At 44.6% G+C, this 72,089-nt stretch overlaps 1 protein-coding gene across 1 annotated transcript; it reads right to left on the reverse strand.

Moving 5' to 3' along the window:
- Positions 1–13,298: 13,298 nt before the first annotated feature.
- LOC145406110 (uncharacterized) lies at positions 13,299–50,970 on the reverse strand. The gene is made up of 6 exons (XM_080277307.1): positions 50,934–50,970; positions 15,848–16,109; positions 15,590–15,712; positions 14,773–15,019; positions 14,432–14,697; positions 13,299–14,305 (listed from the first exon to the last, which is right to left on the reverse strand). Exons 1-6 carry the CDS (start codon positions 50,949–50,951, stop codon positions 13,299–13,301), a joined length of 1,923 nt encoding a protein of 640 aa, XP_080133433.1. The 5' UTR covers positions 50,952–50,970.
- Positions 50,971–72,089: the final 21,119 nt, after the last annotated feature.

Consider the following 72,089-nt stretch of genomic DNA (forward strand, 5'->3'; position numbering starts at 1 on the left):
GACAGCCTCGCCCGGAGACCAAACACGCCGCGCAGAAACACCACAGATGATGAAGGAGGAGATTGGGGAGTAAGAATGAGGGTGGGGAATAAAGATGGAAGAAAAAGGGAAGGGAAGGAGTAAAGGAGATGGGAGAGGAGGAGAAGGAGGAGGAGGAGGAGGAGGAGGAGGAGGTGGGGTAAAGGAAGAATAAAGAAGAAGGAAGACTAAAAAGGGAGGAAGAATTAGGGAAAAGAAGAGGGAAGAAAAGACAGCGAATATAGAAACAGTGAGGAATATGGTGGGTATGAAAGACGGGGTAGAAAGAATGAGGGTGGGGAGGAGGAAGAGTGGAGGAATGAGGGAGGGGAGTGGAAAGATGGGAGGGAAATTGATGGAGGGGAGGAGGAGAGTTTGAAGAAAAGAGGTTCCGGCATGATGGGAGGAGGAGGGGGATTGTGGAGAGAGAGAGAGAGAGAGAGAGAGAGAGAATTAAAACTAACTCTCTCCTAATTGCTGCACCCATCAGCTTATTGGCCTAAACATGGCTGCTCACACACACGACCATGGACTCGTTCAGTTAATAATGACTGCCAAGATGCTTAACGTTTTTCAGCCAGAGGACATACTTTATATTTACCCCCGCCAGCGAAGGTCAAGGTAATGTATTCACTCGTGTCTGCTTGTCTCTTTGTTTGTGTACAGGATATATCAAAAAGCTGTTCTCGGATTCCAATTAAATCTAGTGGACAGGTGGAGAGTGGGTCAAGGAAAAGTTGGTTACATTTTGAGGTAGATCCGGATCCGAGTACATGAAATTATTAATTATATTGGCATTGCCGGTGGTATACGCTCTCAGAAATTGTATACCAGGGCAGACTAAGACGGCAGATTAAACTTGATGTGTGTGGCTGTATATTTGTCTAACAGAAAGTGGGGAATGAAAACAGTAAATCGTAAAACCTATTGGCGCTCTCGGAGGTACGCCCTCTATGAGTGCTTTCTAGTTTAGTGTTGCTGCTGCTAGACTGGAGTATCCAGATTCCAACACCCAAGTAATAAATTGATTGCTTACCACCACATCTAACTCTTTAGTTTACTCTCTCCTAAACGTAATAAAATCGACTGAAGTTTGCAAGAATAGAAACTTTAGTCAACAGAGTGAAGTGGTTAAAGATGGTCATCATCATCATCATCATCATCATCATCATCATCATCATCTCATCTCAGCATTGTCATCATCATCATCGTCGTCACCATCATCATCATCATGACCTAATTTCCAGTACTTCTTCCTATAAGACGGTATTAATATAAACTGTCTACCTAAGAAATATAAGTACGAAAAGGAAAACACCAAAGTGGCACTAGAAATACCAAGCAAGTAGCGTATCCAGCGGTGCCATCAACACACGCACAACATCATTGTTCTGGCCGTGCAATACCTGAGCATCATCCACAGCAACTCTCTAAGGATCCTATTGACTCTACAGGCGGAACTAACCCGTCTGAAATTACCTTGATGAGTATAAAAGAGTTGCCACGACCATGAGAAGTGGTATCAGTATTAACACTTGGGTTCCTTGCCATGTTTCTTGTTCTTGCAGCAAAAACATTCCTGGTTTGCCTAAAGGGAACCGATCCAAGTCTGTATAGGAATCGGGTCCCTGGCGTGTATACAGGATCCCTTCTTTTGTAATCAGAAGTCTCACGTTAGGCCTGGTTAGTTTCAGAGGAATCAACACAGTTATTGATGTGCACGCCTTTTATTTCATATTAAGTTACTGAGAGCATTAGTAATTTCGAAATCCATGAGTATAAATGAGTAGCACAAATCCCCTGATCCTGGTCCATGCAAACAGCCTACATCCAACAAGGGCATTGGCAAATTACACACGAGGACTAAAAAAAAGGAGAAGAAAAGAAAAAGAATAAAAAGAAAAGAAAAATAACTCGCTACGTCAATAGAAAAAGCATACATATACACAAGGAACATAAACAACAGAAAAATACACGTACAAAAATAAATAAATAAATGAATAAGTAAAAGCCAGAAGTGCCCAACACCCACACAGGCAGCTACACATCACATATACCGCTAGAAATCAACTTCGCTACCAAGGCAGTTTGAATTCTTGCAGTCCAGACGATTTTTTCAGTCTAGGGTTGGGCATGTGGAGAGGATGCGGGATGACAACTGAGTGCAGAAAGGGAGAAGTGTGAACGTTGGGGATGGGGTTGCGAGCGACAGACCGAAAAAGACCCCGGACGAGGTCATAGAGTGTGACCTCAGGGATATGGGGCTGAATAGGGAGGCTGCCAGAGATGAGCAGCAAGGAAAGCCGATATTAGGTGACCAAGAGCGACGCATACAAGCATGCTGGAGCCTTTATAAACGAAACGAAACGACCAAAACGAAACGAAACGAGTACAGTACCGTAGCAGCGAAGGAGTTAATGCTGGGATATATTACCACCAGCAGCTCATCAGCCTATCGGAAGCAAGACTAAAGTATAAAATGCCATCGTGCCTAAGGGCTAAAAACCACCATACACGTAATCATAAACATAAACCTTAATTAAATGTCCACAAACCGGGAAAAATGACAAATACCGCAGCAGAGGCACAGAAGCACATCAACCCGTCACAGTGCACTACACCAACAATACCTCTTCTTAACCCCGCCTCCCCCACCTTTTGTTCTCGAGAAATGAAGCTTTTACGCACCAGTTGGAACGACAGTAACTCCAACACGTACGAGCAAACACCGTACTACATTAAGAGGGTAAAATAAACAGTGTGGAAGGGGTGATAATTATGTGCTACGAAGGAATAAGTTCTGTAGGGACCAGGGTTCCAATCGATGCCAGAGATATAACATTGTATATTCCTATCATGGATCTCAAATGCTCTCTGGAATATTTGTCACACGTGTCATAAACAACACAGTATACATATAATACTAGGGAACAAAGGAAATTAGTGGTAATCCGAATAATGAGGAAAAAAACTTGAAATGACTTACTCCAGGATGTTCCATGGACTGGTAAGGGGGAAGCCTCACAAATCACCACTTCATTTACTCTTCGGGTGTAACCAAATAAGCACAAGCTAATCCACTTAATGGTGAGAAAAAGGCCTACTTAGATAGTTTTTAATATTTAAGCGGAATTTTTGTTTGCACAAGTTTAAATCCGCACCGTTGAATGGACGAGGGACAGACTGGACGCTTCTAGAGATTGCTAATATTGTCTTAATTTATTATATTTACCACCCGCGTTGGGAAGCGAGCGGAGTGGCAATGTTTTCAGTTGTGGGGTTGGCTGGCTGGCTTTGTGTGTGTGTGGGTAAACAAAATACCTCATGAACGGCTTGAGCTATCAACATGAAACTTTTAGGGTATCAAGATATGACCAAAATGGCGTATTACAAGTTTTCTCTCTCATTTTTCCCCTTCCCCCTCCCCTCCCTCCGTCCTCTTTTCTCTCCCTCCTTCTTCGTCTTCCCGCTACCCACTCTCATCCATTCGCTTTCCCTCACCCCACTCTCTTCCATTTTCCCTCAACGTTCTTTCCTCTATATTGGAAAACCCACCTCCCGGGGCACACACACACACACACACACACACACGCATGCGCACTGACTGACTTGGCCCTGTTCTGTGTATATGATTGTACTGCGATCTTTATTTTTTTTTTTTTCTTTATTTGTGAGTATGTGCACGTTTTTTATGAGTAAGTTTTAATGTTTGCTGATTTCGCTGAAAACCATGCGCTCACTTTCCTTAATTTCTGATCTTTTTTATTTTGGGAAGGGAGGCTGACCCTTCCAAGAATCATTGGGGGTTCACGCTCTCCATATATCACGTTATGGATGAGTGTCCATTGTATAACGTGTACTAAGGTCTAAATACCATGGAGCCATCGGACAGTGGTAACAGAGTCCGTGGATGTGAGCTGCGATTTGTACCCGACCTGGAAGTGGTCAGACAATTAATGACGCTGTCCAGATGTGTTGTCAGATTTTACCTCTAGACAGTGATCTAAAGTATCTAATAAGGATAAATGAGACCTTTTCTGTTGTCAGGATGGTGAAGCAAAGCTACCCGGTACCATCCTGCCATGTTGTAACACTCGTTCAAATTCTATACAGTTTATCAGTATTATTATGGATCTCAACATTATTTGGCCAGATGTACTTATCCTACAGATGCACTAATGCTTCATACATACGATATAAGATCAATTTTAATCTCTGTGGATTATTTTCTGGGTATTTTCATTCTCGTGATGTAATTATTATCTTATATTAACTTCAGTCTGATCTGAACTACACTGTCAAAATTATTCACAAATGTAAAATGTGAGTGTTTTCAAATATACTGTATAGGATGCGTGATGAGCAAGGATGGAAGCTTAGAGGATGAATTGCATGAAAGGGTAAACAGGGAAGAAAGGTTGCAAGTTAACTAAGAGCAGTAATAATGAATGAGGATGAAGGTGAAAAAGTCATTGCCAGACAATATTGCAGTTCCCACTCTAGCATAAAAAAAAATAAAGGTAGGACCCTGTTGCAGTGGCACAAGTTAGGAGTAAGAGAAGTGGAAATGAGTTATCTGAGATGAGCACATGGAATTAGGCTACGTGGAAAGACAGCCAGACAATCAGTAGAGTAAAGGGGCATTGTGGTGTTATGTGGATATGTTGGAAAGAATTAGGAGAAGTATCCTGTGGCAGTTTAGCCAAGTGGAAAGAGTGGGAAAGGAGAGACTGGCTAGAGGAGCGGATGTGAGTGACGTAGGGGAGGGCGGTGATGGTTCGGACAATGGGATGGTTCGGACAGTGCATTCCCTGAGAAACGTATGGGCCCCAGGGCCGTGTGATCTTGTGTGAAAGTGGGAGAGTTTGTTTACTTCGACCACACGGAACCTTCAAGCTAAAACACCTCACTTTTTGATGCAAGTCTGATTTTTTTTTTTTTCATCTCATGTAATAATTTGAGTGTATATCGTAAGCTCTACCTTTATGAATATGCCAAACATCGAACTGTGCATTATCAGGGTGAATTTGTGTTGCATGTAGAACATATTGCTATGGAAAACGAATGTTAAACTCTCTCGTGTGAAACATGAGAGTACCCGTCAATTAATTACATAGATTCGGGATGATTCGGACAGTTGAGGAGGGGGATGGTTCGGACAGTCCTAACTATCCCTCCACTACTACCAAGTCATGACCGCATCAAATGATAACACTACTTTTGATCATTTATATTTGAACACATAGTGAAACACCACTCGTAATAGTTATCAGGGAATATATATTAATAGTTTTGTTTATTAAACCTATTCCTCAAAGTGTTAAAAGAAGGAAGGGGTATTACAACTTCTGTTTCAGTTTTGCAGGCTGCAATATGCATTAAAAGTCTTAGTTAGTCCGTCTGAAATAAGGCCTAGAAAGTGAAAAATGAAGTCAGTATTCCAGAGAAAGAGAGAGAGAGAGAGAGAAAGCTTATTATGCATAATTTTGTAGCAGAAAGTAAGAGGTTAAGTCATTTATCATTAAATCTGTTGAAGGTTATTTCAGTTATAAAATATATATACTGTATATATTTTTTAACATCAAATAGTTCATTTGTATTCTGAAGTTTAATATTGTACTTTAGGAAAATGAAACATCTTTGAATTAATAAATGTTTGTTTTTATCCAATATAACTCACATAATTTTAAGAATATGCTGAGTAATACATATGGCCGAAGCATCCCACCCTACTGTCCGAACCATCACCACTGTATGATAAATTTAATTATATGGTAATTGATGAAGGGAAAAGGCAGTTTGACCTATCAGATCACAACATAGTTGAAGTAGACTTCAGCTGCGAGCATGAAAAATCATTCAAAAAGAACATGTGGCTGAACACAAAATACTATAGAACAGATAAGGAAGCTGTGAGCAGGTATGTGGAGGAGCTGGAAAGAAGCTGCAGAGAAGGAGAGAGAGAAAATATGGAGAAAGTGGAAAGGCAACACCTCAATAACATCACATCACATCACATGGTAGGGATGGTTCGCACGATTTAGTCACGTGTTTGGTTACTATAGCTTAATGCTGAAAAGAGCTAAGAATTTTATATTATTAGCCTAAAGAGCCAAATGATGTGGCAACATTTTAACATAAACCAGATTACTCTCCTGCTTAAACCTGAATTTTTATAAGTATTTTAAAAAAGAAATGTCCGAACCATCACCGTCCTCCCCTAGGGGTGGGGAGAGCGAGGAGGCCGGGAATGAGATGGATGGATAGGATGGGAAATGTCAGGAACAAGGGTGCGAGTGGGAGAGAGGGTAGTTTGATGGCAGAGGACAAGATGTCAAGGAGGTGATTCGTTTGTGCCAACCTCTTTTTGTCGTTTAATAAAGGGTCCCTTAAATTTAACATTTTCTCTTGCAAAAGTGTCACAGAAAACAATATTTGATGCATGACTATAGAATTATTTGTGAATTCTACCCAACGGGAGACCTCATGATACTTATAGTCACACTTTAGTTGATGCAGTTTTAAGCAATTTCTCATCTATACACGTTCGTTGCAAATATACGTTTCAGTACTTAGTGAATGGGGAGGGTGGGGGTGTACGGGTCAGCTCCGTCCGTATCCCCCTCAATACCAAAAGTAGATTAGGCGGTCAGCTAGGCTAGGTTGGGTTAGCTTGGGTTGGTTTAAGATAAGCTGGGTTAGTTTAGTTCGCTTTAACGTAGATGCCACAAAAGACTGAGATAAGAATTGGAGAATTAACCCCACCTCCGTACCGTACGTAAGGCGGCATATGCGACCAATGCTTAGCCTATAGAAGAGAAAGTGCTTAGAATTACTTTAGTAAAAAGAATATATATATATATATATATATATATATATATATATATATATATATACATACATATATATATATATATATATATATATATATATATATATATATATATATATATATATATATATATATATATATATTCAGTTCCGTTAGCTGGGTGTTGTTCCAAAAATTTCCCTCCAGCCTTCCTCTCCACCAGTCCTATAGAATATGCCAGCTATATTGCACACATGTGGTCCACACAGGCTCGATTGCCATTCCTGCCTCCTCCCGCCAGGGCTCGCCTCTTGGCTGGTAGCAAAACAGGCCAGCACGCATGGCAGAGTATGGTACCATGCCCTCATCTCTCAATGATCACCCCATCACCAGTGACTGACTTGAGTCTTGGACAGTCGCAAGGCACGGCAACTGCCCCAGGTGATGACGGGATAACCTGTGCCACATTACGACTTATTTTCTCAGGCTCCTGGCAATCTCTTACCCTTCAGCTGAAGTCTCTCTGAGAGTGTCCTCCCGGAGTAGTGGACCCGCAGCACAATTATCCCAATACCCAGGCCATGTGGAAAATATTAAGAATATAATTATGGGGCAAACAGGAAGCTGTTGAGTGCTGAGAGGTGTATGTATGAGGGAGCTAGGACTGCAGTGCTTGTTGGTGATGAAGTAAGTGAATTCTTCTTTCTAAATGTGGATTGAAACAGGGATGTGCCATGTCTCATTAGTTGTTCGATCTGTATAGATTGAATTATAGAGAGACAAGGTAGGGTAGTGGATGTTGGAGTGGCCCTAATGAGAGAGGGCAACATTTGGAAACTTCCAGTTCTATTGTTTGCAGATGATATTGTACTGTTAAGTGAAGACGATCGGGAACCGCAAGGCTCGGTGAATGAGCTTGGGAGTGTGTAAGAAACGGAATCTAAAGGTGAATGTAGGGAGAAGTGAAATTGTGGTCTTCGAGAGAAATTAAGTCACCGAATGCACAGTGAGGCAGGATGGTGAGGAAATGGAAAATGTAAGTGCATTAGTACTTGGGTAGTGTGATCAGTAAGGATAGATGTTTAGAGGATGAAGTGCTTGAAAGGGTACAACAGGGAAGAAAGGTTGCTGGTTCTTTGTAAGCAGTGATAAGAAATAGGAAAGTGAGCATGGAAGTAAAAAAAAAGTCGCTCGCTGCATGATAGTGTTGTGATACCATTTCTAACGTATGGAAGCGAATCTTGGACCTTGTTGGAAGGACACACTTCAAGAGTGAGAGCAGTGGAAATGAGTTATTAGAGAGGAGCATGTAGACTGCCAAATGAGAAAGGGAAGGAGCGTTGTGGTGTGGATGTGGATATGATAGAAAGAGTTAGGAGAAATACATTAAGGTGGTTTGGCTATGTGAAGATGGAGAGCGAGCGACTGCCGAGGAGAGTGTATGTGAATGAGGTGAAGGGGGCGGGGGGAGACTGGATTAGACGGAGGTATGGAGTGGAGAGGTATTTGAGAGAGGAGTGTGTGAGTGAGCTGAGGGGAGGGCAGCGAAATGGCAGGGAACAGAGTGACATGGAGGCTGTTTGTGGCCACCCCTAACGGGATTAAGGTGTCTGGCTATAGATGGATACAATTTTACAGTACTTTTGAAAGAAGACCCCACTAAATAAGTAGTGTCTAATCATTGTCTTATCCGCACGCGCTTTGCAAACATGGTGGTAGTCTCACCATGTATCTGTAGAGCTGAGGCTACTTCAAACCTGCTTTTTTTCCACTCGTCTTATACAATTCCACTCATTCAAGTTGTCTGGCATATTTTCAACAGATATTTTATTCCTCTGACTCCGATACATCTTATCATATTTTATAATTTCTGCATAAAGGGTACCTCATTAACTCCTGCTGCATTCTCATTCTTTTGTCTCTTAACAGCATTCATCTTTACCAATGACGTATATTCATTCACCACTTTCTTTTTCTCTAGATATTACCCAAGTCAGTCGTGGTTACCTCTGCTCTCTTCTCATCATTCTCACGCAACACTCAAGCCTCTGTTTTTTATTAAAGCCTTCATTGCGTCAGCCACCTTCCTTCCTTGTGTCACTCTACTTTCCACTTCTGCACATTTTCCTCTCTTTTCTATCATTGTACCCACATATTTGAACTCTCTCATCAATTCCAGTCTCTGTCCATTCACTGTAACATCACACTGGCAGTCACCTTCTCTCTCAGTTACCATCACTTTACTCTTTCCTACATTTACTCTCAAGGCACGACCCTCACAGACATCTACAAAACTCTGCGCTAGTCTACCAAGCTCTTGTCCGGTATTTGCAAGTAGCACTATATCAACAGCATACATCAGATTTGAGATATTCCATCCATCACCATTCATTACGTACGCCATCCCTCTCTCCATTACCTGTGATTATACTTCTCTCATCTCCCCATCCATATATATATTGAACAACAATGGGGACATCACACAACCTTGTTGCACGTCCACACTGATCGTGAACCATTCACTTAGAAGCCCATTTACCCTTACACATGTTTCACTACCATCATAAAAACTCGCGGCACCTAGCAGCTTACCATCTACACCAGTGCTCTTCAACCTTTTTTGGCGTCGTCCACCCCTAGTGTTGAATTGCTAAAAGCTGTCCACCCCAATCGGTTAACTGTATAATCCCATGATCCTACCCTTATATATTTACTTTTTTAGATTCTTGAATGTACAAATACGTAGGCAAGTAAAAACAATATACAAATATATATTTCATGTTCACACTTTGTGATAAATCTGAAGGGAAAGACAGAGAGGTTAAATCTTGTATAAATTTCATTGTATAGTGTATGCATTTCGAGATAATGCTGGATTAAGTGCTCGTGAGCCACAGAAAAATCAACATACAGGCTATCTTTGACTACACATATGTAAATTCTCCACTTGTATTATATTATTAATTTCTTCTTTTTTCTTCTATCCATATACGGTAATGATCTGGTCCACCCTCTGTCCACCCAAAGAAAGCTGTCCACCCCACACTGAATTTCGTCCACCCTAAGGTGGACCGTCCACCCAGGTTGAATAGCACTGATCTACACCGATCATACGCAAAACCTTCCACAATCCTTCACTGTCTACTTTGTCGTATGCTTTTCCCAGATCCATGAATGCCATAAACACCTTACTGTCCTTCTCACAAGCCTTCTTCACTATCTGTCTCACTGCAAATATTTGATCCACACATCCTCTGCCACTCCTAAAGCCACCCTCTTCATCACTCACTAGGACTCTTAGTTTCTCTATAAAAATTCTTCCACATACCTTTCCTACAACACTCTATGCCACGATAATTCTTGCACTCACTTCGCTCATCTTTATTTTTGTACAGGGGTACAGTCACAGCCTTTTTCCACTCTGCTGGCACAGTTTCATTCATCCATGCCTTCTTACAAATCTCCAACAAGCACTTCATTCCACTCTCTCCACGACACCTAATAATATCTGCATACACCTCATCAACCCCAGCTGCTTTCCCATTTTTCAGCCGTTTCACAGCATTCTTCACCTTTGTGAATGTCACGTCTCCTGGCACTGCATTCCTTCTCTGCACACCCCCAAACCAATCATATTTACAGCCACTTTGTTCTCTCTATTCCCATTCATCAGACTTTCAAAATATTCTTTCCATCTGGCCCTTACTTCAACTCCATGGGTTAATAATCTACCACGTAGCCAACATGCTTCACACTTTCACATTTCTTCCGCTTTCACTTCTACATTTCTGCACCTCTTTCCAGAATAACTTACTATTTTTAGAGAATTTGCATTCATTTCTCTTCTTAGATCATCATTTACGTCCTTCTTTTTCCTCTTCACAAGTCTCTTTACGTGTTTCTTAATTGCTCTCAATATATTCAGTTTTTCTTTCAGTGGAACCCCTGTCCTGTAACCACTCTATCCACTTCTTCCTCTTTTCCTCCACTGCTCCCTTACCCTCTTCATCCCACCATGCCGTACCTTACTTCTTTGTTGTTACTCTTGCCACACCACACACTGCTTTAGCATTCCTAACTAAGCGGTCCCTATATGCATTCCACAAGTTGTCCAGATCCATTTCATTCCAGTTTACTGATTCCAACTCCTCCCCTACTCTGGACCTATATTGATCTGTGTATTTAGTATCTGGGAGAAGACAAATACTTTTTCCCTTGCCGTACAGCTTTGTCTCGAGGATCAAATTCATACCCGAAGGAACTCTTACCTTTCAGCAATATTTACCTGTCTAGTGTGTATTGTCAGCTGTCTACTAAGGGCCAGAAGTTTCATTTGACAGCCTGGAAAAAGCACGAGAAGGGGGAGGGGAGATGCAGGCTCTCTGAACCCCCTCCTCCCCCTGCCCATTCCGCCACTGATTCTACCAAACCATCTACTATGCTATAATAAACGAGGCTTAAACAAAGTCAACAAACATCATACATTTTTATTTAAATAACTGTACATGGAAAACAGTCACTGGCACTCAGACATTCCTTGCATTCTGGGAGAGCTCTGTCGTGTTAGTTTCCGCCCGCAGAAAGGTTTAGAGTTAAAAAAAACATTTGAGCAAGACTGCCTTCAAGAACGGAGAACACGTCATATCAATGGTTTCTGTGTTAACAAAAAATCATATCTGTAGTGAGTGGCTCAGAGTCTTGGTATTCTGAATTACCTTATAAAACTATGATACAATTATTATTAGTTTCAAAGTGTTTCCACGAGTGGTATGTGTACACTGAATAGTGTAAAATTAACAACAAATATAACAATTTACCAACATTGCATGAGACATGATTGGCCCTGGGCGTGGATAATTGTGTTACCCTTTCAACACGATGACGTATTTCTAACTTCGCTACTGACAGACTGTTCTGTATACCTTAGGTGAGACTATATGAGTTGGAGCAGTTAGGTACAGTCTTCATTAATCCTGTAATTACGAAAGGTCTCATAAGCTGAATAAGTTAGTCTAGTGATGACAAGAATGAAACAAAAAATACGTCAACGGACTGAAGTGATCAGCAAGGCAGGGCCAGCGCCTTCTGTGGAAAGAGTTGCGACAATTCTGTTCGAGTAGACGCCATGTTATGATCCTGTTCCGTGCAGGGAAAAAAACACGGGATGGATGAATGATACTATTGTTTACCCACTTTCATCTCTCAGTGTTAATGTTCATTATTTAATATTCCGTGCTAACATTTTAAGTATTGTATTATTATGTATGAACCCTGGAAAACTATGCTACCCTACGTGAGGTAAACAACACGGCGGAGTTGTTGCAACTCTCTTTGTGGAAGACGCCCGGCAGGACATGCGCCCAGCATCACAACTCCAGTATAAACAGTCAATAATGGCGGTCTGACACATTCGGCAATGTAGGCACTTATTGTATTTGGCAAACAAATGGGATAAATATATACATATTATTTTTTTACATACATTTCAGAACTGCTGATTCACAGAAGTATATCTGTCAGCGGGAAATATTGTCTATTGGAGTGTATACCCAATCATAGCAAGATATGCAAATATTTATATGGTTATTAATACTCATAAAAACAGAAAATCACAGTAAATTTTTGTATCAAAGCAATAAATACACCAAGATAACACACCGAACAGTATGTAAAAGAACACTGGAAAAACTAGTTAAAATCTGTACACCTAACTCGTATATTTACGATCCTGAGAGCTGTGTCCTTGACTCCATCATTCACGCAGAAGAACCGTTTATCTTATATATGACACGGAGAACCTTACAACTACTTAACATACGATGGCATAAGGTAGACAGCGACGTATGTACAGCAGGGTAAAGGGACAAGGACGGATAATAAGAGGATGTATGGGAGTTTGAGAGAGAAGGAGGGAAGGGAACGAAAAAGGGAAAAGTAATGACCCGACAAATGTGCTTTTAAGCAACCAAGAGGGACCATCTTCATCACATCACCTGAGAGTATGACAGCAGTTATCATCGAATCCAGTTACATTTACATCACAAGTTTGTTAAGGTAAGAGCTTTTATGTACTTATAATATAGACCTTTCCTCATTAAACTACCTGGAAACGAGACAGTGAGTGATCTGTGGTCAGTTTGGTCTCATTACGAGCACACTCTGCAAGCAATATCTTTAAGATGTCTTTGGAAAAGACCGAGAGCTGTCTCTGGGTGCAGGACATGTGCACCAGGACACAGACTGCAGGCCCTCCACTTGGCACGCACCTACCACAGTGTAACCAAGAATGAACACTGGAAGGAGTATGACACGCTAAGTGTGACTGAACCATACAGGGCCTACAGTCTGGAATACAGACGAGCGAAGTGAGGAGTGGGTGAGACACCTTTACATACTAATGTCATGATCCAGACAATGGTGTGCCGGGCAGGGGGAGGGGGTATCCGAGGCAAGATATGGCAGGAGTAGTTCAGTTCCACACGGGACGCCAGCCGTCGGGATCGCCGTGCCATTCACGGTCAATAGGCGCCCTCCTGGGTGCCGGCTGTGAGGCTGGCTGGCCTGTTGTGGTCTCAACCAGGTTGTGTTCTGGGCTGCTGGCATTGCCAGGTGGTTCAACTGCCTCGTGCTCATCTTCATCAGCGTCTTCCTCTTGTGCAATGACCAGGACTCCAGCCAGTTCACGGCCCTCCAGCTTGGGGTGGTCTGGCAGAGGTAAGCTGTCACCGTCCACCTTCACAGGGATGAACCTCTCCGAGTTTTCATCATTGGCTATGACGACACCAGCGAAACGCCCTTCACGGAACTCCCCGAGGCTGGAGATCAGCTCAGCTACCTCAGCATCAGTGCCATTCTCTTTCAACAGGCGTCGTACCTTCACCTCAACTTCCCGTTTGTTTGGTGTTGTCACTTTTGTCTCCTTCAACTTGCTCTCAGAACCATACAATGCTTCCAGGGCCTGGCGAGCTCCACCGTCCAGGTAGCCCTCATCAAGAGCATCATCTAGATCCAGGACCTCAATTTCTGCATTGTCTAAGACGCCACTCTCCAGGAGGTGGTCACGTACATCTATTGGCAGCTCTTTAGGCAAGTCATGAAGGATGGCAGGCTGGGCTTTGTCCAGGTCATAAGAGGACAGGTCATCTAGATTGGTGCCTGGGCTGTACTCAATGAAGAACACCTCCACAGGGTCTTCAGGAGGATCAAACAGTGCAGGGTCAAAGGTTGGTGGAGGTAGTGGGGGGGCTGGTGCAGCATCCTCAAACACAATTTCTATGATGGGATCATCATAGCCAAGCTGGGCTCCATATATTATAGGGGCATTGCTGCCAGAGGCAGTGGCAGCATGGGCACCATAGGCCGCGGCCACGGCTTGTGCATCGCCACTGTCAACACTTCTCTTGCTGCCAGGAGAATCAATAAGTCCAAAAGCTGGAGGCTTGATATCCAGAGGGGCTGGGGGGAAGGCACCAGCATCTAGAGGACCAGCATCTATAACATTGGCAACTGGCACATTGACTTTTGAAGGCGCAGTGCTGGGTAGACGGATGTCTATGTCAGGCACTATAGGAGCTCCAGCATCTATATGGGGTGCGGCTACACCCACAGACTGAACTGGCTCTTTTACCTCAGGGACATCAAATGGTCCGGTGGGCAAGTCATACAGTGGTCGTACCGGGCCGACCGGAATTGGCTGTGATGGCTCAAAGCCGTCCAGGTATGAGGAGGAGGAGGACCCATGAGCTGCCATGGGTGGCGGGAAGGATGGAGGAGCACGGTAGTCGTTGGATGTCTCATGCACTGGCGGGCCAATGGGGAATGAGGCAGGGCCTGGAGCAGAGGCTGGGACCACTGGTGCAGGTGGAGGACTGAATGAATGTTGAGTGGAGTGTGGCACCACTGGCACAGTAGGGGCAGCTTTGGAGTGGTGCACAGGGGGCGGCACCACAGGTACAGTGGGGGCGCTGTATGAGTCCTCTGGTACCACAGGAGGCAAATAATTGTCCACGGGCTGGGGAGGGGCATATAGGTCCCCAGGCAGGGGTGGAGGTGCATCTCCATAGCCACCAGCAGGTACAGGTGGGGGGAGGTACGAACCACCAGCGTGTACCACGTCTTCAACCTTCACGTGACCAAATCCATGAGGTATGCCCTTGCCATGACCACCACCATGACCCTTGCCATGACCACCTCCAAATCCACCACCAACACCTTTCCCATGACCACCTCCAAACCCACCACCATGACCACCTCCAAACCCACCCCCAAGACCTTTGCCATGCCCACCTCCAAACCCACCACCATGACCACCTCCAAACCCACCCCCAAGACCTTTGCCATGACCACCTCCAAACCCACCACCATGACCACCTCCAAACCCACCCCCAAGACCCTTCCCATGACCACCTCCAAACCCACCACCATGACCCTTTCCATGATCAAGTCCAAACCCACCATCAAGACCCTTCCCATGACCACCTCCAAAACCACCGCCATGACCTCCAAACCCGCCCCCAAGACCTTTGCCATGACCACCTTCAAACCCGCCCCCAAGACCTTTGCCATGACCACCTCCAAACCCACCATCAAGACCCTTCCCATGACCACCTCCAAACCCACCACCATGACCACCTCCAAACCCACCACCATGACCTTTGCCATGACCACCTCCAAACCCACCATCAAGACCCTTCCCATGACCACCTCCAAACCCACCACCATGACCTCCTCCATGTCCACCACCAAATCCAGTACCATAGCCACCTCCATGGCCTCCTCCACCACCAGCCTTGATGTGACCTCCACCTCCACCATGGCCTCCCTTGATGTGACCTCCACCTCCACCATGGCCTCCCTTGATGTGACCTCCACCTACAACCCCACCTTTGAAGCCACCGCCCCCTCCACCATGACCTCCCTTGATGTGACCTCCTCCACCACCATAGTGAGAAGGCGGGTGTAGAGGAGCACCATAGGACGGCTTGGGTGGCGGACCATAAGATGGCTTAGGTGGCGGACCATACGAGGGCTTGGGCGGCGGTCCATAAATGGGCTTAGGTGGTGGACCGTAAGAGGGCTTTGGAGGTGGACCATAGGCTGCAGGTGGGTGGTAGATGGGCTGCGGGTGAGCCACTGGGATTACTACTGGCCCATGGCCGTAATCATCATCATCCTCCCAACCCTCGAAGAGACCAGAGAACCAGGAACCGATGCTTCGTTTGTCTCGCACTGCTGCCTCCTGCTCGCCCTCCGCTGCCACAAATCCCACCGCTGCCACCAACTGCAATGAAAAACACTCAGATCAGCAAAGAGAAATACTGGCTTCATCGAATATCTCCAACTGGTAATAATTAACCCATTTGGTCCGACGACGTATTTTTCGTTTTCTTTCTACGACCACAGTATTTCATATAGCTTTGGGAAGTAACTTCATTATGAAGAACTTTAAAGGGGGTTACTTCCCTGCTAGAGGTTTCCCTAAGATTGAGTAAAATTACTTGATAGGAGCAAGTTTTTTAAAAACTACTGCATCACTTGAGCGGCCTAGGCTTAGTTGTCAGAAACCAAGAAATCCTCATAGGCTTCATTACTTTTTCTTCTCTTCCAACGTCAGGACCGAAGAATGTGGTTTTCTTGGTCAGGTTTGGTTTGTGTACTATAGGTAAATAGTGTTTGCAGCTCTGTAATCTGCTGCCTGACACCGTGGATCGTACACTCATGGCACAGGAGGTACTCTAATAACTTTCCCTTATTTTCTTGGCTGTTATTTCTTGCTCTCTGGACTCTTACTCACCTCATCATTGGGTACGAAAAGAGGCTATGATTTGATGTTAATGGTGATGATGATATTATTTATGCAATGTCTGTCGATGCAAGAACGGTTTAAATAGCATATAATTTTACGAGAACACTAAGGTGAAAAGAAATAGCTTAGGAAGAGGTTCTGGGGGGCCTCCTACAATATCTCACAAGTGAAGTGTTTAGCTGCCAGAATTCCCTCACCTAAGCGAAGTGGGTGTGTAAGTGTGAATCATGTGCCTAAATGAACCAACACCAGCGAAACAGATAATATGACACTAATATCACTGAAAAAGACGAATCCAGCCCACATTTGAAAGGTTTAGTTTTACTCGGTAGATACAACAATTCTGCCTGATCTGATCCTCTTCCATTAATATCATTATCCACCTTTATCCCGACTCAGCTCATGTCTTTCGTTGCATCCAAAGCTATCCCCCCCACATCCTGTACACTCCTCAATTCTATCCATTAATCTCGTTCATGACTTGTCCTCCTCCTTGTTTACCTTCATCCCTTTCCAAGCCATAGCAAAAACTGTCCACTTTATGAACCCGAACATCGATAGGCATAATCTAACCCTTCTATGCTACCTGCCACGTACAAGCTTCACGCCTTCCTTATACTCTTATTCATTATTTTGCCTTACTCCTTCCATAGTTCGTTTATCTTTATTTGGCGGAGATTTTCGTCCTTTATTACTTACCGCAGCGCAATGCTAGAATAACAAAATGCTGCAGCTATACATCCTTCCCATAGCATTTTATTGTGATCAGCGCCATATTCTGGTGCCACCCTTGCTACAGCTCAGCATACAAGACTGTGTGACGACTATATTAGGCCAAGTTAAATTGAACAGTGAGTATTTCGTCTATCATTCTACCCCGAACTACTTTCACACTCCTCAAACCTGCCTCTTCCCTAACCCCCAACTCCATTTTCTTACCCATTACTCTTCCGCTACGTCTTATTTCCTGCTTCTACGCTGACTTACCGGGAAAATTCACTCATTGAAGCCGTTTCCTTATCGTGTGTAAAGTCCCGCATCATAAACTGGAATACGGCGTGAAATTTTGTATTCCCAGTGAAGGGGTTGATCGTGCTACTCTGAACGTTCATCTTGGTATGGGTGTCTCTTGAACATACTGTTGTTGTCGTTGTTTTTGTAGACCCAGGCATATCTGAACAGAAACCCAGTGGACTACAGGCTGAAGTGCACGTGAACCCAGTGGACTACAGGCTGAAGTGCACGTGAACCCAGTGGACTACAGGCTGAAGTGCACGTGAACCCAGTGGACTACAGGCTAAGGTGAACGTAAACCCAGTGGACTACAGGCTAAGGTGAACGTAAACCCAGTGGACTACGAGTGTTGTTTAGGATGGTGCATGTGTTGAGTGGGATGATGCACGTGTTGGGTGGGATGGTGCACGTGTTGGGTGGGATGGTGCACGTGTTGGGTGGATGGTGCACGTGTTGAGTGGGATGGTGCACGTGTTGGGTGGATGGTGCACGTGTTGAGTAGGATGGTGCATGTGTTGAGTGGATGGTGCAAGTGTTGAGTGGATGGTGCACGTGTTGGGTGGATGGTGCACGTGTTGAGTGGGATGGTGCACGTGTTGAGTGGGATGGTGCACGTGTTGGGTGGATGGTGCACGTGTTGAGTGGATGGTGCACGTGTTGGGTGGATGGTGCACGTGTTGAGTAGGATGGTGCACGTGTTGAGTGGGATGGTGCACGTGTTGAGTGGATGGTGCACGTGTTGAGTGGACGGTACACGTGTTGAGTGGATGGTGCACGTGTTGAGTAGGATGGTGCACGTGTTGGGTGGGATGGTGCACGTGTTGGGTGGGATGGTGCACGTGTTGGGTGGGATGGTGCACGTGTTGAGTGGGATGGTGCACGTGTTGGGTGGGATGGTGCACGTGTTGGGTGGGATGGTGCACGTGTTGGGTGGGATGGTGCACGTGTTGAGTAGGATGGTGCACGTGTTGAGTGGGATGGTGCACGTGTTGAGTGGGATGGTGCACGTGTTGAGTAGGATGGTGCACGTGTTGAGTGGGATGGTGCACATGTTGAGTGGTATGGTGCACGTGTTGAGAGGAGAAATGCACATGTTGAGAGGGATGATGCACGTGTTGAGAGGAGAAATGCACATGCTGAGAAGGATGATGCACGTGTTGAGAGGGGTAATGCACTTGTCGAGAGGAATGATGCACGTGTTGAGAGAGATGGTGCACGTGTTGAGAGGAATGACGCACGTGTTGAGAGAGATGGTGCACGTGTTGAGTGGGATGGTGCACGTGTTGAGTGGCATAATGCACTTGTTGAGTGGCTTGGTGCAAGTGCTGAGTGGGATGATGCACGTGCTGAGTGGGATGATGCACGTGTTGAGTGGCTTGGTGCACGTGCTGAGTGGGATGATGCACGTAAAAGGGCAAACATGGTGGAGGATAAGGACTGTAGAGTATTAGAAGAGGTGAAGTAGGTTGCGTCATTAACAGAGAGAGAGAGAGAGAGAGAGAGAGAGAGAGAGAGACCAGGTGTAGGTATGAGAGAAAGCTGTGTGGTGGGGTGGGGTGGCTTTTTTTGTGCGTGTTAGTCCAGATCACATACCCTACGGCACCACCAGATCGGGAGTTACTGTGGCAAGGGGCAGGGGAGGCTAGGGTGGGTAAGGGCAGGGCATAGAATAGAAGTGATCAGGTTTATTACAGTAGGGGAAGGGGTAGCGTGGAGTAAGGGCAGGGCACGGTAGGGTACGGGTAAGGTAAAGCAGGGTAGAGTAAGGTAGGGCAAAGATATTACTGTAGGATAGGGTAGGGCAGAAGAAGGACTGGGCAGGGTAGGGTACGGTAGGGCAGGATAGGTATGGCAGGGTAGAGAAAGTGGTGTTGGGTAGGGTAGGATGAGAAAGCGGTCAGGTTACGGCGAAATGTGAGATGGTGAAACTAGCAGGGCAAGAAGGACGAAGGTATGGGGAGACAGACAGACAGACAGCGGTGCAACGACCCTGATACCGACACACACTATGTTGCTTGTTGCCTAGTACCTCCAGCGTGATGGTAAAAAGGAAGTCGGTGCTCGAATTTTCTTCTATTTTCTTCTGTTTGATTCCTTTTATGTCTTTTCTTCTTATCCTGAAGAGATCTAGGAGGGATGCTTCGGATTTCCTTATCAGCGTGAAAACAAACTTACAGCCACATTCCTGAGACAGTTCAGATTTGTTTTTGCACGAAGCATAAGAAGAGAACAGGATCCTCTTACATGTTTTCATCTTCCCACAAATGTAATCAATTCCCTGCTGTAAATGAGTTGTATTTTTAGACGAAGGACAAAAAAGGGAAGAGGGTACGCTCTTTCCTGCTGTTGTCCCTTCCGTAGGTACAAAATCTTGGTTATGAAAGGGAAGATATACTGATTGGGTATGACTTTTCAAGAGTATTATTAAAACTCAAACCATTACTTAGATATAACGTTTCATTCTGCGGATCATGAGAATTTTCGCCACAACAACAGACACGTATATCAATAATGTCTGGCCTTACGTAGGGTTTGCCTGACATGGATAATTATCGTAAGTTATTTTCTGAATCTCACCCGCGTCGAACAAGATGGAAGGAGAAGAAAAGGTGAAAGTGTGACGTGGGTGCCTTATACAGACACTGCATCTTGACTGTTGTGTTTGCTGCTACACAACACCATCCCCACCATCACTGTTCCTCACACCACACCGCCACTACACCAACACCATCCCTGTACCTCACCTATACGTTTTACCAATAATAATGGTGTTTTATTCCTTATTTTGAGTATATATAGACGTTAAAGGCGAAGCTACTGTGATCCAGTCCATTTCTGTGTATTGATGTATGTTTGTATGATGTTTGTATGATGTATGTATTTATGTTAGCAAAATATTTCATGCCTACCTGATCGCCTTTGGATGACACGTCTCTCGTACATGGTGTGTGGGTCTGGAATGAAGTGTTTTCATTTCCGTGCCGACTAATCAAAGTTCAGTCTCACGGGGCAGAGTCACTGTGTTTTGAGCAGTTCGGATAGTGTGTATATGTTGTTCCCTGTCGTCTTGGTAACAGTGTCCACGTTGGGCATCTAATTACACATAAAATCATTTGTGGACATTACCCTCTTCAGCCTAGGAATGTTATTTATATTTTGTTATTGTTATCTCAAAACAATTACGCCGTTCAGGAATGTCAGGAGTGTAATTATGTATGGTAGTGAGACCTTGGCAGCAAAGGAAGAGGATATTCGCAGGCTCAAACGTTCAGACCTGACAATGATTAGATGGATGTGTAGTGCGTCCTTGAATGCGAGGCATGGGAGGGCGAGGATTACGATTGAATTGAGAGGAAGGATGGGCCCTGAACGTAATTTTTTTTTTTCAAATGATCAACAGAGAAAGGAAAAACAAATTAAATAAGAAATTTAATGAGGAGGGGTAGACTGAGATGGTCTGGGCATGTTTAAAGGATGGAGGATGACAGCTGGGTGTGGAAGGAGAGAAGTGTGAACGCCGGGGGCGGGGCTGCGAGAGGCAGACCTAAAAAGACCTGGGACGAGATCATTAGAGTTTGACCTCAGGGATAAGGGACTGAATACGGAGGCTGCCAGAGATCAAGCAGCGTGGAGAACTGGCATTAGGTGACCAAGGCCGACGTATGGAAGCATGTTGAAGCCTTTATAAACGATACGACGAAAAGGACAGACTCTTTCAACGTGCATAGTTTGGATATAACATTCATTGATCCATTGACTACTAGGGCTGGTTCTCCTGGTAATGTAGACGCCATCAAACAGAAGAGGCTGAAGACATGAAGCTTAGACAGTGACAAGTAACACAATTATCATCACCGTTACCATCACCATCATTATCATTATCATCATCATTAGCATCATTATCATTATCATCATCATCATTAGCATCACCATCATCATCATCATTAGCATCACCATCATCATCATCATTAGCATCACGATCATCATCATTAGCACCACCACCCCCACCACCACCACCATCATCATCATCATCACATAAAAAAAATTTAAGAAGTAATTGATTTCTTAACTGTACTTCTGACAAAACTTATCAGCACTTAAAGCTGTAAGGGAATTTGGACAGAGAGAGAGAGAGAGAGAGAGAGAGAGAGAGAGAGAGAGAGAGAGAGAGAGAGAGAGAGAGAGAGAGAGAAGGAGGGTGGAGGCAGCCCGGATGTCTAATGCTAGTCATAGTGTAAACACCGTCTCTCACTCTCGCTGTGTGTGTGTGTGTGTGTGTGTGTGTGTGTGTGTGTGTGTGTGTGTGTGTGCAGTGAAGTAATACTGTATGTGCACAGGTGAGTGAGTGCGCAATGAAATACGTATGCATGTGTGTGCAACGGTGAGTGAATGTGTGTGTGTGTGTGTATGTGTGTGTGTGTGCACAGGTGAGTGAGTGAGCAATGAAATACGTATGCATGTGTGTGCAACGGTGAGTGAATGTGTGTGTGTGTGTGTGTGTGTGTGTGTGTGTGTGTGTGTGTGTGTGTGTGTGTGTGTGTGTGTGTGTGTGTGTGTGTGTGTGTGTGTGTGTGTGTGTGTGTGCAGAGTCATTGTGTACATGCATGTCTATCTATCTATTGCCAGACGCCTTAATCCCGTAATGGGTGGCTTGTCAATGTTAAGTAAAGCAAAGAGTATTACCGTTTATGTAGATGTTTGTGTGTAAACTATGAGTGTATGAAAGTGTGCGTGTTTGTGTATGTGTTTCTTCGTTTGTATGTGTGTGTGTATCTTTGTGTATGTATGTATGTGTGTGTGCGTGTGTGTGTGAAGGAAGTGCTCAAACAAGCTTCCTGTCATCATTTGTTCCTGAATTAAAGGTAGATCCTGTGTGTGTGTGTGTGTGTGTGTGTGTGTGTGTGTGTGTGTGTGTGTGTGTGTGTGTGTGTGTGTGTGCGCTATCATTGCTATAGAAACTCTCTCTCTCTCTCTCTCTCTCTCTCTCTCTCTCTCTCTCTCACACACACACACACAAACACACACACACACACACACACACACACACATAATGGTGTTCGTACCAATTAATTTCTCATACACTGTGTGCGCACATTCTCTCTCTCTCTCTCTCTCTCTCTCACACACACACACACACACACACACACACACACACACAATTAAACCCTTCAGCATGATCAAGTAATTTCTTTTATTCTTGTCATCACCAACACATCCACATATAACTGAACTCTGTAATTATTGTACTGTTCTTTAAGTTAAAAAAAAAACTTTAGCATTAGCAGGAATTAGTTGTAGTAATCCTAATTTTTGACCAAAGAATTATTTGAGACTGGTTACGTAATTTTTGCGTTGGCAGGTTTCTCTGGGGTTAATATTAATAAGCTGAAGTGAACTGGAATTGAAAAGCTGAGTTATTATTGAGCTGAGGAGGGATTTAGACTGCCTTACCCAGTGCTGTGTGTGTGTGTGTGTGTGTGTGTGTGTGTGTGTGTGTGTGTGTGTGTGTGTGTGTGTGTGTGTGTGTGTGTGTGTGTGTGTGTGTGTGTGGAGGGGGTGGCTGTGGGTGTGGGTAGAGTGTGGTGTGAGTAGGGAGTGCGTTGGAAGTGTGTGGAATGTGCTGGATATCTGTGTGTGGGCAGGGAGGGGGCAGGTGAAGGGAATGGAGGAAGTGAGGCGGGCAGGGCAGGGCAGGGCAGGGCAGGTCCGGGGAGGGCGGTGTGGGCAATGGGATCACAGAACAGGTTGTGTCAAAACTTTCACCACGCAAAAAAAACAGGAGCAGCGTCCATCCCCTTCTCGTAATGCCCGCCTCTTGGCCTCAACCACTGGGCACTCTCGTAAACACTTTCACACCCACCACAGCACAACACCACACCACTAATTCACTCTGCTGTACAATTTTTTCATTTTGTTTAGGTTCAGTGAAGGAAATAGTGTCACAGTGTAAAGTAAACGTTTGTAGCTACTAGGCAACAAGAAGTGAAGCCACATAATCGAACTTCACCTTACGTAACCTGTCCAAACTTAACCTAACCTGCCCTAATATGACAAATTAACTTAAGTACATCAAACCTAACCTGATCCAGTCTAATCTACTCTGACCCTACCTAACAATCTAACGACCTACCAGAGCCTAATCCAACCTGTGCCTCGGCTTACCTCACTTAATCTAACCTCAACTCACCTCATTTTGCCTAATTTCACCTCGCCCCACCTAAGTCAACCCACATTAACCGAATCAAGTACACTGGATTCAAGATAGGTTGTTAGGCTATTCTTATATTTCGTCTCGTCTTGTAAAACTGAATGCATTGTGTGACTTACAAACACTGAAATTGACAGCCATCTCCATCCCCATTACAAACTTGAACCCTCTGTGCAAGGCTTTTCTCTGGTGAATAATATCAACAACAACTAGCGGGAATGAATTACGCTGAGTTCCAACACATGCACTGCAAAGGGTGTCTGTCTCCTGAATACGACTGTGTGCAGGCAATGAGAAGAAAATATCGGAGTCTGACCGGTAAAGTGAAAGGGTTAGGAGAGAAAGGCGCCAGTAACAAAAACTACAGCTTTACTCTCATCTATAATTGGAACAGATTTAAGTGAAAGGCATTACAGATGGACAGGTAGATAGACAGACGTTATATAGATAGATACTGTAGATGGATAAGGTCTGAGGTTTTCATGTATCTCAATATAAAAATAGATAAAACAGGTCTGCTAATATATAAACTAGAAATATATGTGTTTATACTCTCCCAACTCCATTTACAGATAACGAACAGTGCATGACGCGAGCGCATATCTCCTGTACGAAATAGTTCTGAACGTCGTGTCACGCTTGTCTGGCCACAACACACACTCCGTCAATACAATACTCCATCCACTTCAACTTGATCTACAAACTGTCATCTCTCCATCCTAAAAGCTAAGGTGAATCAGTCAGTACTAGAATATGGTACCAGCCACGAAAAAATACTATGGGATGGACGCATAGCCGTAGCATTGACTCTTTCTGCTGGTGAGCTACGAGAAATAAGCTGCGAAAGGATGAAACTCTCCGCCAAGTTAAGGTGAACAAACTGTATATTTACCTCACACACACACACCTCCCAGCGTGGAAATTTCGGTGGCCACTTATTTACTCGGCTAGGAGGGGGCTAGGGGCTGGAGGGAGCAGGAGGGGGGTTTTGGCTAGGTGCTGGGGGGGGGGAGGAGAAGAGGGGGGCGATGGAGGAGGCTAAGTACAGTAGCTTTCACCACAAGGCTACCTGGTGGACGATTAGTTATATGATGTGCCTGCAAATTCAGCGTTTTATTGTGTGTGTGTGTGTGTGTGTGTGTGTGTGTGTGTGTGTGTGTGTGTGTGTGTGTGTGTTGGGATTTGCGCCAAGATAATTGCAAAGGGAAGAGCAAATAACAAGTGAACATATATGCAAACGTAAAAATAAATGCAATAATAAAAAAATGAGAGAAATTAAAGATAAATAGTACCATGTTTTCGATCTGTTCAGACTCCGTAACCCCTCTTCTTTGGCGATTTAGTTTGCGTATGACACATTACTACTCTCATGTTATTTATATCCATTTAAAGTCGACATAATAATCACCCGTTAGATAAAGTAGCAAAGCCGCCCCGACCATGAGGGGGGTAGGGTGTAATATGGACAATAAATCGCAGAGGAAAAGGTGTTACGAGAGCTTGAGAAACAGCAGGAATACGCATCACGACTTGCATTGTGTGGCATGTCTCGTCCCGGCATTTAATTATTATTCTACCCAGCGTGCACAGAGTTATGGCTTGGCAGGGCAGGAATGGCGGGAAAAGATAAGCTTCCACCAGGACCTCAGTTTTTTGTTATTGTTACTTTCTCCAAGCCATTTTCTTGAGGTGTAGAGATGTTTTTTGACTTGCAGATATTTGATGCAGCCTTCATTATCTTATTCACAAGAAGTGGACTTTCCTGAATCGATTATTGTGCTGGTGGTGGCGAGAGGTAAGAAGAATGCGTCAAGAATGCTCATGGGTTCACTACTTCACTACGATTGCGTTTTTCTGCCTAATTGAAGCCTTTATAGCCTTTAGCAACCCCTCCACTCGTAGGGTACTATTTTAAGCTTAACAAAATCATCTGCATATGGCAAAAATTATTAGCAAGAGTCCACTAAGACAACATTTTCCTCTAGTTTTCATCCCAGCATTAAATTATTGCAGCGTGTGAGGGAGCATGTGCCGTGTTTTGCTTTTGGTGGAGAGAGAAAAAGCGGGGAAAGGAGAAGCATCTGGTTTAACCCCGAATGCAAGTTTAGCGGATGTAGCTACCACTGAGCGGACGTGAACCGAATGTGTGTGATTACCACGAACAGGTTTTGAACAATTAGCGTGTGGTGTTCCTTTCCCTTCCACTCTTTATTTCCTGATATCAGTATAGCCTTTCATTTTACTTTAATCAGGCTATTGTCAAATATTTGTTAAACCAACCCCTCCTCTCCCAACATCTCCTGTCTCAGTTAGTTCCTTTTTCCATGATTATCGGTGTCTTTTTTTCTATCATACATTTTTTTTTTTTCAATTTCCCTTTCCCCGCAGCCCTCGCATCGGTTAACTTCCTTATCTTTGACTGTCTTTTGCTCCATATTCGTCCTTCTTATCACATGGTTTTGTCAGGAGGAAGTAGTAGCTATGGATTATGGATGGAAGAAGATTAGGAGACATTAACATACTCTACTCTCCTTGTACTGTACTTCCCGCGACAAAAGGTCTTAGTAACGACAGGAAATCCATCGTAAGTCTGCAAATCCACGTCCAGAGAGGGCTAACATCTCGGCCACAAAGACATCCCGTGCGAGAAACTGACCCGCCTCGCCATTGTTTACATGGCCGAAAGTGAAGGAAGGATTTGCGTTGCGTCAATCCTCCAATATCACTTTTTCAATTTCCCTTTTCCCTCTGCATTGTAAAAACGCGAGCCCGCATTCACAGATTTCCTTGAACTTGTATATAAGACTGTTTGTTTGTACTATTGGCTTCACTTATAGCTGTCATGCACTTTATATTCAAACTAGGGCTGGGTTATAGTAAAAATAATAAACAACACACAAAATAGAACGATTTCCTAGAACAGTAAGCCGTTGTGAATGCTTGAGAATCCTAATTACTTGAGATCCTACACACACACACACACACACACACACACACACACACACACACACACACACACACATACAAATGAACTGACTGACAGGCTTGTAGGAATACGTGCCTAACAAATAAAAAAAAAAATATCCAGGAAACCATTGGCCTTGTCACCTGTAGGCAGAACTCCATGAAGTGAGTGGATGGTATGCTCCCTGGACTTACTCGCTACTAAGGTTTGTTTTTGCGGGACAGACTCTCACAAAGTCAATTATTTATATTTTTGCCTTTATGTTGTAAGTCATTAAAGGCGATGACGAGATGAATCTTGTAAGAGCGATGTGTCATGTCAGATTACGATGGTGAGCAACAGTGTAATTCTCTGGGCCATGTTGATAGATAGATAGATAGATAGATAGATAGAGATAGATAGATAGATAGATAGATAGAGAGAGAGAGAGAGAGAGAGAGAGAGAGAGAGAGAGAGAGAGAGAGAGAGAGAGAGAGAGAGAGAAAGTAACCCGCGTCCTGGATAATTCGTCCCATACAGATCACGTCACCCATACGATACCAAATCCTCCAGACTTTATCTTTGCCCTCCCCTCTCGTCCCCTGCTCGTCCCCTGCTCGTCCTGGCTCGTCCACACCAGCGAGAGAAAGTCGAGGATCGGGGGGGGGGGTCGACAGCCAACCCCCCCCTCCCGACAACTTTTATAAATCGGAAAAACGGGTTCTGTCGGTGGCGAAATCTCTTACTGAACTTGATGGTGCCTGTGCTTTCTCCTTGTGTGTGTGTGTGTGTGTGTGTTTGGGAGTGTGGCCGAGCTGGTGTGTGTGTGTGTGTGTGTGTGTGTGTGTGTGTGTGTGTGTGTGTGTGTGTGTGTGTGTGTGTGTGTGTGTGTGTGTGTGTGTGTGCGTGCGTGCGTGCGTGCGCGCGCGCGCGCTCGTACCCAGTGGCACTCTGATCAAGCAGGTTACCTTTTCCATCATGTTTGCTCTCTCAACACTCCGCCACACGTCATCATCTTTATACACGCACTTTTCCCTCCACACTATCAACCCGCAATGTTATATCTCACGCCTACACAATGACTACAACAGGTTTTGGGTCGCGGCTCATTTGTTAACCATTGTATTCATCTCTTGCGGTCGTGTCATAGAAAACGAGGGCGATGTAAACAAACCAAATTCTTTAGGCACGTTTTCACTTTCGACTACCAATCATTTAACTTTTTTTTCTTTTTTAATCTGTATTGGCAGCGTTTTATCATTGTTCGTTATAGCTATTTTTTTTACAGCCGTGCGAAAAAGTAACGAAGGTGGGAGGTGAACAGGGCAAATCTTTACATGCACGTATTCTCACAAAACTGTCAGTCATTCCACTGTTATACATTTTTTTTTTTACCTAAACGTGTTTTTATTATTACCCGTTTCGTAACCACCCTGATATTCTTTCGTGCTCGTGTGGAAAGAAAACATAGACAGGAAGGAGAGGGAATGGCCAGATTCTTTTTAGGCACGCATTCTCACTTTTTTTTTTTTTTCAGTGTGTATCAATGTTCTATCATCATTATTCGTTTGTTGGCGCCCTTTTCTGTTACCTCGTGGTCGTGTCCAAGGAAACGAAGGCGGGAAGAATTCTTCTGGACACGTATTCTCTCTCTCTCTCTCTCTCTCTCTGAGCTCTATAGTATGAAGAGGCTTTCTCATGGGTAGCTTCACGTAGTTTGTGTGCCCGCCGCCAGGGGCCCACTGTGGCGCTGATGATGCTTATGCACTACACCCGACGCCCGCGCCTTTTGAAATCAGCAGATGAAGTCGGAAAATATAGTGCCATGGTCCACTGCCCAGCTATATTATAGTGCCATGGCCCACTCCTAAGCTTATGTAAGCAACAGCGAAACAGAAACAGCAAGCTAAGAACAGTGTTCCAATTGCATTACCATGGTGGAGGCGACGAGTGTGGGTGTTTCAGAGTGGCGGCCAAAGTCACACGCTCGTACTACAGCGCTCACTTGTTTCTACCATTGGTCGTTTGTCAGCGGTCGCTTATTCTTTTTCACTGTCGTGCCAGAGAAAACGAAGGCGAGGGAAAGAACCGATAACTAGGGTAAATTTTTATCAGCACGCATTTACTGACGATTTTTTCCTCCCTAAACCCCCGAGAAATTAAGCATATATCAGTGAAGGGCTCTGGTGTGTGTGTGTGTGTGTGTGTGTGTATGTGTGTGTGTGTGTGTGTGTGTGTGTGTGTGTGTGTGTGTGTGTGTGTGTGTGTTCCTCGAGAAACTGCTAAACCTTCCCAAGTCCGGCTTTTCTCACGGTGATGCAGGGGTGGACTTAAGATATTAGGACCTGGGTTCGTATTCTCGTCGGTTAAGGGAGCTCCCTAACACCTTTCCCTTAGCAGTTTATTTCTTCGTATAACGTAAATAATCACTTGTGTGTTATTTCTATCTTCAGTATTGGTGCTAAAGAGACACACAACATACAAGACGGCAGGAAAATGTAGTAAGGAAAATGAATCACTAAGGAAGAGGTGCTAGGGAACTTCCTTAACGAATGAATATGTGGGGCTTGAACTTAACCACTTCAGTACGATGTCTTTTTCTTTTAAGTTACTCCCATTCCTTGAAGAATTTTATACCAGCTTCAAAAAGATCTTTGTAGTAAAAAGTCTTTTCTAATTTGCATAAAATCGTTTGGAGAAAGCGGGACTTTGAAATAAGACGTCCTCATAGTGAAGAGTTGTTAATAGTAGTGGTGTGTGAGTACCGTAGAGTTTTACATGCCCTTCTATTTTTACCTGCGGCGATAACCACCAGGTCAATGAGTGGCCAGCGTTCTTCTGCTTCTAGCGGGTTTGTTAGAAGAAGGCCGTTGGAGACATAAAAGTGATCCCATATAAGGCTATTTGACAAACTGTGTGAAACAAGAGCCTCGCCGCAAGTCCCACAGCAATTCTACTTTTATTTTCATCTTAACTCCCCAACTACATGCAGCTTCCCGTAAGCTGACAAATACTAGCTAGAGCCAGCAAGAACACACTGAAAAATACATCACAGTGAAAGGGTTGAACTGAGGCAAGTTTTTACCCTTTCAGTACCAGAGGCCTCTCCTGAGACGGACAAAACGCCTCGGGTGACAAGACTGTAATGAAAAGCGCGTCATCATGTCGATAAGATCAATGTAACTTTCACTAAATACAAGAAATACAAAATACAACGCGACATCACTCGGAAAAGTTCAAATGTCACTTTTACTTACTCTGTTTTTATTCCTTCGCAAAGTTCTAAAATAACAACATATATATTCTAAAAATTACCTCGTTTTCCTTTCTCCCCTTATTTTATTCTTCAACACACTGTATTTTTCTCTCTTGTAAAATGCTGGTTATTCTACACTTGGCCACTTTAGAATTTTCTCCGGATAAATTTACAGTGGAGAGACAAGCAGGTATACCCGCTGATTTCCCTGCCTGCTGCCTCCCCTCCCTACCTCTCCTCCTTTCCCCCCTCCCTCCCTACCTCTCCTCCTTTCCCCCCTCCCTCCCTACCTCTCCCCCTTTCCCCCCTCCCTCCCTCCCCCTCCTGCTGCACCTTTGCCTCCCTCCTCCTCCCACATTTTTTTACGTTTTCTCCCTATCTGCTTCACCTCCCTGCCACTCGCCTGCCTTCCATCCCTTCCTTCCTGCTTGTCTTCCTTCCCTGCCTCTGCCTGTTCTGTTCACTCACCCTCCCATCCTGCCTCTCCATAATCCCTGCCAGATCTCCCTGCCTTGCCTAACTGCCTATTCCTTTCTTATCTTGCTTCCCTGCCTTGCCTAACTGCCTATTCCTTTCTTATCTTGCTTCCCTGCCTTGCCTAACTGCCTATTCCTTTCTTATCTTGCTTCCCTGCCTTGCCTAACTGCCTATTCCTTTCTTATCTTGCTTCCCTGCCTGGCTTTCTGTCTCTCCTTAACAGCCCGCCTGCCCTTGTACCTGTCACATCTGCCTGCCTGCCTGCCCTTGTACCCGTCACATCTGCCCGTCTGTCTGCCTGCCTATCCTTGCACCCGTCACATCTGCCTGTCTGCCTGCCCTTGTACCCGTCACATCTGCCTACCTGCCTGTCGGTCCTTGTACCCGTCACATCTGCCTCTCTGTCTGCCTGCCTGCCCTTCTACCCGTCACATCTGCCTGCCTGCCTGTCCTGTACTCGTCACATCTGCCTGCCTGCCTGCCCTTGTACTCGTCACATCTGCCTGCCTGCCTGCCCTTGTACTCGTCACATCTGCCTGCCTGCCTGCCCTTGTACCCGACACATCTGCCTGCCTGTCTGCCCTTGTACCCGTCACTCATGCCTGCCTGCCCATCCTTCTACCGTCACATCTGCCTGCCTGCCTGCCCATCCTTCTACCGTCACATCTGCCTGCCTGCTGTCCTTGTACCCGTCACATCAGCCCGCCTCTCTGCCTCTGTACCCGTCACATCTGCCTGTCTGTTTCACTCCCTACCCGTCTCTTCTCCCCGCCTCCCCTGCCCTGTCTCCTCTGGTGCCTGGCTGGCTTTCTCCTGCGGTACCCGGACGCCTCGCACCGGCCTTCACAGAAAGTAAATGATGTGGAATGTAGGTCGGCGGGAGGGAGGGAGGGAGGGGAGGGGAGGGGAAAGGAAGGAAGGGAGGGAGGGACGGACGGGAGGGTGGTGTTTGTCCGTCCCCCCCCTCCACCCTTCCCATACAACGGGTCACAAAAACACAACACACCCAAACCCCAGCCTCACCCCTTCCTCACCCTACCACACATCACGGTACGACAAACTAGGATTCTTCACGCAAGGTTTCATAACACATAAAAATAATACTGAAACGATTTTTTTTAGTTTAGGCAAAGAATCGTAGGGCCCATTCTCCCAGTCCCAGTAAACCTCTTGCTTGTCGTACGCCTTCACATGTCACCACCTTTGGCTCTAATATCTGCTGGTCATACTAAATACATGCTAGGGGTATCTCGCTGGGACTGGTGTGTGTGTGTGTGTGTGTGTGTGTGTGTGTGTGTGTGTGTGACTGACTGACTGACTGACTGACTGACTGACTAACTGACTGACTGACTGACTGACTGACTGACCGTGGACCTGGAGTGGAATAAACAGCATCACACTCCATTCCCTCAACACACCATCACCATAACACTAACAAACAACAATACTGCCACTAAAACAGAAGGGAGAGGGACCAATACCTCTCCTTCACCTTCATGTCCTTGTGCACCTGTAGGCTAAGTCCTGCTATGCACCAACACCTGTCCATTAAGGTAGACGAAGGTGATTAATAAGATGAAGAGCAATGAACCTACCACTGTTACTAGAAAGGGTCTTGGAAAAATGGAATATAAGGAAATGTGTTGTGTGTGAAGTGTATTGTGTCTGTAAGGTGTGGAAGTGAAGGTGAGGTGTAATTAGTGGAGTACCTGGCCACCTTCCCCCCCCTCCATCGCCAGGTGTATCCGGTCACTTTCGATTACCGCCTCCAGGGTTTGTCATACAGCCTATCTGTCTATTACCAGACGCCTTAATTCCGTAAGGGGTGGCCACAAACAAATCGTCTCCATGTCGCTCTGTCCCCCGCCATTTCATTGCCCTGCTTCCAACTCACACCCCCCTCTCTCATATATCTCTCCACTCCATCCCTCCATCCCATCCTTGGCCTGTCCCTCCCTCTCCCCCCCTCATCCTTACTCACATACACTCTCCTCGTCAGTCTCTCACTCTTGTCAAACAGTTCACTAAAATTTCACATCACCATAGCCATAACAAGCTCACGTTACTCTTTCACCTGCCGATTACTATTGAGTTCATTTTCAGTTACCGAATACTCAATACTCAATGTAGTCACGTCTTTCGCTGTTACTGATATTTATGAGATTCTAATTACACTGCGTTCGGTCGAAGAATGGAAACCAACATCAGTGACCCTTTCAGCTTCTGGCGTCATTGTTATTATATTTTGGGGCAACCAGATTATTTCCTTCAGTTCAAAAGTCCCCGTGGTACTGAAGGTGTTAATGAAGGCCGTATCTTTTTTGTTTTTTCAAGGAAGAAGGAACCAAAGGCCAGCAGTCAGCAAAATGTTCCCTCCAAGAAAAAACAAAAGCAAGACAACTGAGAGCCAAATTCAAGATCCCTTCATATCGAGATGCCTGGACACACTGCGTTTGAAAGACTGGAGATCACAGATAGCAGGAAATACAGAGGGAGACAGTTCCAGAGTTGACCTGTTGCATACTTGAAGGACGTCGAGTAACGGTTACTTCTTGCATTAGAGAGTTGGCAGAAAAGGGATGAAAGTTTGTCGCTAGACGGGTACTACGCGCCTGCTGTAGTGGTGGAGGGATGCAAGCAGACAGTTCAGAGGAGCAGTGACCATTGAAGTAGCGACAGAAAAGAGATAAAGGCTACTCCAGATCCAAATTCTATCTTAATGTGCATCATATCGTTACGAGAGAGAGAGAGAGAGAGAGAGAGAGAGAGAGAGAGAGAGAGAGAGAGAGAGAACAAAATCCGCCACCTGATTGGGAGAGAAATATGACCCAAAATCAATCCTACATTATATACTTTCTGCAGAATTACCATGAACTCTGCTCCTAACATCCATAAAGAAAAAATGAAATGCTAAAATAGTTCAAATAAATGCTAAAAAAAAAAAAAATGAATAAACAGGTAGACATCGTTCGCATTCAAAGACGGATCGAGACGCGTTTGTTTACATTTTGGCGGCGGACTGACTTTCCCGGCCTAGGAGCTTCACCTTCTATTTTTCCCTTTATTTCCCCTACTCCCTTCCCTCCACCACACCCCTACGATGGTAAAATGTCTCCCTCTTCAATTTCCGCTCTAAATTCTGGCGAGGGAAACTGTTCAGGGTTTGGCAGGCGTCATTTTGTGGTTGAAAAAAGTGAGACGCTTTGGTTTTTTTCGGTCGGCTTTCATCTCGGCTATTATGGCGCCCTGGAAAGTGTGTTTTTATTTTCGTCTCTTAAGGCGTTTATGAAGTTTTTTGGGGCAGAGAGAATATTATGTGGGTACTTTAGGAGGGAATGTTTAAGTGTGTGTGTGTGTGTGTGTGTGTGTGAGAGAGAGAGAGAGAGAGAGAGAGAGAGAGAGAGAGAGAGAGAGAGAGAGAGAGAGAGAGAGAGAGAGACAGACAGACAGACAGACAGAGACAGAGACACAGACAGACAGATAGACAGAAAATAGAATCAGAGACAGACAAACAGACAGGCAGGCAGACAAATAGGCATACTGACAGACATAAAGTAAACAAGTGGAGAGAGAGAGAGAGAGAGAGAGAGAGAGAGAGAGAGAGAGAGAGAGAGAGAGAGAGAGACAGACAGACAGACAGACAGACAGACAGACAGACAGACAGGCAGACAGAGATTTGCCAAGTCAAGTGAAGGGAAGTGAATGAATTGTAGGAAAGTGAGCGAGAGAAAAAAAAAAGAAAACGGGTTTGCTGTGTAAATTAAAATAATGATTAGTAGAAAACGGAGATTGATATTGTGGAAATCATTCTCTCTCTCTCTCTCTCTGGAAAGTAATCGAGGTGATGAGCAAGAGAGAGAGAGAGAGAGGGGGGGGAGGGTAATGTGCTAAGTGCTAATGCTAATGTAATCAAGTGACTATTGGCAGACAGGAAGCTCAACTCTCTCTCTCTCTCTCTCTCTCTCTCTCTCTCTCTCTCTCTCGTGACCCTGACAATAAGCAAGATTTATCAGGTACCCGGAAGGTGAAGGGGCCAAACCGCACAGCTGCAGGTGTTACGGAATTATCAGACATCCTGGCATTAGAGAGAGATGCCTTCACTCGGTGGCACTGATATGACTGGCCGGTGGAGCTGCCTGGTTAGTCAAACGTCCCTTCATCCCATCCCTATCCCACGAAAGGATGATGGTGATATGCAACCGTAGGACAGCTTGGGCCTGCATTCCACTAGGCTCACGTTTAATACCAATACCCATACCAATACTAATACTAATTCTCATACTAATACCAATACTCCTGTTACCTTTACGTGATTATATTCAGCTGAGGAGAGGCCATGGTCGTCAAAGCTTCCAAAATCTCTCTCATCATCCCTCTTGCTCCCAGAATAACACTCATACATTTTTCTCCTTTTAATTTCAGACCATTGTGTTCAGCTGAGTAAGTTCAACGGTGTTCAGAGGCTCAACCCTTGTAGCACGTGTTGTTCAGCTGAGGAAATCCACTGGTGTTCAGAGGCTTAACCCTTGTACCAGGTGTTGTCCCCACTATGCTGAACAAATCCGTCTAACGTTTACAAGAACATGATAATAAGGTACCCATATGAAGATTATAGTTCATTCACCTTAAGTTGGCTCAGATTTTCGTCCATTTGTGGCTTATTCTACGTAGCTTAGTGGCAAAAGAAGACAGTACTACAGCCCTACATGCTCTCCGTAGCACTTCTTCGTGACTAGCACCATACTTCACTCTTAATCTCTTGTTATAACTCAACATTCAAGATGGAGAGATGGCAAGTTTAGGCCAAGTTAAAGTGAACTGAGTATAGTAACTTGTTTTGCGGGGTGTTGTTGACATTCCTATTCTCGTATTGTCATTAACTCCCTTAATTAGCCCCTTCATGATTGGGTCAGCTCTACCCTCAGCTTACTCCGGACGATTTCCTTAAGGTGAGATTTAATAAGGGAGCCTCAGAATGTCAATACCGGTACCGTTAACCCTCTCATGGTTGGGACAAATCTAGTGCTCTTGCTAACACCATACGGTAAAATTCAGGTAAGAGAGGGTCATAGGAGCCTAAGAGTGTGAGGAATATACAGAAAAAAAATGGAAGCAGGTGAGAGAGGTGTATGTACGTTTAAGGACAGAAGGAGACAAAACACACACACACACACACACACACACACACACACACACACACACACACACACACACACACACACACACACACGTATTATGGTAAGTGAAGAGGAAAATGCTATAGTTTTTGCCCGTCGACTGCACGAGCTTAGTTAAGGCAGATAATATATATATATATATTTTTTTCCCCAAAGTCCCAGTCTTCCCTGCAACGCGACCCGCATAAGTCAGTGTACAGGCATAGACAAAAGTTCACCGACGATCCTGTGTCATCCTTGTGCCTTGCTTTCCACATTTCTCATCCTCCACCCCCTGAAAGAGAGTCTCCCTCCTTCTCGTATACTTTTGCTGTGAGCTTCATATTGTTGTTAAGTAAGAATAGTTCATGTGACACCCTCCAGTGCCACGGTAGGAAAAGTGTTGGCGAACTTGTATTGCTTACCGAACAGACCTCCAAAAGTCAACAAACTGGGTGTAACAATCTGATCGGCATGAAAATCAAGCTTGGGTTCTTCCAGTTGCGAGTTGAGTGTGCTAACCAATGCACCACTGGCTCCCCTTGTAACTGCGTGTGGGAGAGGGCGAGGTGTGGAAGTAGAGCCAGCATGGGAAGTGAAGGTTAATGGAAGTGAATGGATAGAGGATGTTTGGAGGGGCACATGACACTGTTGCACCCCTTATTAAATAGTCCTGTAGTTATAGTTTACTTCTCTCGCTGTGTTTTTGTAGCTGTGATCTCTGTAGTTGCCTTAACCCCTTCATGTAAATTACTTTCTTAAATCCTTCACTGGGATCACATCTTTTGTAGATCCTTACTATTTCCAGACGGTTTTGTTCAACTAGAGAGACGCTTCGAGGTAGAGGGGTTAGTTAAAGCCTTCAGAAACGCCTGCAGGATCAGAGTTCTCCCCGAATATAAATAAAATCGTGTGGCATCAGGAGGAATCATCCAAACAAGACGTCAAAAGAATTAATCAGTCCCTCATCAGGTAATTCTCTTCGACTTAAGGGAGGTATCTTGAAGTGAAAGGATTTACTATAGTCTTACCTAACCTCTCCCGTTCCAATACTTTCTCCGTCTCTTAAAAAAACAAAAAAAATGTTACGGGACAGGAAGGAGAAAATGGAAATGCGGCACCGTCTTGAAGGGGTTAATTGGTGTTTATCTCCCCACCCCCGTAAAGGCCTAACCACCCCATTCTCCCTAACTGGCTTGTTAAGTACCCAATTACAGGTCCACGGTAGTTTCTCTGACAGGCTGGGATATTCATAGGCTACTCTCTCTCTCTCTCTCTCCACACCTCCCCTCCCCCCTCTTCCCACTTCCCCTCCCTCCTCTCCCCACTTTCCGTCTTTATTCATACCTGAAGAGGATCCAAGTCGGGCCAAATCTGCTGCTTCTTCTCCATAAACAAGTCAATATCTGGATAATCTCCAGTTTTATTTTCCTATCCCTCTCTTTCCTCCCCTCCATCCCCCTCTTCCTTCCCTCCCTCCCTCCCTACACTTCCTTCCTTTCCTCCCCCTTCCTTTCCATTCCTTCTACTCCTCTTCCTTCCTTTCCTCACTCCCTCCCCCCCTCCTTCCTTTCTTCATTCCTCCACTCCAATTACCTACCATTCCTCTCTCTCTCTCTCTCTCCCTCCCCTACTTTCCCTTCGCGGCGTGTGAAGGGAACGTGTCCGGAACCCGTTGAACCACTAAGGCAATATTGGGGTCGGTCGGAAACCTGTTATGAGAAAGAAAAAGAAGAAGAAACCGCAGTAAAGACAAGTTTTTCTTCCCAGTTCAGTACAGAGCCAAATATAATCCAGTTTTTACCTCCAAAGTTTTTTTTTTTTACCCAAATAAAAAACGGTGTAAGGTTTGGAAATTACAGAAGTTCAAAAAAGGAAATATGAAGTCAAATTCCCTCCACGTCGAGGAGAAATGCGTTTAAAATACCGGAGGTCATAAGCAAGGGGAAAGACAGGCTAAAGATGACAGTTCGGGAGTTGACCAGCCGTGTAAAGTACTATGAAAGACTGTGAATAGGGGATAACTTTTTTTTTTAATTACAGATTTTGGCAGAATAGTGGTGAGATTGTGTTCCTGGCCAGGTGCTGCATGCCCGCCGCACTGGGGAAGGAAGCAGAGACCAGAAGAGGAGTAACTATTAAAAAAAAAAAAAAAAAGATTAACAACTAGAGAAGGGACGCTGGTGAAAGAAAGTGCCTCTCTCTCTCTCTCTCTCTCTCTCTCTCTCTCTCTCTCTCTCTCTCTCTCTCATGCCTGTGTCTGTATGTATGCGTATGCTGGGCGTTGCTCTCCTTAGTGTGTGTGCGTAACTTTCCTATGTGTACGTGAGTGGGTGTACACAAGGTCGTGAGGTCAGGGGTCACGCGAGAGGCAAGGTCAAGACGAAGGTGGCAGTTGTGGTGGTAACTGTGGTAGTTGTTGAGATGATTGTGGTAGTTGTGGTAGTGGTTGTGGGAGTTTTGATGGTTGCTGTAGTGATGGTGGTAGTTGTGGCAGTGATGGTAGTTGTGGTGGTGATGGTGGTTGTGGTAGTGATGGTAGTTGTGGTGGTGATGGTAGTTGTGGTGGTGATGGTAGTTGTGGTGGTGATGGTAGTTGTAGCAGTAATGGTAGTTGTGGTGGTGATGGTAGTTGTGGTGGTGATGGTAGTTGTGGTGGTGATGGTAGTTGTAGCAGTAATGGTAGTTGTGGTGGTAATGGTAGTTGTGGTGGTGATGGTAGTTGAGGTGGTGATGGTAGTTGAGGTGGTGATGGTATTATTATTATTATTATTATTATCATTATTATTATTATTGTCGTTATTATTATTTTTATTACTATTATTATTATTATTATTATTATTATTATTATAATTATTATTATCCATCCATTGCCAGACGCCATAATCCCGTAAGGGGTGGCCATTTGACTTTGAGTTATTTGTTTTACGGGGAGGGACACTAACCCTCCACCAACCCACTTGTTGACACGTAGGGAGCACGTATGGTTTGGTTATATGGTTACCACCCAGCGTTGTAAATGGTTTCTTGGCTTACAGGAAACCATTTGGCTTGTCACTCAATGTAAAGCCACCTGTAAAGGAAAGAAAAGCAATAAGAAGTGAAAGATGGGAGAAATAGGAAGAGAGGAGGGCAGGCACAGAAAAAGAATGATAAAGGCTAAGGAAGGAGTAGGCAGCACTACATCAAGTGAGTGGATGTATTATTATTATTATTATTATTGATGTGAGAGAGGCGCAGCTCTTTCTCTCTTCCTCACTCTCCTCCTCCAGTGTATAATCATCTGACATTGACGGGAGGAACAACATCTCATTTCCTTCATCGGTGTGTGTGTGTGTGTGTGTGTGTGTGTGTGTGTGTGTGTGTGTGTGTGTGTGTGTGTGTGTGTGTGTGTGTGTGTGTGTGTGTGTGTGTGTGTGTGTGTGTGTGAAGAGATCAATGAAAGGTAGTATTGAGTGAGTGAGAGAGAGAGAGAGAGAGAGAGAGAGAGAGAGAGAGAGAGAGAGAGAGAGAGAGAGAGAGAGAGAGAGAGAGAGAGAGAGAGAGAGAGAGACACGTCGATAGTTGCTGTGTGAAAGAAAACTGTCTAATAATTAACATGCCACTCTGCCTTGTCGTGGTGAAGGAGCCTGTGCGTCGCAGTAATTGGCGGTGCTACACTAATCAGGTGCACCCATACTAGCGAGGGTGATTGTCGGAGATCAGACGAGAAATTAGAGTCACCCTCGCAGCAACTGACTGGGCCGGTTCTGGGTACCGGTTCAGTCCCCACTAAGTCCCACCAGTACATTGTTCCCAGTCCCCAGCAACCATGGAACAAGCGGCCATGGCACCAGTCACACTTACTCAGAACAAGCAGTACTAAGAAGCCTCAAGTTTGATCTCCCCGCCTTTGGAAACTGAACCTTGTAATGTACACTTGTTCCAGAAAGCATCCTCACCCTGATAAATCTGATTTCATGAGGATGCGTTATGCGCCATGTTTGTGGTATATCTTTGTGTTGTTATTATAAAAATGTATAGATGGTGAAGTACTGATCCTCCCGGGGCATCATGAGCTGTACTAATCATTTTGAATACAGAAACTTTTCCTGTTACTGAAGAACTGAAAGGCGTAATTACTGACCCTAGTGAGTTCCTGTGGAGAGGCTTTTAAGGCATTGTTTGATGGTTGGGTTTGTGTGAGGTGTTATTTGCCGGATTGACCAACAGTGCCACAGGGAACACCGTCACTACCCCCTCCCCCCTCTTATGAACCTGTCTCCCCCCCCCCTTCTTTTCCTGTTCCTTTCTAATCCGCATACCCCCTCCCCCACCCTTCCTTTCTCCCCCCCCCACCACTCTCTTAATCTACATTCTCCTCCTCCTCCTCCTCTCTCTGCATATTCTTCCTCCTCCTCATCTCTCTCTCTCTCTCTCTCTCTCTCTTTCTCTCCTTCACCGCCTTCCTCCACCTCGTGCAGTCAACTTTCCTTCCCCACAATTGCTCTCCTCCTCCCCCCTCCCTACCGCCTGCCTGCCACACCACATATATATCAGTTCTGTATATACCACACTCGCTTTCATCAACCCCTTTCTCTTTTTTCTCTTCCGTTCTGGTTGTGCAGCAATGAAGGCGCCACTGACAAATCCAACACACGCCTTTTTTCTTTGTTTTTAATGCATCTGACTAGGTTTATACTTGATAGTCCGTTCCCTGAAGCCCATAAATCCTCCTACGAGCCACACACCAACGCATGTCACCTCCAGGGCACTAATACCCACTCTCCACGCTAAGGCTGTGTCGTTAAGAGCTGGTGTGGTGATGGCAGGGGATGTTTTTAAAGTGTGTTGTTCAGTGGTCGTCAGGCACCTTTGATGATGTGCATTGCTGAGCCTGCCTTGGATCATTACACCTCTCTCTCTCTCTCTCTCTCTCTCTCTCTCTCTCTCTCTCTTCTCCTGATCTGGCTGGTCATGCCCTTCCAATACCCAACCTTACTCAGCATAATCCAGACATCCACTTTCTCTCTCTCTCTCCTTTCCTTCTTCTTTCCTCCCTCCTTCTTCCCCTTCTTTCCCTTCTTTACTCCTTTCCTCTTTTACTCCCTCTTCCTGTTTTCCCCACTTTGCCTCCGTCTACTGACTCACTACCTTTAAACAAGGAAAATGATACTAACGATGAAACTGACATAGCAAAAACTCGTACAACTTTCATTAGATCAGTTTTGACAGTACGAAGGAAAAGGTGTACAGAATTCCACTACATTTCCCGTGTATAGTTAGAAGATAATCAGTAATATTGCTTAAATCGCTCGTGGACAGACCCTTACTTACTGTCTAATTCTTGCTGCCACCAATTCATTATCAACAAAGTACTTGGGGTGGATGAAAAGTATGCTCACGAATTCTGAACGACTCCAGTAAATTATCTAAACCTCTAATTCACATTTTCAACAACTCGCTAAGAAACAACGCAGTACCTCATGACTGGAAGCTGTGAAACATGCCTCTGCGTTTCAAGAGGGGAAATAAACCACAGGCAAGTAACTAGCGTCCATGGTTTACGTCTACAGTCTTCAAGATACCGGAAATCATCGTCAGAGGTAGGTTAAGAAAACATTTAGAAAGCATTAAGAATCAAAATATAGTTTCTGGAATAATCGGTCATGCCTTATCGCAGTCTTAGATTTATTCGATACTACAGTATAAATAACTAAATCTATTAAGGTATAAGATTCGTGGACACAGTGTAATGCCACCGCAAGAAAATGTCCAGTAAAGTTCTCCACAAAACTCCTGGAGAATCTTTGAATGTCTGATTTTATGCTAATGTACTCAGAAGGATCCACAGCCAGCCTACAGAACGTAAGCAAGGAGTTACAATTAATGGCCAAGAAACAGCTGGAACAATTGTACAAGTGGAGTGCCACAGGGTTGGCTGTTGGCACCTATTCCATTTTTGATCTGTTTATATGATATTGGCAAAGCATCGTGTGGTAAACTTTTCTTATATGGTAATGTAAAAACTGGTAACAGAGCGAATGTACCTAATAAACTGCAGATGTTTCACAGAGATCAGGCAAACTGTTGAACTGTTCCCAGAAAGAGCAAAGAGATAAAAACAATTGGAGACGAAAAGTGCTAAATACTGGCAGCAAAATGAAAAAAGCTTTCACTCCTCTGAATATGAATCAACTCGAAAATATTAGCCAAGAAAAAGACTGTGCAACACTAACAAAAAATTCCTTGTATCCAGCTCAGTAGTGCATAAAGGTACTGTAGTAATGGCTGATAACAAACTGACTGGATTCACAGGAAGAATATTCGAATGATAGTATGAAAATGTCTCCCTAACTTTCCATCACCCTGTTACATCCTCACTTGATATTTTGTGGTCAGTTTTGGTCAGCCTATCAAACAAGAGAGACGGGACAGCTGCAGACTGCAGCGAAAGGTGACAAAGCTGATACTTAAACTGAGGAACAAACTATGCGGGAAATATGTAAGATAATGAAACTGTTATTTGGTTTATCCAGGCGCAGGTTCCGATAGGATCTAACTCCATTTAGGAAAACAGGTATCAGAGAACATGATAATATTGTTCTTGATAAATATTTCACAAGAGGCCGGATGGATTATATATATAGTTGTAAGATTATATGCAAACATCGCCATTCTAATGAAACAAAGCATATTTTCTTGCACAGGGTTGCGTACAGCTGGCATTTGTGATCAAGTACTAATAATGTAAAAGTAATTTGGTTGAGACTTTCGCTTTGAATCGCCGGCTAAAACGTTCACAGTGGCATAACTCCAATATCCCTCCTGCAACATAACTCTCCACTTCACATTAGGAAGAACGACCACTGCACAATGTTGTCATACTCGTAATGTAATCTGTGGGTACTTTCTCTTACATGTCAAAGCACCATAAAACACACGTCACTCATTCTTCCCGATAAACTTTCTCCGTGGTTTTCATACTCCATGCAATACCTTTTCACTTTTTCCTGCCATTTACAACTGGAGGGAATGGTGAGCGAGGAACTTTCTTGCTTTCACAGTTGCGTTTCGTTCGGTCTTTTCCTTTCATTTTTAGACGTTTCTCCCTCTCTGTTTCCCCTCTTCCTCTTTCCCTCTTTCTCCTCAGTTTCTTCCCCTCTTACCCTTTCCTTCCCCTCATCCCCGACCCCCTGATCCCACAGTTCCTCTCTACGTAAGCTGAATCCATTTACGTGTGTCATCCATTGTCCATCAACATTTACCTCTGTTCCCACCACCCGTCTGTCTCACCTGCCTTCACCCTACCTGCCTGTGTCTGACCGGGTGTGAAAGTGGTGGGGTAAGACACACACACACACACACACACACACACACACACACACACACACACACACACACACAGATTAGAGAGTAGTCACCAATTTCTCTGCCTTGTGTGTGTGTCGTATATGTCACTTGCTAATGACAGACAAGGATACTACATGAGTTTCTCTCTCTCTCTCTCTCAATATTTAACTTTATCATATTATCTCTAAAAACTTGGTTGGTTTTATCAGCAGTAATATAAGTCGTTTGCCTCAATTTTGCCATTTCGTCTTTTTCATATTGTTGTACGTAGCTTAGTGGCAGAGTGCATCTTTTCCACAGCACTTCTTCGTGACTAGGAGCATGTGCCATTGATAAAGTCGCTTGTTATATCTCAGCGTTCAAAATTGAGAGATGGCAATTTTCAGGTCGAGCAAAAATCATTTAGATATTAACACTTTCCTTCTTTGATTACTTTCCTCTCCCTCATCTAAATTAGCAACTATTTCCTTCTATTTTATCAATTTCCTGTTGAAGTCTCTCTCTCTCTCTCTCTCTCCCAGAACTCTGTCTGAAGGTAAGTACACACAGATAATGATATGTAAAAAATAATTCTAATTTTCCTTCATCATGAGTGAAAGACAAACAAGGAGAATTGCATTTTGGAGAGAGAGAGAGAGAGAGAGAGAGGGAGGGAGAGAAAGTTACCTCCTTGCCTCCAGTTGACTCAGTATATGGACATGGCTGACCAGGTCCCCCTCCTTCTCTCTCTCTCTCTCTCTCTCTCTCTCTCTCGCACACACACACACACACACACACACACACACACACACACACAGCTTTCACACCTCTAAATCGCCGTGTGCTTTCTAGGTGGTTACAGCTGGGGGTCAGGTGGGGAAGGTCGCGTTTGTAAGTCTGGCTGAGGGTTTCAAGGTGTGATTTCTGTTTTCCAAATCTTTTACCGCCTCACTGTCATATATTTCAGCTTATTCCTCTTTCTTGCTCGCTTCCTGAGACCCACAGGTAAAATACGGGATTACTTTTGGGTCTGAGTGGAGAAAGATTTGGCCTAGTCTATCCCCACGCCCATATCTAACCCTACACACAGTACCCAGCCCAACCTTCGCCCACCCAGCCCAAGCTATCCACTCACCCAGTCCTCTCCGCTACCCCCTCCCCCCCGCACCCCAACCCCCTCTTCAGCCCCCCACATAAAAACACTTAACCCCTCATAGCTAATTCACGGGACATCCCAACACCTCTTCCCGTGAGAGAGGAGGCGCGTCAAAAGAAATTATCACATGTACTCAGTAAGACAGGGATGAGTTGAGAGTCCCCCGATTAGTTTTACAGTAATATCCAGTATCAACAGTTTTATATCCTTTTTTTTAATGCAAGGAAGAAGGAACCAAAAGCCAGGAGCCCGCAAACCTTTCCCTCCAAGAAAAAATACAAAAGATACAAGAGAGCCAAATTCAAGATCCGTTCCTTTCGAGATGCCTGGACACACTGCGTTTGAAAGACTGGAGATCATAGGAAGTAGGAAATACAGACAGAGGGAGACAGTTCCAGAAATTATATGAAGCGGTGGTGGCCAGTTGGTTAGAGACGTGGTTTGAGAGCAGAAAGGACGAGAGTTTGAACCGAGGCTGCGGCAGGGAAGAGTCTGATTAATATGTTTACCTTTAATGCAGCTTTTGGTGATTTTCCACGTGACCCACACACAGGTTATAAGGGAAAATAATACTGATAATGGTAGTGGTAGGTGGGGGCGCTCACCATCCACTCACTCGATGTAGTGCTGCTCTCGGGTGTCTGCCCTTTCCTCTCCTCCCTCCTTTCCTTCCTTCATCTTCTCTTTTTATTCATTCTTTTCTCGTCCTTCTGCCTACGGGCGACTTTACACTCTCTCTTCTGTCTTTCTTTCCTTCACAGACAGAAGAACAGACAGACAGAGAGGCTGATGAAAATATAGCCCACACAAGCCTCCCCAGCAGACACAGACATATTGACACGACAAACAGACAAACGTGATGACAGAACAGCCCCCCCCCCAGCCCCGCTCAGGAGGCGGTGTCTGTTTGCTTGATAATTACAGGTAGCAAATGGTTGGAGGTGATTGCCCAGAGAGAGAGAGAGAGAGAGAGAGAGAGAACGGAAGTGGGAGAAGGGAGGGGGGAGGGGGAGGGAGGGAGGGAGGGAAAGTCAATGAGGGGCCTGGGGGAGGGGGGAGGGTCAGTATAACCTTACCTTGCTACTTAATATTCCACGCGCGAAATGAAGCCGATACCTGCCAGTGAAAGGCCGAAGGGGAGGCGAGGGAGTGGCTAGGTTAGAGGGAGGGGAGGGGAGTGGCTAGGTTGGGGGGAGGGGAGGGAGTGGCTAGGTTAGGGGGAGGGGAGGGAGTGGCTAGGTTAGGGGAGGGAGGGAGTGGCTAGGTTAGGGGGAGGGGAGGGGAGTGGCTAGGTTAGAGGGAGGGGAGGGAGTACCTAGGTTAAGGGGGAGGGGAGGGAGTACCTAGGTTAAGGGGGAGGGGAGGGAGTGGCTAGGTTAGAGGGAGGGGAGGAAGTGGCTAGGTTAGAGGGAGGGGAGGGAGTACCTAGGTTAAGGGGGAGGGGAGGGAGTGGCTAGGTTAGAGGGAGGGGAGGAAGTGGCTAAGTTAGAGGGAGGGGAGGGGAGTGGCTAGGCTGGGGAGAGGGGAGGGAGTGGCTAGGTTAGGGGGAGGGGAGGGAGTGGCTAGGTTAGGGGGAGGGGAGGGGAGTGGCTAGGTTAGAGGGAGGGGAGGGGAGTGGCTAGGTTAGAGGGAGGGGAGGGGAGTGGCTAGGTTAGGGGGAGGGGAAGTGGCTAGTTAGGGGGAGGGGAGGAGTGGCTAGGTTAGGGGGAGGGGAGGAGAAGAAGGGAAACGAAGGGAGGGAGGAAAAGGAAACAAGGGAGGGGAGGAAGAGAAGACAGAGGAAAGAAGGAAGGAAAGAGATGGGGGTGAAGGGAGTGGAAGGAGAGAAAGAAGAGGAGTGAGATGGAAAAGAGAGGAGGAAAGGGAAGGGAAAGGGAGGTTGGAAGGGAAGGGAAAGACAGGGGAAGGAAGGGAGGAGAGGAAGGGAGGAAAATAAAGAAGGTAGGGGAGGGAAAGGAAGAATAGAAAGTGACCATGCTGGAGAGAAAGGAAGGACTGGTTATGGCCGCGGAAAGGTGGGTAAGGAGTAGGTAGGTTGGCAAGCAGGTAAGTAGGTGGTGAGGTAGGTAGCTAGTGCGTGTGGGAGGTAGGTAGGTAGGCAGGTAAGTAGGAAGTTAGGCGGGTAGGGAAGATAAGGGAAGGCGTAGGGTGAGAGTGGACGGGAGGGTGGGTGAATATTATCTAGGTCAACACGTAACTTTCTTTTTCGCTCGTGGCAGAGGGTAGAAAAAACACGAAATTTTAGCAGTTAAATAAGAGAACACAGTTTATAGTTTCTTCTCGCTATTTCCAGACACCTTATTGACTATCGAGACAGCCCCTGATAGTCAAAAGAGAGGGAGGGAGGGCGGGAGAGTCAGGGAGGAGAAGGGAGGAGTGAAAGGGCGAGGAGGGAGGGCGAGAGAGAGGGAAAGTAGCCGCGGTGAGGTAGTGTAAAATATGATAATGAAGGAACAGTATAGTGACGCGTGGATAATGCAGGCCATAGTGACCCCAGATACGGTAATCACTGACACTTTCACCCACGTCGTTAGGTACAGTTTAGTTTTGGTTACACATCAGAGAAATTCGCTCATGTTTACCTTTCTCAGTCCGATCAGATACTTCTTTTATTATCATTACTACTACTACTACTACTACTACTACTATTATTATTATTATTATTATTATTTCCAAACTACTTTTTTTTTGCAGTTACCTGTTAAATATACTCTTTTTTTTTATTAGTCCTTCCTAAACGTAATTTCCCATACAGAATAAAATCGTCCATAGGCAGCAAATGGAAGCTACAAAAATACGTCATCGGAGTGAAGAGGCGAGGTGATAAAGGTGAGGTGTGTGTGTGTGTGTGTGTGTGTGTGTGTGTGTGTGTGTGTGTGTGTGTGTGTGTGTGTGTGTGAACCCTGAACCGTAATCTCCTCTTCCCTGGCACTTACATAGTCCGTTGCCTAAGGCCTCGCAGTCCTGTATTTACTCACACCTTCGCATGTCACCACTTTCGCTCTAATACCCACCGTCCACAATTGTCATGTTAGGGTTGTGTCATTTTGATGGTAGTGGATCTCTCTCTCTCTCTCTCTCTCTCTCTCTCTCTCTCTCTCTCTCTCTCTCTCTCTCTCTCTTTCTTTTGACATATTGGATGGGCACTGTGGAAGATTATTAAAGTCGGTTTTATTGGATTCAGAACATCAAATTGTTCCTACCCCCAGTCTGAGATCGAACTCGCGTCCTTTGGAACAGCATAACCCCTCTCTAACCACCTGACCACCACCTTAGCATTCTCTCGCATGTTATTTGTTTATTTTTTCCCCGCTCATACAGAAGATATTAACCAACTTCAAGGCCTCATATTTCGTTTAATTTTTGCTTCCTGTAATGTTTTTCTGCAGTTCATGGGGAAATATCAGACTACAAAGCTAAGATAAATACTCCATCGCCATCAAGGGTCTCCCAGCTGAGCCAAAAATCGTGTTTGTACTCAGAATCATATATTAATCCTGTCTTCATGCCTCAGGGGTTTATTTCGCCTGGCATCATATTTCACTCCTTTCAGCTTAATTGGTCCGGTGTGGCCAGGTGTGAATTAGAAACCAAGGAGATTCTCAGGTGTAGTTAGGTGTGGCCAGGTGTAGATCAGAAACCAAGGAGATCCTCAGGTGTAGTTAGGTGTGGCCAGGTGTAGATCAGAAACCAAGGAGACTCTCAGGTGTAGTCAGGGTGCAGGTGTGGCCAGGTGTAGATCAGAAACCAAGGAGATCCTCAGGTGTAGTTAGGTGTGGCCAGGTGTAGATCAGAAACCAAGGAGACTCTCACGTGTAGTTAGGTGTGGCCAGGTGTAGATCAGAAACCAAGGAGACTCAGGTGTAGCCAGGGTGCAGGGGTGATTTGACTAGTAACCAAGGAGACTCATGGGAACCTCGCTATTAACACTAACAAAGGAAGATATGCTATAAAAAAAAAATAAAAAAAATCAAAGCCAGTGACAATCCAACTAAGTGGCTGGTTTCCCGTCAGCTATACTCCTCTCACTTTCACTTGGCCTAAAATTACCGTATGTCCATCATGAAGAGATAGACTAACACAACAATGATGCCTGTCACGAAGAAGTGCTATGGTAAGGACATGGACCCGAAGTATTGTCTTTTCCTGTCACTGAGCTACATGGAATAATTGGCAAAAAGGTTAAAATTTGAGCCAAGTTAAGGTGAACGAACTATAGCACTTCTTCCTTGTCAGTTTGTTTCGTGTTGTCAGTTGCTATTTTCGTCTGTCATATTTATACAGAATTATGTCAGTACTTTCCCCTCCCCCCCAAAAAAAAAAAAAACTAGGGAGCATAATGACAGAGAGAGAGAGAGAGAGAGAGAGAGAGAGAGAGAGAGAGAGAGACGTAACTGAGGGGTAACTCCCTAAAAGAGTGAACTCTCTCTTTTTGCATGTCAGTTCCCTTGCCATTTTCGTCCGACACTCTTGTAGCAGCCGTGGCTCAGTGGGTTAGAGCGCTCCGCTCTGACTGAAGGGTCGGAGGATCGAATCCACCCAAGGGTCATTGGTAGACATCAGGAAGGGCATTCGGTCATAAAATGCTACACGCTCCAGTCCAAAAGTCCTCTACCCAGGGGCAACGCCTTAGCCCTTCGGGGATACCTGGCGTAAAAAAAAAAGAAAAAAAAATCTCTATTTTCTCCTAACGTTCACTCCTCTTTCCCTCCAGTACGTGAGGTGAAAATACAGGTCAGGAGAGAGAGAGAGAGAGAGAGAGAGAGAGAGAGAGAGAGAGAGAGAGAGAGAGAGAGAGAGAGAAAATGAAATAGAGACATCACCTAGACATTAAGTAGTGATCTTGTCTCCTCGACTCCTATCAGCATCGCGGCTCACTTTCTTATCTCTGCTATCACCTTCCATGCTGCGTCGTTAGCCAGACAGGTGGGCATAGAGGCAGGTTGGAGAGAGAGAGAGAGAGAGAGAAAAAAAAAAAGGAGAGGAGATTTCAACGCGTCTTCAAATGGTGATCTTATTTCTACAGTTAACCACATTTTTCTGGGGGTCCGCCTTCTCAGTGATAGATAGTAGAGATAAGATAGATAGATGGATAGATAGATAGATAGCTGATAGATATAATGATGGCAGCTATTTTGGAGGTTAAATTCGATAAAGGTTCTGTTCAAGAGCATAATAACAAACAGACAAATGAACTGATGGCATTACTGGTACACGGATGGCTGGGGAAGTTCAGACCATGTTCCAACCAAGAGCATGGAGTGATAGATAGGCTGATAGATAGAATGGGTGATAGATAAGCTGATAGACAGAATGGGTGATAGATAAGCTGATAGACAGAATTGGTGATAGATAAGCTGATGGACAGAATGGGTGATAGATAAGCTGATAGACAGAATTGGTGATAGATAAGCTGATAGACAGAATGGGTGATAGATAAGCTGATAGATAGAATGGGTGATAGATAAGCTGATAGATAGAACGGGTGATAGATAAGCTGATAGACAGAATGGGTGATAGATAAGCTGATAGACAGAATTGGTGATAGATAAGCTGATAGACAGAATGGGTGATAGATAAGCTGATAGACAGAATGGGTGATAGATAAGCTGATGGACAGAATGGGTGACAGATAAGCTGATAGATAGAATGGGTGATAGACAGTTGGTTAGTGGGTTATATCAGGTAGAGGTTCTATCCAAAAGACGGACAGATGGATAGATGAAAAGACAGAATGAGTGACAGCTGGACCGATAAGCTGATGGAAGGGGCGACAGGTGGACCGGTAAACTGATGGAGCGAGTGACAGATGGACCGATAAGCTGATGGAGCGAGTGACAGATGGACCGATAAGCTGATGGAGCGAGTGACAGATGGACCGATAAGCTGATGGAGCGAGTGACAGACAGATAAGCTGACAGGAGTGACAGACAGCAGTATACAGATAAGAATCGATTGTGGTCCCTGCCAACAGAAGTCAGAGTCGCTAAAACAGACAGGGAGATATTTGAGTGACTGACAGAGAAACAGATCATCGAGACAAAGCTCCACACTATAGTAAGCCGTTCTCAAAGTGTACAGTCGCCGTCAAAATTTCCTTTACCCTATTAGGTATCAGAATTTAACAAGCCGAGTGTCTAACGAGGCTGATTATTACGGGATTATGCCAGGTGGATAAGCTGGATGGGAGGGATGCACAGGATAAAACTTAAGACAGTATAAATCTTAACTTTTTCATACGCAGGGTAGAGTTTGAATTCTCCATACACAACACAGCCTGAATTCACCGTTTTCTCTAGGGTTTCGTGTCCCATGCGGCCCAAAACGTTCGAGAAAGTGAAAAACTCAAGGTAAGGCCTGTGTATCGCTTCCACGTTCCCAGATTAATTTAGCAAGACCGCCTTAATTTCTAGCAAGTTTTCCAGGCCTCATACACGACTGCTGACCTCACCCCTACGAAGATGCATAGATACTCAGATAGATTCGTACACAGACAGATTGGGAGATTAACAGAGGAGTAGAAGGATGGCTGAAGCTCTGATTAAAAAAAGAAAAGCGAAAGAAACAGGAGCGACGTATTAAGAGAGAAAGTATTAGTGAATAGAGGGAGCAAAGAGGGGGAGGAGGAGGCAGGGAAAGAATGGAGGAGAGGGGAGGGAGGAGGGAAGCAGGAAAGGTGTTAAATTAATGATCCAGAGACGTCTTGTAATGAAAGAGCTAAATATAAGAAACTGAAATATGTGTAAAGAAATAGAGGCGTTAATTTATAAGACTCACCAGTAAGGACACTCTCATGGCTGCCGGCTGTGTCCTCAATACGACTAAAGAACCAACTCCGTAAACACGGAGGTCAGACTTCGAAACCCCCTTCTTCTGGGTCAATAATCTGTCTCTTTCACTCAAGATGCGTGTGAGAGAGATGATGCAAGTCCATCCACCCAACACCGCGGCAACACCACCACTGAACCTCCGTCCAGCCATCGCCGGGCTTTTATAACCTCTGGGGCGGGTGGGTGGGTCTGCCAAACGCCGCTGCCATCTTGAAAATTTAAATCCGAAGTTGCCACTTTCTCCATGAACATTCAGATTCCTTCCCAAAATGAATGAAATCTCCATGACAGCCTTAGGAAGCCATGCACGGTGGCTTAGGGGATAGTGAAGGGGTGTTAGAGGGTATATGATGTTTGGAAATGCCCGGAAAAGTGGAGAAAATGTGTCAGATGAATGGAATGCCCTGGAAGCTGGTTGGCTGGCGACTGGGGCGAAAGCTTCTAAAGACTAACCTGTTTTTTTCTTTTTTGTTTTTTCTTCAGACTGGAGGACATTTGGTACTAGGCGGCGGGGTGGAAGAAATAGGGGGAAAGGAGAGAGGAGGAGGAAGAAAGAGAAAGGAATGGAAGTAGGGGAGAGAAGGGAAGGAGGGAGAAGTGGAGGGAAGTTGGAGAGAAAGTCTTTGTGGAAGAGAGAAAAAGGGAGGAAGGAGAAAGAAGGGGAGGCAGAAGAAGATGAGAGAGAGAGAGAGAGAGAGAGAGAGAGAGAGAGAGAGTAGAATAACAGCATGCGCAGAGGAATAATGAGAAACGGAGACAAAGAGACTAACTAAGGATGAGAAGGGAAAAGGCAATCCTGGAAGTGAGGGAGCGCTAAGTTAGATAATTTTTTGGAAGTGGTTGGGCTTCAGGGAGATGAAATAACTACACAACAATAACTATAAATTATCAGTAGGTATAGCTAGTTAGAAATTCGTCTTTTCGGAACACAGTGAGGGGGGGTACTGGGGCAGCGAGACATACCCACTTCGTACCCAGCCCGTGGAACGCAAACAACGCTTCACCACAGGACCATCCACACCCCTGACGTTCACCGAAACTGGACCGGATTCAAGTTTCTCCGTATGTTTCCGGATACAGGTGTTGCTGGCTTCATTTTTGGCTGTTACCGAAGATCCTGAAGCCAGTTGGTCCTTGTCTTCACTTTCCTATGCTAAAATTATACTGCCAACGCTGTGAAGGGTACGTAGGCTGGTCTCCATGCAGCTACAATGCACTGACATACCTGTGTACGAATTGCTATGATGATTAATGGGCATAAAAGAATATGGGATGGCAAAATTTGTGCTTCTGTGGGTTGGCCTTTCATCCCATAAAGGCCTTGTAAAAGAAAAAGAAAAAAAGAAGAATATTTACCCGGCGAACAATAGTAATAAGTATGAAGTGAACTGGTGAAGGAGTGGCACAAAACTTAGATGTGTTTTGAGGAAAGAAATAGAAAACTACAATTACAGAAGGTTGCATAGTGTGTGGCCATCAGTACAATGTTTAAACTAATCTTACTAAATGAAGAAATATAAACACTATAACAAAATACATATGAGGGAAGGGGGAGCGAGTTGGGAGGAGGGCAGCCAAATGGTGGGTGACAGAGCGACTTCGAGGCGTTTTGTCTGCGGCCACCCTTCGCGGGATTAGGGCGTCGGGCTATAGATAGATAGAAACAAAATACCTTCAAATATTTAAACAGAAAAAAAAAAAAAAAAACTCAGATTTATGCCTGCCGACTGTACGTAGGCCATTGAGGCAGCCAATCTGTTTCCTCCAAGCCACAATCTTCCCCAACAAAAGGAGTAGTCAGTGTTACATCCAGGTCCCTACTTATGCTGCTGGGTGAACAGGGACGTGTGAAGAACAGACTTAGCCCAAGAGTCTGGCCGGCCTGGGAATCAAACTCAGCATCTTCCAGTAACGAGCTGAATATACTAACCAGAACACCTGCCCCCCCGTATTCTCCGACCTCGATTTTATACTCCCTTCACTCTAACTTGGCTCTTAATTACCACCTCTCCGTCTTCAGTACTGAGGTGTAATAACAGATCAACGCTAAATAAATATGCTAGTCACGAAGAAGTGTTCTGGGAAGTAGAAAGGAGAGCCGTGGCATTGTCTTTTCCTGTCACTGAGCTACGAGGAATAAGCTGCAAAAGGACGAAAATCTGCGCCAAGTTAAGGTGAAGGAACTGTAGCAGGGAAGTGTTGTAAAATACCACAACTTTTTGCACACACTTGGTACTGTATCCTGGGACAACTGGCACAAAGCTTTAAAGGTATCAACTGAACTATCCCAAATTCTGGAACGGTCTCCCTCTGGCTGCATTTCTTACTGCCTATGATCTCCAGTCTTTCCAGCGCAGTGTGTCCAGGCACGTCGAAATGAACGGATCTGGAACTTGGCTCTCTGTTATCTTGTTTTTTGTTTTTTCTTGGAGGGAATCATCTTGCGGGTTCCTGGCCTTTGGTTCCTTCTTTCTTGCACTATAAAAACACTGAATTAAATTGTCTGGTGGCTGCAAGAATAAAATATCAATGTTGTCGATGAATTTGCAAGATTATAAGGGAATTTCATACGATCGATATTTCTGACAACCTTTTCTTGACAACTTATTCCTGACGACAATCTCTTGACAAATTTTAACACTCTGAAGGCGGGTGAAGTTCATGTTGTTTTATTTGTTATTTTATTGAGTTTTATTCAACTTACGGAAGGCCTCACCTACTGAAGGGATTCATTAAAGAGATATTTAGTTCTTCCATTTAGTTAAGTCTGTCCTATGGTAAATAAAAACGTGAAAGAAGGACAAGAATGAAATGAAAAAGACATGACTGGCAACTGTCACACTGGTTCTCGCACTGCTGTCGCCGAACTAGCCAGCAACCCCGAAAAAGTCGCCGCCAAGACAGAGTTGCCCGGGAAATGTTGCCAGGAAAACTAACGCGGTGATGCTGCCTTCAGATCTCCTGCTACCTCTTCTTGTTACCTTCGGCGCCTTCATGCGGTGGCACTGATATATCTGGTCGGCTCAACTGTCTGGTTATACAGACTACGAACGTTCCTCAGTTGCGTCCCTACGCCCAAAAGGGAGGATGGTTTACTTCAGCCTGCAGTCCACCGAGTTCACACTGATAAACCTGAGACTGCAAATACTGCTACTACTACTTCTGTTGTTTTTGCTGCTACTGCTACTACTACTACTACTACTACTATTACTTGCTATACAGTGATATCATCCTCGGTGTTACCGGTGTTAAAAATGTTGATATTAAACAGAGAAGTAACAGCCACGGGAATATTTAGCCTCTACTTCAATGACATCCTCTTTATTTCATTCTTGCCACAACCAAGCGATTTTACTCAACTTTGAAGCGCATTATATACCTTTTGTAATTCAGTCTGGCCTAAAATTGTCATCTCTCCATCTTGAATATTGAAGGGTAACAATTGATTAACATTAGAATATGAGGCTGATCACGAAGGCTTGCAGTGGAAAGGATGGAGGGCTGTGGTAATGTCTTTTTCTGCCACTGAACTGCGAGAAACCAGCTGCAAAAAGGACGGTAATCTGAGCCTAGTTAAGGTGGAAGGAGTATACCAGTGAGAGGGTTAATGGTGAAAGGGTGAAGGGGATAATGGAGGCTGTATCTAATCTTCCTGTTTAGAAATCTGGTCGTGAAACAGTTTGAGGGAAGCAAGAATAAGCAAGAAATGACGTACTTATGGTGCAGGAGTCAAGGAATACGAATTACAAATAGTTACAAAGAAATCCAGAGAAGTTCCCCCTGCTAACGTAAATACTGCTTTATACACCCAACCTGAAGACACATTATTTTACTTTAACCCTCTTGTGGTGTCTTCTCAACTTTGTCACATCTAAGAGCTAAGAGGGAGTCGTAGAAGCCTGAATGTTACCATTACCCGCCTCAAGGCTGTGATGAGTGTGATTATACGAGACTGAGGATGTTAAGGAGTAGCACAAAAGAATAAAACACCCAGCCACTGAAACCTGACAAAACATACTGGATGTCAAAGCACACTGGATGTCAAAACACACTGGATGTCAAAACACACTGGATGTCAAAGCATACTGGACGTCAAAGCATACTGGACGTCAAAACATACTGGATGTCAAAGCATATTGGATGTCAAAGCACACTGGATGTCAAAGCACACTGGATGTCAAAGCATACTGGATGTCAAAGCATACTGGATGTCAAAGCATACTGGATGTCAAAGCATACTGGACGTCAAAGCATACTGGACGTCAAAACACACTGGATGTCAAAGCATACTGGATGTCAAAGCATATTGGATGTCAAAGCACACTGGATGTCAAAGCGTACTGGATGTCAAAGCGTACTGGATGTCAAAGCGTACTGGATGTCAAAGCACACTGGATGTCAAAGCACACTGGATGTTAAAGCATACTGGATGTCAAAGCATACTGGATGTCAAAGCATACTGGATGTCAAAGCATACTGGATGTCAAAGCATACTGGATGTCAAAGCGTACTGGATGTCAAAGCGTACTGGATGTCAAAGCATACTGGATGTCAAAACACACTGGATGTCAAAACACACTGGATGTCAAAACACACTGGATGTCAAAGCATACTGGATGTCAAAGCATACTGGATGTCAAGGCTCTTCGTCCTGTCCTTCAAAACGTAAAACACAGCTCGAGCCTCTATACTATTTTTTTGACTGTCTTCCTTCGTGTTGGTGATGTCGTTGTGTTCATTTTTTCCTTCATACCGACACACGATTTCATTAAGCGTTGGAGAGACGCCCATAGTGAAGAGATTCGAAGCAAGTTCCACCAACCCCTATCCACGATGCCGTTGGTATTATCTTGCTAAAACCAGATAAAGTATTGGAACATATAAGTAAGAGATTCCCCTCAATGAAGGCCTTTAGAAGTCGCTAGTCACTCAGCAGTAGTAGTAGTAGTAGTAGTAGTAGTAGTAGTAGTAGTTGTTGTTGTTGTTGTTGTTGTTATACGAGTAGCACCCGGTTCATCTAAAACGTGACGCCAATGTCGTATAGTCTAAATTTGCCCTTCCCCGTTGCCATCCTTCCTTCAGGGGACGGGAGGAAAGCTGAATGACGCTTGTATACGACACACACACACACACACACACACACACACACACACACACACACACACACACACATCATACTCCCCCCAAACACGCACACCACACACCACAAAACACACTGACAAATACCACAGCTGGCATCACACCCAGCCACGATGTTGCCCCTGACTACCCCCTTACCTTCAGCAACACACACCTCAGTCCAACATCTGTCACTGTCCCCCGAGTCTTTCTTTTGCCCTCGAGATCTGTATTGAAAAAAAAAAAAACTTAATAATTCTCCGGCATCAGCTTCTCAGAGACTGGGTGTACAAATCAGCGCCGTGATTTCTGTAACTCTACTTCGCTGCTGATCGTGTAGGGGCCTCGTTCGTCACTGTTTGTAGTACAGTACGAATGTGTAGTATTTGTGGGAGGGGGAGTAGGGTGGAGGGCTAACCACATCCATCTTTTCATAATCGTGGAGCCGCATTCTTTTCGTTTTGTGATCCACCTTTTTTGCAAGCTCCTCTCCGTCTCTCGCCCTTGGCTATGGTAATGTATCCTTCCATGTCTGCTGTCGCTGTTATATTGGTCACTGCTGTCTCGAACTCTCAGTCAACATTTCCGTCCATCATGGTGGGGACGCAACACCCATTTGCCTACAGACTCTGACCATCTTTGCTGTCCAACTCTTAAACTATACCCTCTTTACTCAGTTTTAGCCAGATAATCGTCCTTTTGCAGTTTACACCACGCAGGTCAGTGGCAGAAAAAGCAATGCAACTGCTCTACATCCTTTTCACAGCACTTCCTTTACAAAACATCATATTCAAGTGTTAATCTCGTATTGCAGCTCAGTATTCAAGATGGAGAGATGGATATTTTAGGCCAAGGTACAGTAAAAAGGGTATTGTATTCTCAGTGCATCATGTCCACAACTAACTGGTCAACTCTGGAACTGTCATATTCAGCTTGCTTCCGACTGTCTATGACCTCCAGTATTTCCAGCATAATGTATCCTAGTATCTTGAAATGCATCTTCATTTCGCCTTCTTTTAATGTTTTTTTTTTTTCTTTGCTTCTTTGAAAGGAGGAATCTTTAAAGGCTTACATTCTTCACTTCTTGTCTTTCGCTTAAAAAGCACGCTCCACAACACAGTCATACACATCACACCACACACACACACACACACACACACACACACACACACACACACACACAAACACACACACACACAAATATTAATCCGTATACCAGAAAGAGTTTACATCTAACTTAAGGCAAGTAAATCAGTCACACCAGTCTTTCACATGTGTTGTATTGGAAAAACCCTTCCATCACACCCACACCCACATCTGCCCTCCCGTGTCACTGTGTGTGTGTGTGTGTGTGTGTGTGTGTGTGTGTGTGTGTGTGTGTGTGTGTGTGTGTGTGTGTGTGTGTGTGTGTGTGTGTGTGTGTGTCTGTGTGTGTGTGTTGGTACGTGATCCGGTTTTTGTCCAACTTCCATGCTGCATAGTGCGTGCGGTCAATAACGCAATTAACTCCAAGTTCAAGTGACCCAAGTCTCGGTCTGGCTGCACTGCTGGTGTGGGGAGGTGAGCTGCCCTGTTAAACGTAGCCCAAGGCAAGGTGTGGTGAAAGGCCCGCAAGGGTTCGAAGCTCGGTGGGATAAAGATTGGTCGGTCTGTTCCCTTGTGCCTACGCCTCACTCCAGCCTAGGGGACGCTTGGCAGTGTGTCGGCGCTCCTCAGGAGCAGTCAGGTTCAGCTGGTTGAACCCCTTAAGTATTCAGCCGCTGGCTCCAATGAATAAATAAACAGAAAATTATTTTAGTTTGTATTATTTTTACACACACACACACATTTCTGAAGTCTCTCTCTCTCTCTCTCTCTCTCTCTCTCTCTCTCTCTCTCTCTCTAACGGTATGCTACAGTAATATCGGGGTGCAGAGTAGCGACATATAAGAACAGTAAATAATGGGAACACGATAGCTGTAAAAAAAAGTGCCCAGTACTTTCACGCTCGACACAAATCATGCAGACAGACAGACAGAGACCGATAGCCTTAGTTCTTTCACTTTAAATTGTCATAGATTTTCGTCCTTTTGTAACTTATTTCCAGTTGCTCAGTAGAAGAATGTAATACTAAGGTTCTAGATCCTTTCCATTGAACTTCTTCGTGATTAGCACCATACCTAAGTTTTTTCTCTCTCTTGTTACAGCTCAGCATTCGCGATGGAAAGTTGGCAATTTTTGCGTCCAGTTTACAGTGACCAAAGTATAGTTAAAAGGGACTGCAGTTCTTGTCATGTGCATCTTTATAAGTACGTCACCCAATCATTTCCCTCCTTTGGTAATCCTTTTCCATCCTCAACATTAACTTCTTACACACTCATTTGTCAGACCCAGCCCCCTTCATCTTGGCATTACACACCTCCTCCTGCCTTCAGACTTACTCAGTACTGTATATCCATTTTACCACATTCTCAGTACTCTTTCTTCCTCAGTGACTCTACCACCGAACGACACTCTCGTCCACCCTCTAACGCACAAACATCTTTCCTCCACATCACTCGCGCTTCTCTTGATTTCTTACCCTATCCATCTTACACATCGCACATACACACATACATTCCTCAACCTCTTCAGTACGATGGCATATACCCTGCCCAAACCAAATTAATCAGCTGCCGAAGGTGTATAGAGCTGAGGGGCTTTGGTATGACTTTCTTTGTTCCCTTCACTATGAAATGGAAAGCCAGAGTTAAAAGGTAAATGGTGTGAAGGGATGTCCATGGACTGAAACAGTTACCAGACCCATTTCAAACACCAGTCTTCTTCTAAGTATATCATATTCACGCTAAACCCAATTCTCTAGTATCTATATCCATATTAATGTCTATAAACGAAATACGTCTATCTGTGCATCCAGGTTGATCCATTCATCCATTTATCTATCCATCTCAGTATCTATCTCTTGCCCAGGAACAAGCTTGGAGCCGACCAGTGATTTCCTTGTGACTTCCTTAGCTGACGAAATGATGAAGAGAGAAAGGAAGTTGAAAAAGGTTAAGTGGTTTATTACAATCGTCAACTCTTTGGCTGCGAGTGTTTGTGATGGTTGTTGTTGTGGTGGTGGTGGCAGTTGTGGTAAATGTGGTGGTGGTGGGTGCAGTTTGTAATGGTTGTGAGAGTTGTGGTGGTTGTGGCATTTGTGGTGGTTGTGATAGTTGTGATAGTGGTGATGGTTGTGGTAGTAATGGTGGTGGTGGAGATAGTTGTGGTGGTGGCAGTAGCTGTGATGGGGAAGGCAGTTGCGGTGGTGGTGGTGGTAGCAGTTGCGGTAATGATAACGGTTGTAGTGGCTGTGGTAGTGGTAATCGTGGTGGTGGTAGTTGTGGTATTTGGCGTGGTGATGATAACTGTGGTACTTGAGATGTTGGTAGTTGTGGTGCTTGAGGTGGTGGTAGTTGTGGTGGTGATAGTTGTAGTCGTGTTGATAATGGGTGTCGTACAGCTAAGGACAGTCGCAAAATAAATCCTTAGCAGAAGAGGTACCAAAAGCAATCCCTCATTCTCCTATTCGAGGGATAGGGGGCCGTGGTTAGGCTGGCTAAATCCAACATGGCTTATCCTTTTACTTGAGTTACATTTTCATTATATTATTGCCTTTATTAACGATTTTATTCCACTTCAGACTTTTTGAGGTGAGGAAGTCTGACGTACATATCAATTTCCCATCCACTATGAGGCTCCTCACTGGGGCTGAATAAATCGTTCGGTGATAACAAGATGAAAATATTGGCAATAAAACAGCGCCTACAGATAACACCCACGCCCTACAGATGGTCAAAAGGTGGAATATCTGACTTTTACATGTGAGCGTGACCTGCCACCATATTTTCAGAGTCGAATTACTTCATCCTTGTCTAACCCTCAACCCTTCCACTCCATCAACCCTTCCTCTAGATTTAGTTCGTATCGGACCATAACTTTAAATTGACTTTTCTTGTGACACTGACCTTTGACTTATTATTCTCAAGATCGATTTCTTTTTCATCGTTTTCTGACCCTCAGTTCTTCCACCAAGTATGGTCCAACTCAAGCTAAAAGTGTTGAGCAATAGGGTAGAACATTTGACCTTGACCTGTGACCTTGTTCCCTGACACGGATCAAATCTGTTTAAGCTGAACCTGCCATTTGACCTTGCCCTTCGATGGTCTGCAATCAGAACTAAATCTCTTCATAGCTGTTTTACCCTTAGCCCTTCCACAAAGGTTGATGCAAAACGGATAAATCTGCCTCAGTTGACCTTGACTATTATTGTGACCTTGACCTTTGACATGTTCTTCAAAAAGCAATAGGTCAACCTTCTGTCTAACCCTCAGCCTTCTAACAAGTTTGGTTTAAAGCAGATCAAAGCTGTGTTCGTTATTTTACACACACACACACACACACACACACACACACACACACACACACACACACACACACACACACACACACACAATCAAGCAAAACAACACCCTTTCGCCTCTTGCCTGCGCAGTTGTAATAACGTCATTGGACTGAGAAGGATGAGGGTAGACGAGCATCCAAATGTGATATAGCCTAATAATAGTAGATATTATACCCACATACTGAAATTAATGTTTACTCTGAACATACAACTCTGATATTGTATAGAGATGGCATATTACACAGTCAGTAGGGATGCCTTGTGTGTTTAACAATTCACACAATGTTACTACAATTAGAGTCGTGACACTTGTGGTGGGTGTTATAAGAGTTTGGGGTGGGAGCGAGACGTTTTTAGGCTCAATGGGTTTTTACTAAGGGAGTAGGGCAGGTGTGAGAGTAGCAAGGGATTAGAGTTACTAGTCCGATGTGAATTTGGGCTGTCTGGACATTGCTACTCCTCACCCTGCCCTAGAGTGGGAAACAAGGTCCGGATGATGATGATGATGATGATGATGATGTCTGATGTAAAGATGGGCTTGTGGCGTGGATCCCTATGCATCCATGGTTGTTCACTCTGTTCATAGCTGAGCTGGTGTCTGTGGTGGAGATGACGGTACTGGGAGGAGGGTAAGTTGAAGGGATGCAGGGAGAGGAAGGAAGACTGGGAAGTAAACCAGATGCTTAAAGTTGACACAGTTCTGGTCGATGATTCAAGAAACTTCAGCACTTAGTACTTGAGTCTGGAAGAATCTATGAAAGGGGCGAAGCTGAGAGACAACGGCAGACTGAGCAAGGTGATGCGGTGTAACAGGCGTAGCGGAGCGATATGTGGGTCAGTCTGAATGGGGAAGATATGGAGGAAGTGGAGCGCATTAGGAATTTAGGGCAAGCATAGCAGCAGATGAAACTAAAGCGTCACAGAATAGGAGTGGGTGTAAAAGCATCAGGAACAATATAAGTGTTTGATGGGAAGATTAGTGTTTGTTCAGCCAAAGATGAGTATTTATTTAAGGAATACTGGTGCCGAGAATGCTGCATGAATACGAGGCGTTGGTCTTGAATGTTAGGGACAGAAAATGTGTGCCAGGACTGAGGGTGAAGTGGCTAAGGTCCATTTGTGAGGTGAAATGTTTTAAGATGAAAAATGATACTGTAAGAGATGTGGCAGCAGACAGTACAATGGAAAGGGCAGACCAAAGTGTATTCAAGTACAGTAGTAGGACGATATGGAAAAAATGGGTGACAAGAGATTAATAAAGGCTGCAAAACGGAAATGGTGGGAGTGAAAAAACGGGGAGGCCAAAGAGAAGGTGAAAGGGACTGTGAATCATGGAGGTGTGAGCGTCCAGGAGGGGTGCGTATGGAACAGAGAAAATTGAAATGAAGTGGTTAACGGAGAGGATGACACGCTGCTGAGGGATCTAACAGACAAGAAATGAGGGGACCGGGGTAAACCGGCAATAGAACCTGCAAGTGAATAGTTAAAATAGTTATGGTGTAGCAAAGAAACTGAATGAGTGAATAATTTTTTTTTTTTTCCTGCTTTCCGGCGCTGACTCGCTTGAACGCTGGGTAACAGCAAACACGTATTTAATATGTAAGACTTCGGGAGGATTTGAACCCCCTGTGATTACTGTTTTTATTGCATTCCAGTAGACTTTGTGATACAGAGACATGACCGGGATAACTTTTGTGTTTTACGTCGGCTGATACGACGGTTTTATTCAGTTGATGGGGATTGGCAGGAACCTGAGAGTGTTAATACTGTCACCACTGACCCCCCTCATATTGGAGCAAGTCTAGTACCTTATTACTTTATTCCTGATGACGCCAGACGTTTTTATTCAGCTGAGGGCCAGACACTGAAGCCTCGGCGAGTTACCTGTTCTGCTGCACATTTTACATCAGATCGTCCGTCTGGTAGTGACAAGAAATTTAGGCATCCTCTTAGTGGCAAGGTTGTTTGGAATTAAGTCAATCAAACAGGTATTTCTTGAACTAAATAAACTTGTACGGAGTTAACCAAAAAAAAAAAAAAGGTTAGATGCTTAGATGTCACACAAACTTTTTTCTTCTAAATAAAAGATAATACAAAAAGGCTAAATTCAAGACTCGTTTATTTCAAAATTCGTGGGTACATTGCATTTAACACACTGAAGGTCATAAGCAGTGAGAAAGGCAGACAGGGGAAGACGGTTCCAGAGTTGACCAGATACGTAAATGAAAGAGTGAGAATACCGGTTAACTCCTACTTCAAAGAGTTAGCCAGATAAGGAGTGAGAGTGTGCAGCTACGAGGGTGTTGCATGTCCACAGTTATAAGGGAGGAATGCATTCAGGGAGTTCATAAAATCAGTGAACAGAAGAGCAGAGAGAGAGAGAGAGAATGTGGGGAGAGGGATACATCACTGCAGAGAAGAAGATATTGAAAGGAGTTAGTGTGAGGAGAAGAGTTGATGAGATGAAAAGCCTTTGACTCCACCCTGTTTAGAAGAGCATATACTGCAGTGAGCCCCGACACGTGACAGCTGTACCGCACACATGGCAGATATGGCCCATTTACAGTTAGCCTTTGAGTGTGGCTAAAGAATGCACAGAGTCGGTTCAATACCTAGCCTTTATGAAACTGTTTTTTCCAATTAAAGTAATGTGATCTTTCCCTATTGGTCACAAGAGACGGCAAGACTGATGGAGAAGAAATGAGCTGAGTGTTATGAAAGTAATGGGATAGTCGCGTGGATGCCTGTGCTAAGATGAATGGTGGAGCGATTGAGTTTTCGATGCGTTAAAGGTAACTAGATTACTTGTGTCCCCAGGCAGAAATAACTGGCAAGTCAGAAGATCAGTATGCCAAAGCCTCCGCCCATGATTATTCTAGTGACTTTTGAAGCTGACATTGTAAGAGGCTGGCGGAAAAGTGAACAGGGAGTGATTAGCACATGACTAGACAGAACTAGAGAGTTGCTTCTGTTTGCTGGGATCCCTGGCAATTGCCCTTTCAAGTCCATGGCGCCTGCTTCGGCAAAGACATCAAAGGTGGCAGCTAAAACACCCCCTCAGAGGACATAGATGTCGACCAAACTCGGAATTTCAGTCATTGGATTCCCAGTCGTCTTTTGTGCAAAGTTTCGTTGACTAGGTTTGTCAGGGTTTGGAGTTTCGTTACGTAGATTCAGACTCCGTCATTAATACTCGTATAACCGAAATGCAACTGAGAAGGTCATTGACGAACAGGAGGAAGAGGCTCAGTGAAAGAACAGAGCCCTGAGGAACACCACTAATGACAATTTTAGAAGAGCAGTGGCCGTCTACAACTGCTGTTATAGAACGACCTGAAAGGAAACTTGAAATGCAGGCCAAAAAAAAATAATAATAATAATAATAATAATAGATATGAAACCCACAAGATGGCAGTTTTGCAAGGTGAATATTTGAGCCAGTTTCTGTCGAAGGCCTTTGAGATGTCTGGTGTGATACTTACTGCTTCACCGATGAAAAGGATGACCAAGCATCTAAGAGGAACGTAAGACCACCAGTGAGGCAATCATGGTTAACCTAAAATGGCGGTCAGAAAAGAAATTATGAAAGGAAATAATGTCTCAGAGTGAAATTTCTGTTGAGGGTAGATAAAAAAAAATATAGATATAGAAGATTAAAGCAATAAGGTATTAGTCAGAGTATGAGTAACGGTAAGCCATCCCAGGGACAGGCTGAATGAAAGCAAAGCCTCCGACGTGATGGAAAGGTGCACGTTAACAGGAAGCGCGTTTTATTTTTCTTTTTTTAGATCAGTAGGATGGACCTCATCGGGACGGTTATGGCAATAAAAACAGTGAGGGCAGGAAAAAGCACTTTTGAAGAACCTTTAAGATGTTGGCGATGACAACGAGGAGTGGAAGGAACAACAGCAGCGGAATCGTCCAAAGGAGAATAACAGGAGAAAATCTGTACCGCGAATTGAGACTTACCTGAGAAAGACAACAGTCTGGGTGAATATGAGGGAACTAAGGAGGTGCAGATTTTTATTTTATTTTTTTTTTTTTTTTTATTTTTTTTTTTTTTTTTGCCAGAAGATGGCAGAATAATTTTAATCGGAAATTTGAGAGCATTTGGAATGGATGTGGGGTCAGGAGAAAGTCGATGAACAAGCTTAGCACGATACCTGACCGGATTGTAAAATGCATGGAATTTACGGTTATTTTTGCACCGACACCAGCTCATAGCCAGCTACATAACTACCAGCGAGGTAATACCAGGGTTAAGATCCTGGTGTGGGCACAGGGTGTCTTCAACACAAGTGTCCGTCTACACTTTGTACGCTGGTAGGTAAATGAGTACGTAGGATAAAGCCAAGGGGAGGTAACTGTTCTAATCTAGATGATGTCGTTTCCTTTTATCCCAGGATAGTGGTAAAATTACCCGCCACAGGCTTGAAGGCCTTAATTACGGAGATGAACACCACAGATAAGCACCTCGTGGCGTCTGCCTTCACTTTTATCTTTTTACTCTTCAAAAACCACCTCCTTGTTGTGGACGTCACGAACACAAGCGTTAATATACCGAGGGTTTTGGCATTAATCACAGGGTATGGGAGTGAAGGCGTGTCAGAGATACTCAGATTTATGCTGCCTGAGATCACCTTATGTTTGATTCAAAAGTTTGCTAACAACTGCATGATTTATTTTTCATATCCTGGACAGTTTTGACTTCTGCGTTTTACCTATTTCATAATTATACCCTGTCAGTATTGGTTTTTGTTTGCAGACTAAAATGTTATCATATAAAGGGCACGGTTAAATCACAACGACTAAACAAGAATGACATGAAGTGGAAAACTGATTCAAGCACATAAATAGTATTTACAATTCTGGTCAAGAGAAGAAGCTCTGGGTATGGCAGAAAGACTAATCTCGTTATGATGAGTTTGATCCTGTAAGATTTATAACTCACGGTGAGATGGGATGGGAGAAAGAATTAGGCTACTTGGAGAGTGACAGTCAAGTTGGATTTCATTCTACTCTTGCTTTGTAAATTTGGTAAGAGAGAGGACGCAGGGATTTCTGGGACAAGCACCTAGAAAATTAGAAGTGGAGAAGAAAGTTCTGGGTTGAAAAATAGAGTTGGGAAGAGCAAGGGGACGACAGAGGGAGATATAATATGGGAAGAATAAAAGATCTACGAATGGTAGATTGTCCACACCGAAGCTGTCTCACACTGCAGCAGTGAGGGCAGACTGGCACGCCATGATCGCCCACGTCTTAGCTGACACGACGCATTGAGGGAGAGAAACAGACACAACCGACAATAATCCACTCCCCGATGACCACCAGCCGCCACCACCGTGTGAAAAACGCTGCTATCACCAAATTCCTGTGGGATATTTGCCGAGCCGTTTGAACAGTTGATGTGGTTAGCGTGCATGCAGTGTTGCTGTTGTTCTGCTGTTAGTGTTGTTCTTGTTCTTGTTCTTCTTCTTCTTGTCGCCAGAGGCTAATCTTAACGTGAACCCAGTGGACTGCAGGCTGAAGTTGCCCTTCCCATGCAGCTCACCAGCCTCCTTCTGCGAAATGGAGAGGGAACTGAGATACGTAATTTCAGTTTCCTCAATTAAGCATCACGATGCTCTGTTATATCGGTGCCACAGCGTGAAACTCTCTCCCGGAGAATATATATATATATATATATATATATATATATATATATATATATATATATATATATATATATATATGTAAAGGTGGTCACAGTGTAGCATCCAACACTGTCTACCTTGACGGTGGTCCACGCCTCCCAGTGCCGTGTTCACCACACTGATTGCTGGCATACAAAGTGCACTGAACGGAGAGCCAGAGAAACCAGTTCATTATAAAGCCTCCTTCCCGACACCCGCACCAGCCACCTCAGCCCGAGAACGTCGCTTTGGTTGTCTTCTTGCTTCCGCCGTACAATTTCTTTTCTTTTCTTTTCTTTTTCAGCTTGGGATTGACTTTTGGAACAGGAAGGGTTCTATACAGCCATCATAAACATCTCCGCTGCTAGGCATCTCGCTACACCAAATCGTCTTCTAAATAGCCAGAGGAAGGGCCCCCCCAAAATCGTCATAGTTAACCCCTTGGCTCGCAAATACAAACCATCCTTTTTATTACAGCTGACCTCGGGCGAATTAACACCTTCAGGCCGATAACGTATTTCTAATTTGACTAGTATTCTTGCTATTACCAGACGATTAGATTTATCTTAGAAGGATGTCTTGTAGTGATGGGGATCTATCTATCTATCTATCTATCTGTCTGTCTGTCTGTCTATCTATCTATAAAACAAATCACCTCTCTGTCGCCCTGTCCCCCTACATGTCACTGCCCTCACCCTAGCTCACGCCTCTCTCTCACATACCTCTCCATTCCATCCTTCCATCTCAACCTCAGCCCCCATTTCCAGTTCGAAAATCTCGCCTGAATTGTCTATAGACAGGAACAATAAAACGAAAAATGTGTAACCGAACTGAATGGATTTAGTCAGCTCAGAGAAACCCACCGCGGCGATAAAAGATAAAAAACCGTCTTGATCACCTCTATCGGAGTCCCAGCTCTTCATGTTATTTATTGCAGGTATTATGGAGGATTTTATTGGGCTGAGGGTGAGGACGGGAGCCTGAGAGTGTTAATACCGTCACATCCACCCTTCTGTAGCCGAAATAAATTGACAAATCAAGTACTCTTAATTTAACACAGATTTATTTTATGAAGGGATGGAGTTGAGAGGTATATGAGGGAAGGGGGAGTGAGCTGGGGGCAGGGCAGTCAAATGGTGGATGACAGAGCGACTTGGAGGCGTTTTGTGTGAGGCCACCCTTTGCGGCATTAGGGCGTCGGGCTATAGATAGATAGATATTTTATTCAGTGAGTGATTCAGTAGGGTTCAAGTGTTCATATGTTGATAGAGAATTACAAACTAACCACTGAATTGCAGGTAACGCCAGAGGATTATATTTTACTGAAGGAAACACATCATCCACACCATCAACTCTCACCACTTAACCCAGGGGTCGGGGAACAGGAGTATATTAACCCAGACAGGATATATCTATAAATTTTGAAGGTAATGTCTGTGGAATGAGAGGTAATGCGTGCGGTATATTACTGATTTTCCACATAAATGATATTAGTTTTAGTGAACAGGATGTCAGACCATGCATCACGTATCACGATAGTTGTTGCTTAGCCGCCATACTATTGACCTGTTTGTGCACAGAATTGTCTTGTTTTTGTTTAATTTGAAGTCTGGAGGTAACTTCATTGTGCTCATATAAATTTATGGATAATTCCCTAAAAAAGTTCCCCTCCCCCACGACTCAACCAAGTCAGCCCAATATTTATTCTCTATTTTATTACACTCAACGCTCGGGAAGCAAAACCAATGTAATGTTCTGGTAGGTGCGCTGTGTGTGTGTGTGTGTGTGTGTGTGTGTGTGTGTGTGTGTGTGTGTGTGTGTGTGTGTGTGTGTGTGTGTGTGTGTGTTTTAAAAGTATAACTCAAACAGTTCTGATCGGATTTTAACCAAAATTGATGGAATTACTCTGGAAATAGGAAGGTATTCTGGAAAGAGGTGCGGAAATGTAGATGTGACAGTGGAAAGAAATGTGAAAGTGCAAAGGATGTAAGAGGTGGATTATTATCCCATGGGGTGAAGAAAGTACCAGATGGAAAGAATATTTTGAAAGCCTGATGAACGGGAATAGAGAGAGCAGAGCAGCTGTAAACATGATTGGTTTTGGGGGTGTGCAGCGAAGGAATGCAGTGCCAGGAGACGTGACACTCGCACAGGTGAAGAGTGCTGTGAAGCGGCTGAAAAATGGGAAAGCAGCTGGGGTTGATGAGGTGTATGCAGAGATGATTACTGTAAGTGTAGTGGAGAGAGCGGAAAGAAGTGCTTGTTGGAGATATGTAAGAAGGCATGGATGAGTGAAACTGTGCCAGTAGAGTGGAAAAAGGCAGTGACTGTATCCCTGTACAAAAATAAAGGTGAGCGAAGTGAGTGCAAGAATTATCGTGGCATAAGTTTATTGAGTGATGCAGGGAAGCTATACGGAAGAATTATTCTAGAGAAGTAAGAGAGATATCAGAGGTCGTAGTGAGTGACGAACAGGGTGGCTTTAGGAGTGGCAGGGGATGTGTGGATCAAATATTTGCAGTGAGACAGATAGTGGAGAAGGCTTGTGAGATGGACTATAAGTCGTTTTTGGTATTTATGGATCCGGAAAAAGCATACGACAAAGTGGTGTGGAAAGTTTTGCGAATGTTCGGTGTAGATGGTAGACTGCTAGGTGCCGTCAAGAGTTTTTATGATGGTAGCGAGGCATGTGTAAGGGTAAATGTGCATCTAAGTGAGTGGTTCACGATCACTGTAGGCGTGCGACAAGGTTGTGTGGTGTCCCCATGGTTGTCCAATATATATATGGTTGGGGTGATGAAAGAAGTAAAAACACGAGTAATGGAGAGAGGGATGGCGTTGGTAACGAATTGTGATGGATGGAATATCTCAAATTTGTTGTATGCTGATGATGCAGTGCTACTTGCAAACACCGGAAAAGAGCTTGGTAGACTAGTGAAGAGTTTTGTAGATGTCTGTGAGGGTCGTTCCTTGACAGTAAATGTAAAAAAAAGGGAAATGATGGTTATTAAGAGAGAAGGCGACTCCAGTGTGATGTTACAGTAAATGGAGAGAGACTGGAATTGGTGAGAGAGTTCAAGTTCCTGGTTACGGTGATAGAAATGAGAGGAAAATGTGCAAAAGAAATGGAAAGTAGAGTGACACAAGGAAGGAAAGTAGCTGGTGCAATGAAGACCTTAATAAGAAACAGAGGCTTGAGTGTTGCAGCTGCATGAAGCTTACACGAAGGAGTGTTAGTGCCAACTTTAGCATACGGATGTGAGACTAGAGTGTGGCATGAAAATGTAAAGTCAAGAGTAAGAGCAGTGGAGATGGGACTGCTGAGGAATGTATGCGGAGTACAGAGACTGCTGAGGAATGTATGTGGAGTACAAAGAGAGGACAGGATATGGAATAATGTGATTCGTGAAAGATGCGGAGTGAGGAAGTCGGTGGACACCAGAATCGAAGAGAGTGTACTGAGATGGTATGGACATGTGGAGAGAATGGATAACAATAGAGTGGTGAAAAAGGTATTTCTGAGCGAATCTGAAGAAGGGAGGAGGCGAGGTAGGCCAAGAAGGTGGAGGGATATGGTGGAGGCGTGTGTGAGGAGGAGAGGTATGGAAGTTGGTGAGGCTAAGGGACTGACAAGAGATCGAGCTGGCTGGATGAATTTTATGGGGAGAAGTGCACAACCGGAGATTTGGCATCCTTTTTAACGTTACAGCGTTCGGACTGGCTCTATCAGATAGGTATATGTACGGCTACAGAACATGGTGAAGTTTTTTGGCCAATCAGATGGGACCAGGATTTCCAGTGCTTGAATGATGAGTGACTAGATGCGTGGCCCATTGAATTGGGCAAACTTTGCCTCTCTGGGCGTTGCAACTCCTCACCCTGCCCTAGCATGGGAAAGGAGGTCCGGATGATGACGATGATGATGATGATGATGGAAGGGCTGAGCATCGGCAAGGGGTTGACCAAGCTATTTTTTTTTTTAATAATAGGTAAAAAGCGACTGTCACACGGTTAGGCCAACTTAAAGAGCTTTCATCCAATTAAGACCCACCTCGGTGGAAGGGTTGATGGTTAGGCAAGAACGAAAGAGTTCAGTTTTGAGAATAATCAGTCAAGTGTAAAGGTGATAAGGCAAGGGCAAAGTTCGATCCATCTATGTCTGTGCGTGAATATAATAAGTAAAGCAGCTTTCTTCTGATTTGGACCAAAATTAGTGGAAACGTTGAGTGTTAGGTAAGAAGTTAACCTTTTTCTCTCTGTTTAGATCAGTAAGTGGTCAGACTCACCTGTCACTGTCAACTCACACAGCTTTAATCTTAATTAGACCAAGCTTGGTGGAAGGGTTGAAGGTAAGGCAAGGATGAAGGGATTCAGGTTTGAGAACAACCAGTCAAAGATTGGGCAAACAGAAAAAGGTCAGAATCCAGCATCATGTGGCTGGGTCAACTTAAATAAGATTGACCCAGTGTACAGCAAACTTACTGGAGGTCGAGGGTGAGGCCAGGACAAAGGGAGTTAATTGGGAGAAGAAATTGTTAATGATCAAGGTCACGGGGCAAGGATAAAATTCGAACTGTTTTTTTTTTTTTTTTTTACCAATATAACTCGAACAGTTCTGATCCGATTAGCATCATATTTGATGGAAGGATTGAAAGTCAGCCATGCATGCAGACATTCGATTTTGGGAACAGTGACACCCAGTAAAGGTCAGGGTAACAGAGCAAGGTAAACTCAAACAGCTCTTATTCGATTTGAATCAAACGTCAGATAAGAGAACAATCGATCGAAGATCAAGGTCACAGGGCAAAACTGAATGTCCAGACCTTAAACCAGTGTTATGGCGCAGGTGTTGTATTCTTTAAACACTCTTTCTTGTTTACCTCGGGACAGACTTCTTGAACTGCACATCCAGTCCCCTCCACTCATACCCTCCTGACTCCACTCTTCACTCTCTCACAAGCTTCTCACAACGTCCACTGAAGCAGTTAATTTAATGCCCCGGGATGACGCTACGGCACACCTAGCTCCTAACTTGTCTCTTATTTCTGACTGAACTAAAAGAAGACATTATTTTTAGTGGATCAAAAGCATATTTCCTCCATCTCTGAGCTCAATAAAGCCTTCCACAAGAACAGCACTGAACAAGACCAACGCACAGGTCAGTCCTTCATCTCACAACAGCCTTGGGGTTTCTCTCGGGACCTATCATGAATCGGTCAAATTACCTCTCTTGCAAAATTCGCATCCCAAAGATTGAATGTGTGGAAATGACTCAATATATTTTTTAACCCAGTACAGTTGTGAATTTTGTACTGGGGTTTTAATAGATGTGGATGTGGTTGAAAAGATTAGGAGAAATACACTGAGGTGGTTTGGACATGTGGAGAGAATGGAGAATGAAAGACTGACTAAGAGGGTGTATGTAGGTGAGGTGGAGGGAGGGAGAGGGAGGGGTAGACCGAGGATGAGGTGGAGGGATGGAGTTGAGAGGTATATGAGGGAGGGGGGGTGAGTTGGGGGGAGGGGAGTCAAATGGTGGGTGACAGAGTGACTTGGAGGCGTTTTGTCTGCGGCCACCCTATGCGGGATTAGGGCGTCGGGCTATAGATAGATAGAGATAGAGGTTTTAATATTCGTCTTGGCGTAGGAAAAGTAGCAGCCTCACCACATACAGCTCTTCTAAACAGGGTGAAAACAAAAGCTCTTCATCTTATCAGCTTTCCCTCTATTATCGACTCATGTCAGTCACTCTATCTTTGCCAGTGTTGCATCTCTCTCCCTCTGCGATCGCTGTTTAAAACGTCACTGCTCATCTGAATCGTCTCCTTGCACTCCTTCCTCCTCACTGTGGGCGCCTAGTACCCGTCCGGCAACGCAGTCTCATTCCCTT

The sequence above is a fragment of the Coenobita brevimanus genome, chromosome 69 (assembly GCF_032717465.1).
Source record: "Coenobita brevimanus isolate Jiangsu-jjx chromosome 69, ASM3271746v2, whole genome shotgun sequence".
Taxonomy (NCBI): domain Eukaryota; kingdom Metazoa; phylum Arthropoda; class Malacostraca; order Decapoda; family Coenobitidae; genus Coenobita; species Coenobita brevimanus.

Coding starts and splice junctions, on each gene's coding strand:
- LOC145406110 (XM_080277307.1), bottom strand. Junction 15,713..15,847: donor GCCGCCCAAGCCCTCGTATG/GTCCGCCACCTA, acceptor GTGGCTTCAAAG/GTGGGGTTGTAGGTGGAGGT. Junction 14,698..14,772: donor GCCCCCACTGTACCTGTGGT/GCCGCCCCCTGT, acceptor ACATTCATTCAG/TCCTCCACCTGCACCAGTGG.